Source organism: Camellia sinensis, chromosome 12, assembly GCF_055761805.1.
Source record: "Camellia sinensis isolate YWXY chromosome 12, ASM5576180v1, whole genome shotgun sequence".
Lineage (NCBI taxonomy): Eukaryota > Viridiplantae > Streptophyta > Magnoliopsida > Ericales > Theaceae > Camellia > Camellia sinensis.
The window spans coordinates 155,065,772-155,137,188 of NC_138972.1; the positions used below are offsets into that span (position 1 = coordinate 155,065,772).

A 71,417-nucleotide genomic window follows, 5' to 3' on the forward strand; every position below is an offset into this window, starting at 1 on the left:
AACAGCAATCTACTTGAATCTACTTGAAGCTACTCCTATGAATCGAAGTGCAGTGCGGGTATTTAAAGTGCAGGTATTTAAAGAACAGGTATTTAAAGACTGGAAATGTAAAAGACTGGAAAAGAAAATATATGAATTAAATGACTGATTTGTATGATCTGAGTCCGTCCTCTTTTTCTGGGGGCTGCCCTGCTATTTATACTCGTCAGTGATGACCTTCGAACTGCACTTCGAACCGTCGAACTGCTCCTCCATGATCGCTGATCATGCTTCCTTACAAGTAGCTCCATTACGCCATTACTGGCAGTTGAGCTTCCCTCTTGTACTTGAATTTGAATATGAGTAACCGTTGAAAATATATCAGTTATTGATCTAGTGTTACTCAGATCATGTGAGGACCAATATTTATTGCCACGTGTACGATCAGGATTAAAGGCTTGAATAACCTTCCTTTATTACCCTTACTCTGCCACGTGTCGAACTGTAATTGGCTTTTACAAAATATGTAGCCAACATTACCCCCCGCACTAATATACCCAATACTTGGTGATATTAGTGGATTACAGTTTTCCCGCGCCTCTAGATCGTGTATGGAGTCCAAATTCTGGAAATACAACCGTCATCCATTTGGTGATCATTTGCATTAACTTGTTGAACATCCCAATACCTTAGTATTCGAACAGGCTATGGCTGCATCAACTTCCCTTACTACTGATCAAGCATATGAAGAGCCTTTGAGTGATGTTATTCCTCCTCGAAAGAATCTCCACGCATTCATTAGCCACCTTTACCCGCCCTTCTCTATTCAGGTAATGGAGGCTTTTGCAGATTATAAACCTTTGGACTACGAACACATTGCCTTTAATCCCTTGGTTTACAAACTTACAGACACAAAGAGTTCTTCCCCTAAGCTCCCTTTGTATTGTGACCGAACTACTCTCAAGCCTTTGCTTCGACAAGTTGCAAATATGGACTTAGGAAACTTTTCTTCACAGACCTCTGCATGGGATGAAACTGTAACCTCTTCACCCTCTGGGGCTTCTGGCTGGACAAGCTGGTCAACTCCTGAGACTTATGATTTAAGGGAGCGAATCAATCACCATTTTGTTGAGTTCACTGACCCCTTGGAGTTTCCCTCCTACGCTCGAAGCTCAGTGGTCTACCCTTACGTGCCCATTGACCTTCGACGTAGCTTGGAAGAGACTCTACTTGTGGCTTGGTATACTTCTTCCATGCCTACAAAGATAATGCACCCTGCCCGGCGTCCAGAAGAAGCACAAGGGTATACCCCTTCATTCTTAGCCAAGAAGGCGAAGATTTGTTCTTCTGATTGGCTTGATTACATTAATGCCTTTGTTCCTTCTGCTCCCGTGCCATCTCCCATAATAGAGGCATCCACACCCTCTTCTGCATCTTCTGAGATAGAAACATCTACTCCCTCCCCTTTGTCTTCTGAAGCAGAGCCATCTACTCTCTTCCCATCTTCCGAAGCAGGATCATCTTCTCCTTCTCCTTCTCCCATTCTTTCTTGGACAGAGAAACTAAGACTTGCCCTTCCAATGGACAAAGTTTTTCCACCTTACCAACCTCCGTCACCCCCTTCTCCAGCCGAGCAAAAGCAAGCTCAACTTTTGCTCGCAGCTTTCTCCCACCTGCCCTTCAATGTTCTTGAGGATGACATTCCTTTTAAGAACTTTCAATGGGCTTGTGATGTTCTGACTAGGGGTCATGTCCTCAACCCTCTTGCCCAAGCAGAGCTTCATTTGTTTTTGGACCAACTCCCAGTGCTCCTCTACTGGCATCGGAATTCTAAGATCACCACCCAAAATCTGGATCAACTTTTATCTCTCCGAATTCATGCCCAGTATGAAGCAGAAAATTTCATCGAAGAGTTCGATGACTTCAAGAATAAAGATTCTGCGTACTGGGACGATTTGGTTATAGATGAATCGAAACAAAAATCGAGGGAAGAGGCTTTTGAAACCAAGGCTGAAGAACTCTATTATGAAGTGAGAGCTCATCAGCTTATGCAGCCAACTTTAGAAGAGATAGAAGAAATAATAAAGAAAGAACAGAAATTTATTGACCATTGCTGGACAAAATTTCATGACCTCGTTATTTATTCTATTCCTTATTTTTATGAACTTGAATTTGTACCCAGATAGGGTCACTTAATGTAATCGTCTTGGCTTTAATATAAACAAAGTCTTTCTGTACTTAACACTGTTTGACTCTGTTTCCTTTTATCTTTAACAGCTAACTCGTAACTTCGAATTTGAACAATCTCATCCTTCGAATCAATTGTTTAATGAAGTACTAAAAGAACCAATCATGTCTTTTTCCAATTCATGGAGTAAAATTGACAATTCTGGCAGATATTATTTTAGTACTTCGATTTCAATGACTTTACTCTTCAACACTAACTGTAACCAATATATGGTCATGGTTGATAAAGCCAATCAATTTTAAACTGATCTCTTTTGGCTTCGAAGGGCAACCTATGGCAATTCCTTCTTGCTCATATAGAAACCAATGATTGGTCTTGGATGTTTCGAACAGTGCCTCTCTTCCTTAAAGAGTCCTAGGGTTTGCTTCGAATGTTGTCATTTTGACTGATAACCTTCAAACAGGTCTTTAGATTTTTTGAAGTAGACCAATACTTTGAGCATTCAAGCATTTTTAAGCATGTAGTATGCTCCGAACAGCGTTTCTCATACTCAGAGAATACTAGGTTTTGCTCCGAAGGTCGTTACTTTGATTTATAACCCCTAAACAGACCCATAATCAAGCAATTTAGCACCTTTAAGCATATACTAGGCTTCGAAGCCGACTTATGTATTTCGAAGCCGTTGTTATTTGATTTTTTGACGCCAAGATCTTGTTTTCGAAGCCAAATATTTCATTTCGAAGCTGGCCCCAATCCCCGGAATAAGCTTTTCCCTCCAAAACTATCAATATTGGAAGAAATTCCTCGCATTCGTACTTTTAGTACTTAACGACTTACGGGGTATAATTTCGGACACAAAGGTTTTAAAACCCTCTCGTTTCGTGTTCCGAAATCTCTTGCCTTTTACAAACCCTTCTCTCTACTGGTTCTTCTGATCTTCTTTGCTCTTCTTTTGCTTACTACCAATGGATCCCTCCTCTCTAAAAGTACTTGCTGGCGACCATATCAGTCCTACCATGGCTTTGAAATATTGTATCGATGAAGAAATCAGCAAGCTGACATCTGGTGAGTCAAGTAACATCGATGGTCGTCTTTTCGTTCCTCGCCACAGCAACAAACAGGAGTACGTCCTAGGTCCTATCTTCCGGGAGGTTCCTGCTCAACTCCCAGCTCTGTACCCTCGTTTGGAGGACCATTTCCTTCTCTACGAAGGAAGGCTTGATTGGGGAACTTGGAGGGTAAACCGTCCTCATCGTTGCTGGCCGACATTGAGGACTGAATGGGAGGAATGGTATGACAGAGTGGTGCCTGCGAGAGAAGATGACCTGCAAGAGCTTTATATCCTCGATGCCCTTCGACTTTCCAGGTTCATTATTCTTGAAGACCCCTTTTTGATTCCTGCTGCCTTATGTTTTTGGAATATGGCTTTCAATTTCTTCCAGTTTCGGTGCGGTATGATGGCCCCCACCGTTCTTGATATTTGCCATCTCCTAGGGCTTTCACCCCATGGTTCTCCTTTTACTCCCAACTATCCAGACCTTCCTGTCAAATTTTCTGTCCCAGCCCTAAGCTCTTCTTATAGTGACTTCGTAAAGGCTGAAAATAAGAGAGAAGGTCCTGTGCGGGACAGAGAATTCTTCTCCTTCATATTATACTGGTTATGCAAATTCCTCTTTTGCACCTCATTTCAGAGGATTATGCCTGAGTTTGCTCCACTTGCGAAGGCACTCGTCTTGAAGAAACATATCGCTCTTGCTCCTTATCTTCTAGGTCATGTCTACAGAACCTGCTCCCAATTTTGCGAAAAACCCCTCGATGCTAACCAAGGAGGTCCCCTCTGGGTGCTCCAACTCTGGCTCTTTGCTTATTTCACTGACCTACATCCCAAGTGTTTAGGATTCCTAGTTCAGGATCCTAGTACTTACGGGGAAAAATATGCCAGGATTGCCCTTTACCCTGCTTCCTTTGCTTATTGCTTTACCTTCTTTTATCAACTTCCTATCTCTCCATCTGCTTCCTTCTTTTGTCCTTTCGAAGCCAATAGAGGGCCAACTTGGCTACAATCTTTTCTGGCTGATAAGGAATGTTCCACTTCTCCCCACAAAGATATGTGGGCCTCTATATTATTACCAGGGGAGCTGTTCATTGGCACTCTGAACCCTCGAGCCTATAAATGCATATCTGAGGTATACTGCCCTTCTCAATTTGCAAGGCAATTTGGGCTCTCTCAAGGGATACCTGTTCCTCTTTGCAGTCTTTCAAATGTCCATCTCACTGCCAGGGATTTGAGAATACCCAAATCCAAGCCAGAGGCAGCAGTACTCAGACTGCTGAAGGAATTGAGTGAATTCCAATTTATCCCCTTTCGCCCCTTTGGCTCAGTTTTAAAAAGGTTTAAGAACTGGTGGACAGCCAATATGGAAGTGCGCCTCTCTGCACACCCTCATGACTTGTTGGTGGGGTTGGGATTGCCTTCGAAGGATAAGTCAACAACAGCCCAGAACACTTCTCCCCCTCCTGAAGTTGTCACCACCACTCCTGCCACTTTACCCCTTCCAGCCAGGGTTACTAGAGCTGCTTCGAAGAAGGGTGAGTATCTTCAAGTTCTTCTCCTCCCCTTTTATTTCTGAATCTTTTGTTGGTTTCCTTATACTCACGCTTTTGGTGTAGGGTCTCCACAAGAAGAGTCTCCCAAGAGAGCCGAGACTTTAGCTATTCTCAAGAAGAAACAACAACAAAAAACAAAAAGGAGACTAGTCCTTCCTCCTGAAGTACCTGAATCTCTTGAAGAAGAAAGAGAGGTTGAGCCAGAGAAGGAAGTGCCCTTACAAAGAACAAAGAGACAAAAGGTAGCTGTATCTTCATCTGATGCCATTGAAAATCCTGTTAGCGAGGCAACCACCATAATAGCGGAGAAAGAACTTATCTCTGGAGAGTCTGAACCCCGATCTGAAGAAGGGGAGGTTGGAAAAGAATTGGTTGTATCTCTGCCAAGGGAGAAGAGAAAGAAAATGACTGTTCCTGTCACTGACCATGTTGAGGACTCTACTCATAAAGCAGCCGCCAAGGCAGTCGAACAAGAACATTCCAAGGCAATCGTTGTATTTAAGAGGGCCAAGAAAAGATGGCAAGAGCAAAGAGAGAAAGCTGCTACTGCCGATGCAACACAAGGGGAAACGGTAAGAAGGCAGCAGACTGCTGGACATTACTCTCTCCGCAGTTCTCCCATCAGTACTAGCGCTTCTGGAACAAGTAATTTCTTTCATACCTCTGCTGATTTTTACTTTGTCAGCTTGTGGTATTGAAGTTTAACATTGTTCTGCATTTCTTCCTTTTGCAGCGACAACTACTGCACTCACCTTTCCAATGAGACCTTCCTCAATTTCGGTTGAGGTTGACCAAATGCAGAATGTCAGGGTTGTTCGAGTCGTACTTCCACTTCCAAAGCCTATATTTGTCGTACCTTCTTTAAACTCCAGTATTCCTGCATCTCTTTTTCTTGGATTAAAGCCATACCTCCCTTTTTTGGCTCGTGACCTACCTCAGTCTACTTTTCCTTCGAGCCTTGCTCTTTCTCCGTCATTTATAGAAACTCCAACTGCTACTCCATTCCCAATGGCAGTTGATTCTTCCATAGAAGACACTGGTAGCCCTTCAATTCATGGTTCATCACCAATGCCCACTTCCAGCCCCTCTTCTCTTGATTTGCTGGTGGCCAAGACCATAGAGGCTGCCAAAGATGCTCCATCCGTTTCTCCCATCCCTATGCAGCCCTTTGCGTCTTCCACCACAACACTCTCTATGCCCTTCATGTCAAGGGATGAGGTAGACATTTTTGAAGGAAGACTAGCTAGTCTCTTTGACATACCTTCTACCTCTCCCACCTCTACTGCTGAAGCTGAGCCATTAGCCTTGGCTGACTCCCTATTGGAAATCTTCGAGAGTTCTCCTTCCTCCAGCAACAAGCATTTTGTACCTTCAGTAGATTTGGACACATGCTTGCAACTGTTGACTTCCTTTTAAAGGATCCCCTTCGAGGCTCTACAAAGGCCTATCATCAGGAATGGGTTCCTTCAATGCTGTAACATTGCTGAGCAGTCTGCCATGAGTGTCTCAAGTCATCTATCCCAGGCTGCAGCTACTATTGATTTTTATCTCAACATTTGCCATGCTGCTAAGGCTGCGGATGATAAGCTGGCTAAGGACCAGAGTTTTGTTTCTCAAGTGCATACTGAAATATCAACTCTGAAAGAACAACACTCTTCTGCCTCCCACTTTCGAGTCCAACTTCTGGAGAAGAAAGCTCAGCTCGAAGAGGAGTTAGCCGCAGTAAACCAAGCCTTGGTTCGAACTGATAAGAAACTGCACATCACCAATCAAGGGCTGGCTGATCGAAAAGAAGACATGGCTGTAGCTATTCAATTATTTCCTTCCCTTAGCAATAGGAAAGCTATTGTACAAAAACAATTAAAGCATTGTAATGATTTTTGGGCCAATTTGTGGCATAATGTACTTGATTCTTTATGAAAGCACAATACTTTGAATATCATTTGAATAAGCTTGTGTTTTTGCATATGGTGTTCACTCTATCCCTTGTGTTTCCCAAATGGTTGGAAAATAAGGTTTTAAATATCTGCCATTAATCTTTTTGGGGTGTACATAACCATTCAAATTTCTTAAATGGTATGCTCCAAAAGGCAGAACCCTATGAATTTGATATGGTCCTTCCCAGTTAGGTGACCATTTGCCAAACTTATGGCTTTTAATCCCAATTGGGAGTATTGTCTTCCATACCAAATCACCTTCATCAAAGCCAATGTGTTTGACTTTCTTATTATAATTCTTGGCTGCTTTCTTCTTTTGGAAAAGAATGCTATTTAATGCCAAAATTCTAGCTTCATCTATGCCTTCTAATTCTAAGCACATACTTTGATGGTATTGTTCAGGATTCAATTGATCTTGACATCTTACTCTCAAAGATTTAACATTAATTTCTACTGGTAAGACTGCATCATGTCCATACACCAAGGCATAGGGAGTGGCTCCTGTGCTTGACCTCGGTGAGGTTCTATATGCCCACAGAACATCCAATAATAGGTTATGCCAATCCCTAGGATTGTCATCCACAACCTTTTGTATTCCTTTTTTCAAGGACTTATTGGATGACTCAGCTTGACCATTAGCTTGTGCATAATAGGGTGTGGAATTAACAAGACTAATTCCAAATTCTGCCACAAAAGACTTCACCATCTTCTCATCAAACACAGTTCCATTATCAACTGTTATGGTTTGCGGGATGCCAAATCTATGGATCAAATCTTTAATAAAGCCAATAACCTCTGTTTGGTCTATAGCCTTGTATGGCTTAGCTTCGACCCATTTAGTGAAGTAGTCAGTAGCCACTAGAATGAAACAATGATGTTTCGAAGAAGGTGGGTGTATTTTTCCCATCATATCCATGGCCCACCCTCTGAATGGCCAAGGCTTCACTACTGCATGTAGGTCAGTTATGGGCACGTGCCTTATTGTGCCATGCTTTTGACATGCCTGACACCCCTTTGCATATTCTATGCAGTCTTTAAGGATGGTTGGCCAATAATAGGAATGCCTTCGAAGCAACTACCTCATTTTTACACCAGGTTGGTGAGCACCACAGATACCTTCATGGACCTCAGCCATGGCTGTTAGCGCCTCTTTCGGGCCTAGACATTCTAACAATAAGCCATCTCCCCCCCTTTTGTAGAGAGCATTACCATATATCATATATTGCATAGACTGCAATTTGACTTTTCTACTGGCCTTCGAAGATGGACCAGCCAAGTACTGCATTATTGGATGCCTCCAATCTTGTTCTTGTAAGTCATTATGATTGACTTCCAAGATCACATCCCTTTTATTCAAAGGTTGTATTAATCTCTGATATGTTGTTTGGCTTATGTCCCTTTGTGTATTATCCCTTCTCTTGAAGTTCGAAGCTTTCTGAGCCACATCATTGGCTCTATTGTTCAAGAATCTTGGAATATGGGTTACATTTGCTATTTGAAACTGAGAAAGCAAATGTAATGCAACAACATAATATGGCAGGATACTTATGCTTTGACACTTGAAAATTCCTTTCACTTGGTTAACCACCAATTGAGAATCTCCAAATATGTCAACTGCATGTACTTGTAATCCAATAAGAATCTCTAGTCCCACAATTAAGGCTTCATATTCAGCCTGGTCATTGGAACAGGTAGCTTCATCTACTCTAAAACCATGGGTAGTTTCTGTCCCCTGTGGAGACTTGATTACAATACCAATTCCAATTAACCCATTTGCTTTCGACCCATCGAACCACATTTGCCATGGCTCAACACTGGCCATACCAAGTTCCATTATCTCCTGGCTCTCTGTTTGAGATGGATGATCTGCCAAGAAATTGGCTAAAACCTGCCCTTTTACTGCCCTTTGAGGGACATATTCTAGATGAAATTCTGATAAGGCAAGTATCCATTTGCCAATTCTTCCCCTCAACATTGGTCTAGATAACATATATTTAACCAAATCTGTGGTTGCAATTACCAAGACAGTTGTAGGCAAAAGATAATATCTTAATTTTATTGCAGCAAAATACAAAGCAAGACACAGCTTTTCAACAGCTGAATATTTACATTCACAAGAATTTAAAAACCTACTAAGGTAATAAATAGCTTGCTCCTTGCCTCCTTCATTGTCCTGGGCTAAGAAAGCTCCCAATGAATCCTCTGCTGCAGCTATGTACAACCTCAAGGGCTTGTTCCCCTTTGGTGGCATCAGCACTGGAGGGTTAGCCAAGTAGGCCTTGATACCTTCGAAAGCAATTTGATGCTCTGCTGTCCACACAAATTCCTCTTCATCTTTCAGCCTTAACAAGGAAGAAAATACTTTAGTTTTCCCTGCAGTGTTAGAAATGAACCTTCGAAGAAAGTTAACCTGCCCAAGGAACCTTTGTAATTCTTTCTTACTTGATGGGGGTTTGGCTTCAATGATTGCTTTGGCTTTATTCTGATCAATCTGTATTCCCTTCTTGTGAACAACATAGCCCAAGAAATTTCCAGATGATACACCAAAAGCACATTTAAGAGGATTGAGCTTTAACTTGAACTTCCTCATCCTTTCAAAAGCTGATTCTAAGTGAAACAGGTGCTCCTCTATGGATTGGGACTTAACCACAATGTCATCAATATAACATTCCAAATATCCTCCAATAAGATCATGAAAGATAGTGTTCATGGCTCTTTGATATGTAGCTCCAGCATTCTTTAGACCAAATGGCATTTTAACCCATTCAAAGGTGCCAATATTCCCAGGACATCTAAATGCTGTCTTGTGGATATCTTCCTCTGCAATGCAGATTTGGTTATAACCGGAATGCCCATCCATCATTGACAAGACTTGGTGACCTGCTGAACTGTCCACCAGCAAGTCCACTATAGGCATAGGGTACTCATCTTTGGGAGTTGCCAGATTCAAATTTCTGAAATCGATACATACCCTCATTTTGCCATTCTTCTTGACTACAGGCACAATATTAGATAGCCACTCGACATACCTGGCTGTTCTAATAAAACCTGCCTTGAGGAGTCTAAGGATCTCTTCCTTAACCTTCTGAATTACTTCTGGACTCATCCTCCTTGGTTTCTACTTGTAAGGCTTGAAATTAGGCTTCATGGGGAGCCTATGTTCCACTAATGACCTATCCAATCTTGGTAGTTCATTATAAGACCATGCAAAGCAATCTTTGTATTTCTTCAGAACAACCAATAGCTGGTTTTTGTCCAGAGCATTCAAACAAGCACTTATATAAGTGGGCTGTTGTACAGAACCTTCCCCTAGATTTATTTCTTCTAAAGGGTCTTGTGCATGAGAACTCCCTCTGGTTTCTTCTACCTTTGAAGTGATCTTCAAGCTTGATTCTGCCCCCAGGTTCTTCAATTCAATATCTCTGCCCTCCTCTTCATAGACAAAATCTGTCCACAAGGCTTCCTCTTCCTGTATCTCCTGGACTTTTGTTTCAATGTCCAAGGCACAGCACTTACCAAGAGTCAAGACTCTAGCCTGTTGCTTCTGCTGTTTGCAGCCAATTATCATGGCCTCTCTCTCTTGCTCCTGAACTTTCTGGACTATTGCTTTTATGTCCAATGCTGAAAATTTAATCAAAGCCAAGGACTTGGCTTCTTGTGGTTCCTCTCTTTGCCTATAACCAGGCATCATTGTCATCTCTAAGGACAACCTCTTCATCAGCACTTTTTTGGACTAAGTGCTTCAGGTGTGTCACCTCCTCATCAGCCGTCACTTCGGCTGAGCTGTCATCTTTCATCAGTATACTGAGAGGTGTCACTCCCTCAATATACAATTTAGCCTCCGCAAAGTCTGCACAGGCTATGAAGGGTTGAGGATCTGCATCGATTTCCTCTGTCTCTCCATTGCCTAAAGCCATCATGATTTTCTGATGTAAAGAAGAAGGCACACATTTGTTAGTGTGGATCCAATCCCTTCCAAGCAAAGCATTGTATTTAGCATTACTGTCGATTACGAAGAATGCTGTCATACAATCCCTGGTTCCCACACTTAAATTAATGGGTAGAATCCCCTGAGCCATTTGCTTATCTCCAGCAAAACCAGCAATGGTTGTGCTGGTTGGTATCAACCTGGGATTCTTTTTTCCTAGTTTCTTCAAAGAAGATTTCGGGAGTAGGTTTACTGCTGCCCCATTGTCTATCAGGACTCGGTTCAGCTGTATCCCATCAAAGAAAGCCTTGATGTACAAAGGCCTGACGTGCTGCGTCATCGAATCTGAGGGGTACTCAAATGGATACGATAGATTGATGCTTACCACTTCCTCACTTTCATATTCATCTTCCATCGGGGTAACCATTTCGAAATTATCTTGCACCATGCTTGCTTGCGAGTCTTCACTAGAGATCTGAACTGGATCAGCTTCCTGCCCCTCTTGATTTTCATCTCCAGCTTGGAATTCCTGTGGTAGTATGTGTACCATGTTCACTGATACTGGGGGAAACGAGCCAAACTGGATGGCTGGCTGTACTTGTTCCTCCTCTTGGTTACTTTGGTTGACTACCTCAGAAACATCCTGCATGATGCATTCTGGTATTTCATTGCTAACTGATCCCTTCGAAGGATCTTTCTCAACTGGCTCTTCAGTAAAAAACGTTTGCTCAGCCATGAAGGCTTCGAACATCTTTTCCTCCACGACCTCTTTCTTCTGGCTTATGCTAATCTCTTCTTCGGTCTCGCTATCTGTCTCCATCAGAGCTTTCTCCAACCCTACCAAACTAGCATTCTCTCTGGTTTTCAGTTCAGAATGAACCTTGGCCAACTGTTCTCGGCTGCAAACCACTTTGCTCTGTGGAACTGGCTTTGGAGCATAGTCTGACTTTGGGTTCTTCCTTCCTTCCGTTTTGACTGGTGAAGAATTTTCTCCACTTTCCTTCAGATCTTTCTGATACTGGGTGTACTTACGCTGAATTTTTCTTCTCTGTGATCTTGAGATGACTGGGACCATATCTGGTTCCCTTGTCTTTGGGTGTTTAAGCAGCACCCAGTTATTTGGAGCCACCATAGGAGGCCTGATCATCCTGCCTTGGTTTACAACCTCTCCTCGAACAGGCAATTCTCTAGGTTTGTTTTGCATTACAAACCAGTCTAGGACTCCAGGTACCTATGAACTTGCTGATTCAGACGCTGAACTGCCCTTTTCCACCTTCGAAGCCATCTTCGAAACTGGCCGTGAAGGTAAGTGCTTGGTTTTGTCCTCATGTTTTGAATCTGATTCAGACCTTCGATAAGGGTGACCATTTTCTGTCCTGCGTGAAACTGGTCTAGGGGGCCAATCTCTAGCTTTGATTCCATGAACTGAACCCCTCTCCAGTTTTCTTTCAGAATGACTACTCTCCATTCTATAATAGTTATGTGGCCTGGATTCATGCAAGAGCTTCTTGCCTTTGTCATGCATTCTGTTCACCACAGGCTCAACCACTGGTGGTCTCTGCCTATCACTAGCCGGATACGGCCTTTTGTTGTAAGCATTGGTTGACTTAGGACGTCTCTGAACATCCCTGTAGTATTGCTTCCCATCAGTTGGAAGCCCCTTCAACCACTTGTAACTGAGTCTGCACCTGGGGCACATTCTCTGCATCACCGCTGCTTCCAAGGAGTTGTCATCTAGTGTTTCTTCGTCAGATTGCTCCTCCTGATGTGAGAAACCTTGTCCAATAGCTGGTGGGTTCCTAGCCTCCTTCTTAGCAGTTATCTGGTTGGCAGTATGCATTTGCACGTTGACCTCTTCCAACTCTTGCAGAGATAGATTCTGGAAGTTTGGTACAACCACATTAGCTGTGCCTTCTCCAACTTCTGGAAACGGATCACTGTCAATTCCCATGGCTTTTTCTGTTTTAGCTGGGAACTTCAAACTTCCTTTCCGAATCTATTCTTGGATCCTGTCTCGAAAAACAATGCAGTTTTTAGTCGAGTGAGACCAAGAATTATGCCATTTACAGTATACTTTTCCTTTCAGTTCATCTGGAGATGGTAGTTTTACTCCTTTTGGTAACTTAAGGAAATTAGCCGCGAACAAATAATCAAAGATGTCATCTACTTTTGTTAAATCGAAAGAGTATTTTCTGTGAAAGTCTTTCTTTTTAAACTGCTGGTCTATAGTTGTATCCTTATGAATTAATGCTTCACAGATTACGGGTTCTTTGCCTACAATCTCTGCTGCATCTATTTCATAATTAGGATCTCTATAATATGTCCTATATGATGCATTATTTCGATCTTGTTCTTCTTCTAATAATGCTTCATTTCGAGACACCTTATAGGTCAGTTCGACCAAATCTCTGAATTCAGTTGAATCAAACTTCTTTCGAAGCCTGAATTCTAAACCATTTTGAGCCAATCTGACGAATTCTGGCTCTGGCAGGATGACTCTACATTTATTTCGAGCCCTTTTAAATCTGGCAATAAACTGAGTAGCCTTTTCTTCAGGCCTTTGACTCAATCTAGCCAAATCTGCCATAGATACTTCTGGCTCTGATTGGAAGAATTGGGCATGAAATGCCTCTTCCATTTGTTGCCAATTTTGAATGGAGCCAGGTGTAAGGTTGATGTACCATACAAATGCTCCCCCCGTTAGGGAATTTGGAAATAATCTCAGTTTCATATAGTCATGGTTAGTAAATTCACCGCATTGAGCAGCAAACCTAGCAATATGTTCTATCGTTGATTGATTTCCAGTCCCATAAAAAAGGGTAAAATCTGGTATCTTGAATCCCCTTGGGTATTCATGTACCCTATCTACCCATTCTGGGTATGGTTTTCTGTATATAGGAGTCTGGACCCCCCGAGCCATTGGTCCACATATCTCCCTAACAATATCAGCAATCTGGTCTCTAGGGACCATATTTTGTGCCTGCTGAACCACTACTGGAGGGGCAAACACAGGATTTGGTGGACAAACTTGTGCTTGTGGTCCTCTTGGTCCATAAGGTGGTAAATTTGGGGCTGGTTGTCCTTGCGGTGCAGGTTGCTGTTGAGGGTATGGGTAACCCCTTTGAGCATGACCTGCGAAAGGACCTGCAAAAGGTGCTGGAACAGGTGTTGTGTCTCTGCCATTTGTAGGAAAACCTTCCAACCCTCCGGGTGTAAATTCGAATAAGGGATTAGTGTACCCCCTTGTGCCAGGTATGGCTTCGAACATGGGATTTGTAACCATTCTTATGACAGTTTCTTGTATTTGGCCAGATCCACCAACTTGTGTGGCTTCATTATTAAGTACTGAGGCATTTTGGCCTGCTATAGGCCTTGAAATGGGTTCATACCAAGACTGAGGTGATGGTCTTTCATAGTTCTGATTACTAGTTTGACCATTATACTGTCCATTAACTTGCATAGGCTGTTTTTCTCTAGCCAATCTTTGTTGGGGGACATTTACGACTTCCTCCGTGTGTCTTGTGTTTGTTGGTTGGTGGTTATTCATTCGATCCAAAAAGGATGTTGCCCACCTTTCCATTGTGTTCATTAATTGTTGTCCCATGGCATTTACTAAACCATCCCATGGATTTGTTGGTTGAATAAATGGCACAGTGGACGGTCCAATTCCTTGGTTTTGTCCAATAATATGAACATATGGTTCTTGTCCAGAAGTATTGGTCTGTTCGACCATAGGTTCTGACAATATAGGAGTTTCCACAGGATGTGTTACCACATTATCCTCTGGATTTGGTATTTCTACCTCTCCTTCCACGCCTTCTTCCAAGCGTTCATTTTCTCCTTGTCGTCTTCTTCTAGCCATTTTTAATTAGGTCCCACTGGGCGTGCCAAAAATATATGTTGGCTTTTTGGTTTTTCGAAGGGTATTTTTGTGAATGTGAGCGTGCCAGCAAGGATCAATCAGTCCTTACAAAAATTGTGATTGCCAACCAATTATCAGACGATTGTGTTTTAGTTCTTTTCAGCCTCAATGAAGAGGACTTTTATTGGTGGCTTGACTTAGGAGAAGTTAATAGAAATAACAGTAATATGAAGAACAATTGAAGTATTTCATAAAAATGAACACTTACAATGGTCCGAACTCAGCCTCGGAGAGGTTTACAACATCAATCTACTTGAAGCTACTCCTATGAATCGAAGTGCAGTGCGGGTATTTAAAGTGCAGGTATTTAAAGAACAGGTATTTAAAGACTGGAAATGTAAAAGACTGGAAAAGAAAATATATGAAGTAAATGACTGATTTGTATGATCTGAGTCCGTTCTCTTTTTCTGGGGGCTGCCCTGCTATTTATACTCGTTAGTGATGACCTTCAAACTGCACTTCGAACCGTCGAACTGCTCCTCCATGATCGCTGATCATGCTTCCTTACAAGTAGCTCCATTACGCCATTACTGGCAGTTGAGCTTCCCTCTTGTACTTGAATTTGAATATGAGTAACCGTTGAAAATATATCAGTTATTGATCTAGTGTTACTCAGATCATGTGAGGACCAATATTTATTGCCACATGTACGATCAGGATTAAAGGCTTGAATAACCTTCTTTTATTACCCTTACTCTGCCACGTGTCGAACTGTAATTGGCTTTTACAAAATATGTAGCCAACAAAAGTGTATATGTAATTTCGTTCAATACAATTTAATTTATATTATATAATGCAATCATGTATACCAGATTAAAAACTTGACCAACATGTTGATGGTTTGGGGGGCCACCACGAGTGAGGTTTTGATAATTTGAATTGTTTAATTTGTAGAATTTTTTTTTATGTATATCATTCATAAAATAAAACATATTAATATGATAATTATAATATTTTTATTTTATCATATATATTTATCTTTGAAAAAATAATGACAAATATAATAAAATAAAAAATATTATAATTATTAAATCAGCTTAATTTTTTTAATAAATAATATGCTGGAGAGTTCCACAGAATGAAATGTCTGAATTATGTAGACGAAATAATTAAATTAAATTAGAATGAAAAGGATAAGAGGAAGAAAGTGGGGAAGCATGAGATGAGTGCCGCAGAGAAGAGTTAATAGGGTATTTACTGCAATGAGGAAGCTAACAGGTGAATTCATTTATTACTGTCGAACTACCACACCACCTTACGACTCCCTAGACACACCCTCTCCTCGCCTCCCCTCCATTAAATCTCTGTCTCTCTATCTCTCTCTCTCACTCTCTGCTGCACTCACAAACTACTCCCACCACTTTTTATACATATATACTACTACTACTATACACAACTAGTACTAGTAGTAATAATATAACAATCTTCTACTCTTTCTTTCAAATCTCTTTAACATTCTCTGTGTGTGTGTGTCTCTCTCTCTCTCACACATACATACAGAGGAAGAGAAAGAGGAAGATGAGGTTGTGGTGTTTGTGCAGTTTATTAGTATTGGTGGTTTTGGGACAAGGGCAAGAAGATGTAGGAGGAGGAGGAGGAGGGAGTAAAGAGATGGTGCCAGCAATGTTCATATTTGGAGACTCTCTGATTGACAATGGAAACAACAATAACTTAGCTACCCTTGCCAAAGCCAACTATTTCCCTTATGGCATTGATTTTCAAGCTGGTCCTACTGGTCGCTTCTCTAATGGCTACACCGTGGTTGATGAAATTGGTACTCCTTCCTCCCACCCATCAGAATCTCAAAACTAAACTCTCTCTCTCTCTCTCTCTCTCTCTCTCTCTCTCGTCATCAAATAGCTCACTGATTGTTCATTTGTTTCTGTTGCATGTGTAACGATTTCATTCATTTATTTATTTATTTATTTATTTTATTCCATACATATACCATGCATGTATATAGAGATCATTAAGTAATCAAATACAGCTACAAGATAAAAAAACAATATAAAATATATTTATGTATATTATGTGAATATATTATGCCTTATCATTTTAAAATAGACTCTCCATTAATTTTTAGAGATTAAAAATTCAGACATATATAGAAAAATACTCAAAAATTAGTATGTTAATTTTTTTTAAAAAAAAATTGTTTTATAAAAAACAAAATAAAACTAATTTAACAAAAAAAAAAATCAAAATCACTTCATATTCATATAAATTTTCTTTTGTTGGGGTGAAAATATCTTTTTAGTTTTTATTTTCATCAAACTAATAATTTTTTTGTATTCATTTGCCCCTCACTTTGATAATAAGAAAATTTTGAGACTTTTTAGATGTGTTATATTTATGGAATAATTATTTGATACTAATAATCATATTGATAAATTTATCAAAATGATAAATAATTGAGATGCTTTTGTTTTTGTTTTTGTTTTTGTTGTTGTTTACAAGTTTTGATTTATTTTTAATTTATTTTCATTAGGTGAATTGAAATATGATAAATTTATTGCTAAAAGTTAAAATAGAACTTTTTGATAAATAAGTCAAGCCCACACCCCTATGATATAATAACAATTGGGCCGACCCCCCAACAAGTATTCTTAAGTTTATCATTTTGTCTCTAAAATCGTGCCAATATATATAGTTCATGTGCTCATTTTTCTACAAAATGTTAATATGTGTAATTAATTGGATCAAATTGAGAGAAAATTATAAATTCATTTAAAAATTGAATCAATTGAAATTACCTTCAACAACTAAATGATATAGCTCATGTGCTCATTTTCTTACAAAATGTTAATGGATGTAATCAATTGGATTAAATTGAAAAAAATCATTAATTTATTTAAAAATTGAATCAATTGAAATTACAACAACTAAAATGACACAAAATACAAAAATATAAGGACTATGGTGTAATTTGTCCTTACATTTATACTAGCAACATTAATTATTAAAGCAATTGCAATATATAAATAAATACTTGAATGCAGCTCAACTGTTGGGACTGCCTCTGATTCCTCCATACGCTCAAGCTTCTGGTCAACAACTGCTTCATGGTGTCAACTATGCCTCCGCCGCTGCCGGAATCCTCGACATCACCGGCCGCAATTTTGTAAGCACCACTCGATATATATATCATACAGAAATTATGAAACATTTTTGAATGCATATATTTACTATATAGTACATTTTATTTACTCAAAATCATGTTTAATGTTGTAATGTATCATTAATTATAGATGGGTCGCATACCATTCAACCAACAAATAATCAACTTTCAAAACACACTTGATCAAATTAGCAATTACCTTGGAGCGACGGATTTGGCTCAAGCACTCTCTCGATCCATATTCTTCGTCGGAATGGGAAGCAATGACTACCTCAACAACTACCTTATGCCCAATTACCCAACTCGGAATCAGTATACCGGCACTCAATATGCCGATCTCTTGGTTCAAGAGTACAACCAACAACTCATTGTAAGATTTACAAATGATAACAAATTATATCAGCAGTACCTAAATTTTATTCCGTGTTGTTTTGGTAACTAACTCAATTTTTACTTTGAATTCTTGAATTATATCAGTAGTTCCTAAACTTTAGTCTGTCTTGTTTTCGTAACTAACCAATTTTGACATTGAATTCTTGATCCTGTATCAATCTCATCAATGGTTTTGACATATAACACGCACATTGGAAAGCATTGTCTATTTTTTAGGAGCAAAATAGACATACCATTGGATCAAAATTGAGTCAATTAAATTTGTAGGGATTAAAATGATACAAAGGGTTAAAGTTCAAGGATTGCCAATGTAATTTGCCCTTTAAGGTTGAGATTATGATTTTCCCTGTATGTTCTCGTACCTAACTAATTAACTGACTTTTGTAACTAACTGGATTGGCAGAGGTTGTACAATCTTGGAGCCCGGAAATTTGTACTAGCAGGGCTCGGGTTGATGGGTTGCATTCCAAGCATCCTGGCACAAAGTCCAAACGGTGTATGCTCAGAAGAAGTGAACCAACTTGTGCTGCCTTTCAATGCAAACATGAAATTGATGATCGACAACCTCAGCGCCAATCTCCCCGGTTCCCACTTCATTTTCATCAACATTCACAACATGTTCAAAGATATTCTCACCAATAATAGTTCTTATGGTACATAATCATTTTATTAGATCTATATCTATGTTAATTAATTAGACAATTCAATTTATAAATATAAAAAAACAAAACTGTGTTTTTTGTTTGGTTGCAGGATTTAGTGTGATAAACAAGGGTTGCTGTGGGATTGGAAGAAACAGCGGGCAGATAACATGTCTTCCGCTCCAAACACCGTGTTCAGATCGAAATCAGTATGTGTTTTGGGATGCATTCCACCCAACAGAAGCAGTAAACATCATAATGGGGAGGAAGTCTTTCAGCGGCGATCAAAGCGTGGCTTATCCAATGAATATAGAGCAACTTGCCAAACTTTGAGATGATCATCATCACTTCTTCTTCTTCTTCTTCTTCTTCTTCTTCTTCTTCTTCATGTTAGATTTTTCGCTTGTGTCTACTCTATTTGCTTGCTGTTTGGACTGGAGATTAGAAATTGAATGCAGCCAATCAGCTCGAACAGTTTGGAGTGTAGTAATGCTTGCCCTTATTTCTACTTTGATATGGTTGTCATTTGCTGTGTGATGGTTGGCTTAATGGTAGTTGGAAAATGTCTCGTAGCTTAAATTTTGTGGCTCAAAAGTGGCTCAAATGGCCAAAACGACGTCGTTTTGGCCATTTTTATGTTGTTCTGTACTCAAAACGACGTCGTTTTGGCCATTTGAGCCACTTTTGAGCCACAAAATTTGAGTTACGTAGCATTATCGATGGTAGTTTTACATGTGCAAAAACAAATTACAGAAAATTAGTGCCGTACAAACGAACTTTTTAAACAAACTGCAGTGCTATACAAACAAACTTTTAAACAAACTTTCCTTACAAATTGATGTGTCACTTAGAATATGAATGAGTTGGGCCTCATTTCACATTCTAAAGTTGTATCACTCTATGTCGCATCAGTTTGTAAATTTTTTTGTTTGTATAGCATTTTCCATTGCAGAATACACGAGAGGGTGGGGATTCATTATGTGATTTGTTATGTGTAATTTTTTTTTTTCTAAACTAAAACATTAATTACAAAAATTAACCAAAATACTTTTTATCTTCTTATTTTCTTTCAAACTAAACCCGTATATGCTATATAAATAGAAAATTTGAATATATAATAACATGGCAACCTTTATGAAATGGCCTGGTATGAAATTTTAAATTATCACTATTGCATTAATAATCAACTATAAATTTTGTATAAAAATTATGTACGAACAAAATGAAACGATGTTTTTTACACTTCAGTTACTAAATTTGCTATCCACAATTGCCACAATGTCAATGCCCTCCCTTCAAAACGTCCAAAAACAATAGTTGTGACTCTTCCCTTTTGGAGTTGGGATTCTTTGTCCTAATTTTTTGTTCCAACTCTCTGTCAGTCTATATTTCGCCATGGGTTCACTAAAAAACAAAAACCTTTTTCCCTTTTCAAGTTGGGATTCTTTGTCGATTTCTGTTTCTATATCTCGCGATGGGTCCACTAGAAAACTAAACCTCTCCCTCATAAAAATGTGCTTATATCCAGGTGTGAAATTGATAACAATCAGCACTATTAAATTATTTTTCTTTAAAAAATGGGAGCATTAAAGTGAGGAAATTAAAAACCCAACAATAATAGTTGTCTGTTTGTTTGGCTCTGAAGTAAAACATTAAAGAGAGAATTGAATCTGTGAAAACATACTTATAACAACCAAATTGAAGAAAAATATGCAGGTAATCATATTATGATGCAGAAACAATTTGGATTGGATGCTTGAATTATGAGTCTCGTCTGGAAAATCATCCGTCGTCAATTGAGAAGTTATTAGAGTTTATTGTATCCACACTCCAAATTCCTAGGTTCCATCCCTCTCTTAATTCTCTAATGGTGACCTAAGAGGGAAGATCAGAGAGAAATTTTGCAAAGATTTTTCGAGTAAACTCCCACAATAATAATATGTATGTTTTCTCTATGTCAAATATATGATATATATATATATATATCTCTGCGGATAGATGTGGAGTTGTAGACTCCCACAAATCTCCAAAAGATAATCTTCTAAATATCTTATTTATTAAATTTATGTGAATTATCCACAACTCATGTGGACGCTCCATGAGTTATGGGTCGGGCCAAATCCAACCCAATATCCAACAAATGAAAATCTACTTTGATAGTGAAAACATACAACAAACAGATTCAAGAAACGAGGACAATTAAGTGTCGTAGAGAAAAACAATACTCGATTGGAAATTAGTTCGAAATTGCTGTTAAATTGGAATGTACTGTTACAGGAAGCATTGCCAATTGTTGAATGTTTATCGGATATGCATCAGATCGAGACTTGGAAGTAAAAGACTTCTTGGCGAGTACGATGTTTGCAGCCTCTGTGGGATGAAAAGCATCCCAAAACAAGTACTTGGATCGGTCATCACAGGGTTGTTGAAGAGGGAGACATGTTATTTGCCCATTGTTCCTTCCCACCCCACAACATCCCTTGTTTACCACCTCAAATCCTACATATTCATGCATGGTTAGAAAACATTATTATAAAATTTTAATTAGTAATTTTACATATTGAAACTTGAATATGTAAACTAAAATATAATTGTTTAAACTAATTTTTAAATTTTAAAAGACCTCAATTTCAAATCCCATCTAAGGCGCCAAAATGACTGGGCCTTCCCTTCTTATCTATTAATTTCTAGAAATAAGATTAGAAAATTGATACACAAACATTTGTATATAAAATTTAAGACAAGAATGATGTGGCAAAATTATTTTTGCAATTATAAATCAAAATGATGGACATTTAGATTTCCGATGAATGACTATAATTGAAACACATCATTCTGTATCAGTTTTGTGTATAGAAATTCTATTTATATAACATTACTCATAAGATAAATATTTTAGATCTTAAATCTAGCACCAGTGAGTACTAGTTATGAATGAAACAAGCGAGTCATTTGTTTATTGTTTTATGTTTAACAATGCGGTATACTTAAAGAAAAGAAATTACCATAGGAAGGTGCATTTCGGACTAGGTCTTTGGTGCTTTGGAAAGAATCAAGATAAACGAACTTGGATCCAGGCAATTGTCCGTTATTGAAACGATCAACCAACTTTCGAAGCCCTGAGTTGAAGAGAACGATGGCATTGTTGATATCATCGTTACATTTGTTGTTATTACTGTTATTATTGTTATTACGGGCCAATTCATATGGTATGCACCCAATTTGGCCTACTCCTGTTACGACTACCTTCCGAGCTCCCAAATTGTACAATTCCTGTACAAATATTCAATCACTAACATGATCATACATACACAGAGTGGTTTGGTTTCAAAGTTAAACCAAGAACTACATTGTAAAAACGGTTTGATTCCACAGTTTTAGGCTAAATTTTTTTCCACTATATAGAGTTTATCCATTTAAATAAATATTATTTCTACCTATGAAAGCATATTTCAAAATATTTAATTTTATAAATGTGTAAAGTCATAACAAACATATCATACTATTTAGCAACTACTATAGAAATACGGTTTTTAAATAATACAAGTGCAAAAATTGTATAAATATTGGGGTGGGTGCGGAGGAAGAGCAATACACAAACATATAGGATGAATGAAAATGCTTCATTGAAATAAATGAGAAAGAAAACAAATTCTTTGTGGAATACCTTATACATATCAAAATTAATTAAAAAAACAAAACACGGAATGATTTGGTTTGGTTTAATTCGGTTCTTGAGTCTTAATCCATGAACTAAACTGTAATCAATGATTCATAAATCTGAAAAAGAATGGACCAAACTATCCTAGCATTGAACGGTTCAATTTTTTTTTTTTTTTTAAAAAAAAAAATTTAAAGAACAGAAAACAAACAAAAACAAACGATATGAAAGTGTACGAGTTGGAGATGAATACTGTGAGCTGGCGAGAATAATCTTGAAGTAGTACAGTAGCAAATGCCATAGGGGTGTAATCTGAACCAGTTGAATAGAAGCCGGGCATGAAGTAATTGTTTAGATAGTCATTACTTCCCATTCCTGAAAAAAATATGCATTTGCTAAGGTACCCCCCAACTGCATTGTTATCTCCTCTGAAGTACCTACTTATCTGTTGAACTGTTCTTCCAAAGTTGGCAACTTGCTGGTTCATTGATATGTGATCCCCCTGCATATATATTAAATTACTAATAAACCCTTCACATATTGACATTCTTATTTTTGAGATAAATTACAAATACACCCCATGAAGTTTTCATAAAATACTAATTCCCCCCTACCAAATTGTTGCCTGTTTCATCTCGAATACCAGCTGCTCCCGATGCATAATTGGCTCCCCTGAGAATGGCGTGACCTTGGACCCTTGAATAGGGAGGAATATAATTTGGAAACCCTAGAAGTAGTGCTGCAAATATTACAACAAAGAAAGATAAAATGTCATAATTAATTTAATTACTTGTGTAAGTGATCATTTGATGATTGATCATCATCATGTATCCACTGGACAACAGCGAGAATCAAGTAATTAATCAAAAAGCTAGAGTTTAACCAAAAGGTGTTCATGCAAGGCCAAGGATTTATCTCCCTTATGCCAAATGTTGTCTCTATGATATGATTTATCTCTACGACTCTGATCTCGTGATAGAATGTGAGCTAAAGATATTAAAACATAAGAAAGTGCACAAGATTCGGTTTTATCAATATATAAAATAAATAAATAAATAAATAAATTGTTTTTTTTTTTTTTTTTCCACATTCACCTAAAGCATCGACGTAAGTACGACCATTGGTGAAGCGGCCGGTGGCGCCCTGAGGAAAATCAATTCCATAAGGGTAGTAGTTGGACTTAGCAAGAGTGAGTAGTATCCCGTTGTTGTTCCCGTTATCTACCAATGAGTCCCCAAATATGAAGAAGCATGGCACCAGGGGCTCTTGCTCTCGGCACGACGACGTTTGTGTGCAAACCCGTAAGAAAGCCACAAACACCAGCAAAACTAACTCACCACTACTCTTCATCATGTAAATGTTTTTGCATGCCATGCAATTATAATGCATGGACGATCTGATTTTATAGTGTTCTGTCACAAGCATTTATGCCTTTTCGTTGGACAAACAAGTATTGATCTCGTCGGAGATAGGAATTTAATACAACGGGGGCACAAATTAAATCTCTAATTTTAGCACAAACAACAACAACAAACCAAAATATTTAATTTTAATATAAATCACTACCAATCAAGATTTATAATTTTAACATATCAAAATCTCTTATTTTAACATAAATAATAATAATAAACAACTATAAATTAATACTCATAATTTTTGTTTAAAAGTAAAAAATAATAAATAAAGTTACTTGTAAACAATGAAGAGAAGACACCAAGATTGTAGTGTGGTTTCAAATCTGTGTTGTGTGATCCCAATAAGAAGACAAAGAAAATATATGGAGACACTTAACAAATATTGTGAATAAATTAAAAAATAAAGAACTTCGTACACTTTTAAGATTTTAGAAGTCCTACCACCTGCGGTTGAAAGCTTTGCCCAGCAAATTTTTAGATTGTTTCCGTGGTCGGAATTGTGTGTGTGTCAGTGTTTTGTTGGGATTGGGACTCCAAAAACAAAAAACAAAACAAAATACAAATACAAAAACAAAAACAAAACAAAATGTGGGTGAGGTGAGGCGCCGTGTGTCAGTGTGTTTGGTTGGGATTAGGGGTTAAAAATATAGAAAAAAAATAATAATTAATTGAAAAGTGAAGATGTAGGGCTGTAACTGTGTGAATGTCAGCTAAGACCCCCACAAAAAAAAAAAAAATTGAAAAGTCAGAAGGGCACGTGACCCCTCTGGTCACTGTGTCCCTCTGCTCCTAATCTTGACTAATGAGAAATTGTAAAAGGAAAATGTTTTATATAATTTCATTTTTTATTGCATTTTCTTTATTATCTTGTGTCTAAAAGTGATAAAATAAAATAACAAATGAGATTATGTATAGTATTATTCATCGCAAAATATATAAAGTGAGTCAATATTTATTGATGATATAATATAAATAATAAAACAATTAATCCTGTGTTTGAAAATCACTGTTAAAAGAAAAATATGATATTAAAAATATAATATAAATAATAAAAATATTTTAGTATTTCAATTCAAGACTAATGAATAATAATTATTATTTTTTGTTTTGGTTTTGGTTTTGGTTTTGCTAGTATGAATGTTGGGATTCATGTGGTGGTATGGGCTTGGCTTGGAGAGTTAGATGAGCAACCAACCAGTACATACCCTCGTGAGAGTTATATTCGAATGTATAGCTTTTTAGCTGTGAGTCATGAGACTCACTCTGTGTCTTCTACTCGATCAGCGGTGGCAAGGAATGAAATCTCGTGACTTGGAAAAAAAAAAAAAAAAAAAAAGGAGAAAATTATAATTAAGTGGTGTTTTTGTAAAATAATAATAATTATTATTTTTAAATAAAAACAGCACTCAATTAAGGGTGTAAAAAAATCAAGAAAATCATTTACACCGACCGAACTGGACACGAACAATCAATTTTGGTCTTTTTTGAAGTGTTGCAGTCTATGCAATTTCAAAAATATCAAACATTAACATTTCAGTTTGCACCGGTTTCCTATCTGAAAATACCTTTGCTACCACCTTTGCGCAACCAACGACCGCATTGGGTCACCATCATCTATGAGTCTATGACCATCAATATACAGTGAACACCCTTTTAACTTGTCTTCAAAACAAAATTTTAAAATATATATAACTAAACATATTTTATTTATTTTCGTTTTTATTAAAGATAAATATAATCAAATTTAATGTTTGCTATAAAATAAAAAGGGACAATTAAAAAAAAAAAAATCAACAGTTGAACCTCAGGATAAAATAGACATTAAGTTTTTAATTTTATCAATTTAAAACTTAATTTTTTATTTATTTTTTATTTAAGCTATTCATCTATTTTTATTTAGTAAAATCGACAAAAACAAAAATAGTAACATTTTAGTCATTAAACTAATGTCAGTATACATAAAATGTCTAAAATATAATTTTACTTAAGTTTAATGACTAAAATATTTATTTATTTTTATCATTTTTTAGTCAACAGAAATAAACAAATAGTTTATATTAAAAAAAATTAAGATTTAAATTAACAAAATTCAAAATTTATTTTGTTATCAGATTCAAACTAGTGAAACCCATGCTATGCATGGGATGTGAAAAAATTAATAAACGGTAAATTTAACAGAATTAACTAAAAAAATGAAATTCTTAATTGCTCTCCTATACAATAACAAAATTACTTAAATTATTAATTGAAACATATTTCTAACATCATTAAAAATTGTTAATTGATTTGATGATTTATTAATAAAAGGGGCGATTTGTTATAAAATTAGAAATCTCAGAGGGTCGAATGTAATTTTCAGAACCACAGGGGACGATTCATATTTTAATCATACCTCAGGGGGTGTATTTGTAATTTACCCATTAATATAATATGTTTATATGAAATAATATAAATAGTTAGATTTTTGTATGTAAATTATGAAACTAAAAAATTAATATTAAAACTTACAATTTAAGTTTTACAAGTTTATCACAATTTATGTATCAATTTTTAATTTGTCACAACTTCAATAATGTAACTTTCAACCCCCTTGTTAAGGTTGTAAATTTGGGCGAATTGAACCCAAACAACTCAAGAAGCCAGTAAATTTTTAAAGATTGTGCAACATAATTTTTAATTCGATGAGAACCTATGTAAAATTCAAAATTTTGAATATATTTGAATGAACTTGGACAAAGATACTAAATAACCTGAGCAATCGAAACAAAATTGTATATATAAATGCATAAAATTTTTGCTAATTTATTTTTTTTAATAATAAATCAGATTAATTAAAATTTTAATATTAATGAACAAAAGCAAATACAACTTTTAGAAAGGGATCATGGAATAAGTTGATATTAAAAATATATTTTTTTATAATGGTATAAAATATTTAAATATAATAAAATTAAATTTCTACAAAATAAAAGTATCTGTATAAAAAAAATAAGGAGAAAATTTAGAATGATATTCTCATTTAATCTGAAAATAATTATAAATGACTAATAAATTATCACCTATAACCGTTATTTTTTTTAAAATAAAAAAATATATTTCACAAACCATCACTTTTATTAGAAAAATAACATTTATTTCTATTTGTTTTAGCAAAACTCACTTTTTAGTAATTTGAGCCCAAAAAAATTATTTTTTATTTTAGTTTGTTTAATTGACAGCTGAGCTTAAAAAAAAATTAACACGATCCACCATATTTCGCGAGTACTAAAAAAGTCAATATGAATAATAAGAAAAATGTTTGAAACCTACAAAAAAAAAAAAACCTACAATTGTATCCACAATTATGTGGATAATATGTGTCAACTCTTGATTTGTTATACATTTGTGTGGGTGATTTTCCGACCACACTGCCCGCTTAGTAATCAGCTGGAGAGCACTGGCAGAATAGATGGCACCTGACTAACCTGCAACAGAAATATAAGAATCCCGCGGTGGTTTCGACCACCCGGGGGCACTCCGACGATCAAGTCAGTATATCTCTCAAAGATAAATCAAATACTAAACTCACAAGCTTGAGTATCAAAAGACATACCTTAGACCCATGGGGGTGCCTCTTATTTATAGCCAACTCAATCCTAGTCCCAATAGAAGCCTGACTTCTATGGACTCAGGATTACTGCTTATCTGGGACTCCCAGTGGAGTTAGGACAAAACTCTCTAAGAGTCTTATCTTTACCCAAACTAGAGTCTTCTCCCAATCTAGGACTCTTGTCCATATCCAGGTTGAGTTCCCTCTTCATTCTAGGACTCTTATCCCTTATCTGCTTATCTCGGATTCCGATATCTTCGGAGGTAACCTCGGCCTAGCCGAGATGACCTCGGCACAACGACCAAGACACGTGGCACCTCGGCTGACATGTCGGCGTCACCTTGCCACGTGTTGGTACTCAGAAAATATATCCCCACAACATTCAATAATATGAAACTCAACTCCCTTGTCACATCATTGTAGGTGAAAGTATGAGTCTGTAGTATTCTTAGAACAATAAATTATCACATGTAACTCTCATTTTCTTTTTTATTATATAAAAAAAAATAAGTTTCACCAACAATCACTTTAAATAGAAAAAATATATATTTATTTCTATTTGATTTTAGAAAAAGTCACTTCTTAACTATTTTTTAAGCCAAAAAAATTATTTTTTATTTTAATTTGTTTAATTGACAATTGAGACAAAACAAAATTAACAAACTCTATCATGTTTGGCAATTGTTAAAAAAGTCATTCATTTTCTTAATATTTTGTAATTTGTTTAAAACAATATCTGTATTAAAAAAATTATTGTTTAAGTCCTTGTAGTTTAGAAGGGCATAATTTTTTTTTATATAAAGTTTAGGGTAAATTACAAATACACACTATCAGGTTTACTTAAAGTACAGATTGTTCTATGTGGTTTAAAAAATTACAAATACCCCCTCATTAGAATTTTTTATTTAACGGAATTAATTAGAAAATAAAATTCATAATTATTCTCCTATACAATAATAAAATTACCTAAATTATTATTTGAAATATATTTCTTACATCATTAAAAACTATTAATTGACTTGATAATTTATTAATATAAATGGGCTACTTGTTATGAAATTTGAAACCTCATGAGGTGGAATGTAATTTTCAAAATCATAGGGGGTAATTCGTATTTTAATCAAACTCTAGGGGTGTATTTGTAATTTACCTTAAAATTTAAAACCAAAAATGACAAAAAATAAAAATATAAATTTTTAATAGTGATTAATAATTTGAACACGTATATTTAATAACATATTATGTTTAGACCAATAATATTATAACACATGTGAATATTGATCACATTCTAATTGTAGTAACATAATTAAAAATTAAAATTTTATTTTATAATTTAATAAAATATCCGTAAATTAATGAATGAATATAGATATTATTCTAGTAATATAATTTAAGGAAGAATCTAAATTGAAAATTTTATTTTAAAAATATAAGATTAATTTATAAACCAATGATATTGTGATACTTATTAACAAAAATTTTAAAAAAAGAAAAAGAATTGCAACTTTAGGTTTTAATAAGATGATAACGTTTTTCAATTATAATAGCATATAGATTTTGTATGAGGTTATGAAATTCTCATAATATCTCTTCTTAAAAGCGTTCTTTTGTAAATATATAAATAATCTCAACGTTACCCTTATTGCTCATAAATATAAAAATTATGAGTTAATTATGATAATTTTAAATTTTTATTTAAAACTTATAAATCATGGGATATATATTTATAATTTTAAATTTATATTGTGCCAATTTTAAATTTAAATTAATGGATTGCTTTCTATATTTAGTAACCCTCAAATTTAAATTTTGAAATTGATTAATACACTTTTCATTTTTTTTTAGATTTAATATACTTTCTATTTGAAAATCATAAATTAAGGAATATTAATATTTATTTATTTATTTGTTTTTGCTCGAATAAGAGTTAGGCCATCTCCAACGGTTCACCAGATTCATCACTAAATTTGAATTTGATGAAAAATGACAGTTTTTTTGTCTCCAACGATTTCATCAAAATTATATCAAATTGAAAACGGTCCAAAATTTTCACCAAACTGAGGTGTTGGGACAGATTTCACCATTTTACTGTGTGTTTACGTTGGAAGTGGGGCCCACTGAACGTCCGGCCGATTGTCCCCCGGCCGTCCAGGTTACATAGAAAATAAAGAGTTGCAGCTATGGTTTGGACTGCAAACTAGTTTGAAAAGTTGGTTGCTTTTTGTGGCACCAAGAATAAATTCCTTACCAACATTGATCCATGCATAACATAGGGAAACGGATTGCATGTATATTTAAATTTGTATCAAAATTAGCCGCTGAGCAGGTGCAACTCCAATAAGGTTACCGTTGATTTTGCAAACAATTTGACAAACTCACTGTTGTTGTGGTCTATTGTCACGACCCAAACCCGCCCCTATGAGTTTAGCATCGCAACCGGCCAGTAATCTGTGATTACCGAAGGCCTACTTAATGGTAATGACAGTAATACAGAGTAAAGGGCTGGCGGAAGCCAAACAGTAATAAAAAGATGTCCAATGAGCTATGAAAATCTGAATGCAAAGAGACTTTTATGAACAAGCCACAAAAACCTAAGAGCTTGCAATCTATGCTCGAGCCAACATTTCGTCGCTCGAGCGGAATTCAGAAAACAAAGGTGCTTACTCGAGCATGGAATCCTTCGCTCGAGCGAGGAAGCCAAAATTTGGGTTTTCCAGATTTGCTCCAAAGCTCAAACCATGAATTAAACTTATCAAAACTCAACCCTTTGGGCCAAGTTTCTGGAAAACACTTGGAAACTCATACCACAACATGTTTTTGAAGATCATTTTGTAGAATCAAGCCCAAAGGTAAGCCAATTGAACACCAATTTCAAAGAAACTTGAAGAACAATGCAAGAACATAACATGCATGAGTTTTTATGAATTCCAATGCTCTAAAACATGATCAAATGCAAGATTGAACTCAAAACTATGGTGAATTCATGGACTACAACCAAAATATGAACATGCATGTCGAAATTCTTATGTAAATGATCTCAAAACTCAATGATATGGACATGCATGTACACAGACATGCATGCACACATTGCTACTCAATTCAACTCTTTAGGCTATAACTTGATTCTAATCTCCAATACTTCCATGAACCATGCAAGAAACAACTTAAATTCATGTTCAAGAGGGTGAATTTCCTACCTTAGGTCTTGGATTCCAAGTTTGCTAGCTCAATTTTGCAAATTCCCCTTAATTTCTCAAATTTTCCAAGCCAAATTTTGATGAAATCAATTTTCTCCTACTCTCCCTCTCTCTCTCGGTTTTGGTCTCCAAATGGATGACGATGATGCACCAAAAATGATATGAATTACACCCCAACCAATGCCTCTAAAGTGGCCCACTAATGGCAAACATGTAATAAATTCAAACTAATGTAATTTAACACTATTTAATCTAATTAATCATTCCAAATCAAATTTTAATTAAACCTACCATAAAATCATATAAATTCTAATTAGCATAAAACACTAATCAATTTCCGATTCGATCGCCGATAAGGCCTTCAATTCGCAATTCGAAATTAAAACATGAACAAATCATTAAATGACAAACAGATAAAAATGCAATTAAAGCAACACACTCATACAATCAATTTAAGACTCCATTCTAATCAATTACTTATCATGCTCAATCACAATTTAACGCTAATCAGAGGTGAAGGTTGTCACATCTATAAAATAAGACTCTACCAATCTTTTAATTTCACAATATCATTATAAATTCTATTTTCTTTGTGCTCTAGTTAACTTTAATCTTCACTTTTTGTTTTTAATTTCACGATATCATTACAATTTTTATTTTTATTTTTTTATTTTTTATTTTTTATTTTTTTTTGTGCTTTGGTTAACATCAATCTTCACTTTTTGTTTCATTTGTCTTCTCATTGTGTGAGCTTTAGTGTATATTATTTTTTCAATTTTTCTCCACCTCTTTCGTTATTTCTTTTATAATATATTTCATTGTGTGTGTTGAATGTTGTATCTTATTGAATTTTCTTAAAACTATGAAAGATTTTAAAATGTTTGAGGAATCACAAACTTCAGAGCAAAACATTAATATTAATTTTATTTTGGAAACTTCTCGTGTTTCTCGTGGTAAAGCGTTTACCATTATAGAAGATAAAACTTTTTATATAGATCTTGATTGGCCGTCTCTTAATACTTCAATACTGGTAATAGTCCGACTATGACAATATTTTGTGAACAATTACTTGTTTATTTTAATTCACAATTGAGTGGTGAATCAAATTGAAACTATATTTCTTTGTCTCACTATTAGTTTGTCATGCAAAAGGCAATTAATAAATTATGTAGTTTTCTTAAGCAAATCCAATTGAGGTAACAAAGTGAAACAACTAAGGTAATTTCATATTCCCTATCATGCAAAAGGCAGTTTCATTTTCCCTGTCTGGTCGACCGGTCGGTCGTCTCCCAGACGTTTACTGTGTTTTGATGAAAGCTACAGTACACCGTTGGAGTGACTGATATTAGATTGAGGAAATCATCTTTTTTTTACTCAAATTTGATAAAAAAATGGTAAACCATTGGAGATACTTTTAGTCAATAGAAATTTTTTAAAAATCAAAAATTTATGAAATTTAAATTGAAAACTTGGATTTGTGAATTAAAAATCACTTTTTTTCTTAAATATATACACTAAAGATTTTTTTTTTTAAATAAAAAATAAAAAATTTGCAAACTTTGTCCTATTTTGGGAACAGAGTTTTACGCTGCGTCTGGCTGAGAACGCCAGCGCCAAACTCCAGCATTTTTCGACAAAAATTGATTTGGAATTCTAGTTGTAATCAACTACATGAAATTATGATACTACCCTTAGTGGTGCAGGATCATGCAGGCCAATATATTACATTGAGTGAGGGCATTTTGGTAATTTTACAGTTGTACACCATGACATGACAACTTTAAAAAATATTATCAAAAAAAGTAAAAAAATAACTTTTTTCCAACTTCCCAAGTCACTTTCTGAAAAAGCCAAAAATCTTGATTAAAAGCAAAAAATTTGATTTTTACCACATTCCCAAAACAACCCTTTACCAAACCGCGTCTTACCAAATAAAACCTAAACGAGGGCCTATTTTTGGGAAGATGATAACAAGTAGTTTTTTGGCTTTTAATCAAGTTTTTGGTTTTTTTAGACAAATAATTTGAAAAATTGGTAAAAAATTACTTTTGAATTTTTGGTTAATATTTATTTATGATGTCAAATTACAATAAAATGACCAAACTATCTATATTCAATTTAAAATATTTACAACTTCACCTATATAGCACATTTTGACATACGAAAAATAGAATTATAATTTCACTAGTAACAAAAAACTAACTTCCCAAAAGAAAAAAAAAACCAAAAAATCAACTTTTACCTTTCACTACAAACCTAAAAAAGGGACTAAAAACCAAGTTACCAAAACAGCCGAGGTGAACTCGGAACTCAGTTTTTAGAGTCGGCCTAGACGGCTCGGACTCGCTCGATTAACTTTCAACAGACCCAAGCTCAAAACATCTCAAACTTGAGTGAGGGCTTGGCTGGCTTTGGCTCAATTTACAGTCCATCGTCATCCCTAGACTAGACTGAATACTGAACCAGAGCGCCATGTCGGCGAAGGATGGAGGAGTAGAAGAAGAGCGACAGCAAGAGCAAGAGCAAGAAGAGCAGGTGGTGAATCCCTGGGAGGTATCGGCAAAACAAGGAGGTAAGATCGATTACGACAAGCTCATTGACCAATTCGGCTGTCAAAGGCTCGACAAATCCATCGTCGATCGTGTTCACCGCCTTACGTCTCGCCCTCCTCATATCTTCCTCCGCCGAGGCGTTTTCTTCGCTCACCGGTACTCTCTCTCTCACTCTCTCTAATTGTGTTTGTTTGTTTGAATGAATTGTTTTACATTTGTGTGTGTTTTGACAGGGATTTAAATGAGATTCTCGATGCCTATGACAGAGGAGAGAAGTTCTATCTTTATACAGGCAGAGGACCCTCTTCGGAAGCGTTGCATTTGGGCCATCTCGTGCCTTTCATGTTCACCAAGTAGGCTCTGCCCTCCCCTCCATTTCTATAACACCTAATTATCCTCTAGGTCTGTGTATGTGAGAGATTTAACCTCAAGTTGCAACTTATAGGGCTTGTATTTATGTTACTATTGCTAAAATAGAAAGAATGAATTTTGTGAATGGATACAACTCCGGCACGGCCATTCTCAATTACTCCCTAAAGCATCATAGATTGTATAAAATGCTCTGTTTTTATGTCGTTTGTTTGGCTTAGAAATTTGCTTGTTAGTTAGGCCTCGTTTGGCAAGAGGCTATTTTAGCCAATTAGCCAAAAAGTTACTAAATTAGCCAAAAAGCCAACAACCCATACAAAAAAGTCAAAGATTCTCTTTTCTCTCTACTTTTTGCACATCTTTTCGTAATTAGCCAAAAAGTCATCCCAAACATACAAGTTTTTTTTACCTACCTTTTTAGCCAAATAGCCAAAAAGTTACTAAATTAGCCTGTTCCCAAACGAAGCCTTAGTTTTGTGCTTGTGGGTTATCACTTCAAGGGCTTTGGATTGCTAGCGTTGAGTTTGCTTGCGTTTGCAAACCCCACGACGTGTTTTGGCAGACTAGTTTGAGTGCTGAACTAGTGCCACAATTCCGCAAAGCCGGTATGTGATGGTATATATTCTCTACGTTGAGTTTGTCTAGGAAAGAAAAAGAAAAAATGAAACTTCTTCTGAGTTTGTTTAGTATGAAACTGATGGAAACTACAAGGAAAGTTAAAATTCTTGTACAACCAATATTAGCATTGTAATTAAGTTTTTAATTTATTGCAACAAACACAAGAAAATTTGTCTTATCTTTTTTATTACAAAAAACAAAAAACATATTTTAAAAAACAAATGTTGTCTATATATACTATACACATTTTAAACAACATTTTTAATTTATTGCAAAAACAAATGTTCATCTTTTTCTTACAAAATTTGTATCCTAATCAAATGCTTGCAAGAAAATGTATATTTAATTATCACTTCACTTCCTTTCATTTTTTACTTTCTACCTTTTTTTTCTTTTCTTTCTAATCAAACAAAGCCCTAGTGATTTTTGACAAATAAATGTTGTACTTGTATTTTATGTATATAGTATATATAGTATGCTTCATTCTATGTATTAAAGTGCTGTACTGCACTTATCCAGAATACTTATTACCTTTAAAATGCTAGTTACTATTGTGCATGATTTGGTTTCTGAGTCTGGGTACGTTTGTCTGCTGTCTCTCTTGATCAAGTAGTGTTTTCGAGTGGCAGTCTTTCAGGGATATCAGCTAGTGCTTAGGTCAAGTTTTTACTTGCAGGAAGTTTTCTACGGTAATGCCCATTAGTTTTATCTTTAGTGTGATCAATTTGGGTGGTTTTGGAACGTGTTGGAAAATAGCCTTTGTACTCTGTTATTGACTGCCTCTAGTGGTCAAATTATGTAAGGAATTTGTATGCATTAGACATTATTTTATGAATAGTGTGGGTGGGTTTGTTGTTTTCTTCTTTTTCGAATCAATTCGTTTTCATCTTGTTCATCTTCCGAACAGCGTAACATTGCTGCAGATATTTGCAAGATGCTTTTAAGGTTCCTCTTGTTATACAGCTGACGGATGATGAGAAGTGCATGTGGAAAAATTTGTCAGTGGAGGAGAGCAAGAGACTTGCCCGTGAGAATGCTAAAGATATCATAGCTTGTGGCTTTGACATTTCAAAAACCTTCATCTTCTCAGATTTCAATTATGTCGGTGGGTAAGTATTACACATTCTTTTCTTGATAATGCATGTTTAGTTAGTTTTCAGTCTTTTAATAGTAATTTTTATTTGTTACTTAGCCTGGAAAATTGTTTAAGAAAAATCTTCTTTATTTATCACTCATTTTGAAAAATGAAAATATTTTTTGTATTAAATTCATACCAATTTTGAATTTTGTTTGTGACACACTTAGTTTTACATGTTTTATATTTTTTAGATCTTTGAACATTTTTTTTGTTCTTTTATTCTCTTGTCTCTGTTTTTTTTTTTTAAGGGGTGGGGGGTGGGGTTGCTGTCATACTCTAATTATAATCCAATTCCAATGCTTGCTGGCATTAGTATTGAAAGTGAGTTCCACATTTTAATTCCAATTCTGTGAATCAATCAGGCCCTAAGTGTATTTCTGCTTTAAATTTGATTTATTTTTTCTTTTTACAAAATGTGACTATCAAGTTAGTTTGCCAAATTATGTGGGATTCGGTCTTGCATGCATGTTCTGAATTGCACTAGGCTTATTGCATTTCCCCTACTGCTCTCACACAGAAATTTTGTTTGCAGTACCTTTTATGAGAACATGGTGAGGATCAACAAATGTGTTACATATAATAAGGTGATATTTTGTAGCGAATTTTGTTTCTTGAAATTAGGACATGTCTTCATTGTTGCTGTTAGTGATCTTTTATTCATATCTGTTCTCAAACCCTTGACAGAGTTGTGCTGGTATTGTCTGCAGGTTGTAGGTATTTTTGGTTTCACTGGTGAAGATCATATTGGAAAGATAAGTTTCCCTGCTGTACAGGTATAAACCTTTGTACAAACACTTTTTTTTTTATTTTTAATAAACACATGTTTGTACGCAGTCAAGGTTTATACAAACAAAACACATGTTCTTTTTTGTTTTTGTTTTTGTTTTTTGATAAATACAAATTTTTACTAGCTAGATAAACCTTCGTTGCTAGCTAAGAAGAACCAACACAACCCCTAGTGGGACATACATATGTCCGACACATTGGACACAAAATGTGTTTGACCATATACCCAATTATATATATGTAATATATATATATATATATGGAGAGAGAGAGAGAGAGAGAGAGAGAGAGGCCTGGTCTCTAGTCGCTGACAAGTCTTCCGGCACCAAATTTCTTCTTCTCCCTCCATCAGCCTGCTATTAACAAAGGCAACTTACCAACAGTTGCTTGCTCACCTTCCTCCTCAAATACAATTATCTTTAGGAATGCTCTTTGTGCCTGCTGTTTTCGTGGGCTGTTGTCTTGTTTGGACATGATCAACCGGATGCGAGTGAATCCCATTTGTATATATATGAAGGAAAAATTGAACAAACCAAAAGAAGAATGTAAAAGACGTGTCCCTGCTGTGTCTTGTTCATGCTCTATTGAAAATTGCCATGTTAGTATGTCAGTGATGTGTCATATCCGTGCTTCATAGGTTGGCAGCTTCAGTGTGAGATGTTCTTAATATTTACAAGGTTATGGTTTTGTCTTCCTATTGGATGATTTAATTGACCAATCCATATGGTCATGGCAAAGTTTTTTTTGGGTAAAAGTTCGGCAAAGATTCTTTTTTCTCTTCATTAGTATCTTACGATTATATCCCACCTTATGTTCTCTTTCCCCATTCTTAACATGAAGCAATGAAAAGGTAGTTTGAATTTTCTCTTGTTTTTTTTTAATCAATGACGCCTATTCTTTTATGCACCTTTTGCTTTTGGAGTATCACTTTTTCTCTGCCTGGTATCTTTTGTCTCTTTGTCAAGTTATTGTGGGAGCAAAAATGAACATTGTTATAGTACTGCTAATCGTTATCATCATTGTCGTTTCTTCTGTGTGTAACATTTGAATTTGACCGTGATAGAGTAGAAAGTGGTGGAAATGGTGCATACAACATATGTTCTTGGTTTATTTATCTTTCTTTCTTTCTTCCTTCTTTTTTTTTTTTTTTGTTTTTGTTTTTGGTTTTAAATTTAATTATGTTTTCCCAGTATTATGGATGGTTGTTTCAACATGTTAAACTTGCATTAACTGCAGGCTGCTCCATCCTTTCCCAGTTCATTTCCGCACCTCTTTTCTGGCAAACATAATCTCCGCTGCTTGATTCCATGTGCAATTGATCAGGTTGGTTCTTCTACTCTTTATCATATTACTGGTTATTGCATGATACATCTAGTTTGTATATATGAGCATTATGACTTATAAGTTGATCAACTTAGAGGCTGGATGATGTTTCTAAGATTGGTTTGACAATTGTATGCGAATTGAATTCGATAGCTAATAAATAATGAAGTATGCAATTTTGGTATGGTAGTCACATGTACACTTCAAATGTATTGTAGATGTTCAGAACTGTAAGTATTGAGATTTAAGTTAGTTCCTTTCTTTCTTTTTTCTTCTTATTTATTTATTTTTGTACAGTTGCACCTGTAGTGTCCACATTGGCTTTGCTTCAAATTCATAATTACGATCATCTAAATATGGCATCTTTTCTTTCCACCTGCATCACAATTATTGATTCATCATATAACATGGGAAGATTGCCTTCCAAGGGTATCTGGGTATTGTGCTCATATCATTTAAATATATTGTCATTGTTATTCTTTCTTTACCTTAATTCATTTCTTTAAGCAAAAATATCTCTCATTAATATACTTGGTTTTCTTTTTCTTATGTTGAATTTTTTATTCACAATTTTCCCCAGGATCCTTATTTCCGAATGACACGAGATGTTGCTCCTCGAATAGGGTTTCACAAACCTGCTTTGATTGAGTCATTATTCTTTCCTGCCCTTCAGGTTTGCTTTTAATGGGTTTGCAAACAATCGTTGCTTCTCAAAAAGTATAAATAATTGGTTGTATAATTGTATCTTTCTTATTAGTATGGCCAATGTTTTAGTGATGTTAATAAGGAACTATATCTATTTCAATAATTGTTTTTGTTGTTCTGGCTCTTGAGGGTGCTCTTTTTGAAGCAATTTAGGCCGTAATATTGGACTTTTTCCTTTTTGCCTTGTTATCTTTTGCTTCCTGATTATATGTTTATGAAATTTATTGGAACTATCTGGCACTTAATTTTCTGCAATTACTAAATTTGTCTTCCAAAATTTGTAGGGCTTGTTTGGTTTGTTTTTGGGAGAGTTGTTTTTGAAAAAAATTTGGGAGAGTTGTTTTAGAAATTTTTTTGGTTTGTTTGGTTGTATATTTTGAAAGTAGTTTTGGAGTTTGGGAGTTTGGGATGATTTGATATTTTGTTGTAATTGAGTAGATGTGTGTGAGAGAAAAAGTGATTGAGAAGGAGAGAGGAGAGAGAAAAAGTGATTGATTGATGTCTAAGAGAGAGAAAGTGATTTTGGAAATTTTTTGAGAAAAATCTCAAACCAAACAATTTTTTGAAATTTTTTTCTAAAACTCATCTCTAAAACTCAAATCAAACATAGCCGTAGTCCATGTGTTGAAATTGATGTATAGAGAAATAGAGAATTGTATTATTGATTGATTTATATTGATATCTATTACAATGATTCATGATTCCTATATATAGAAGAGGGTGAGTGTGTAGTAGGTAAGGAGTAGGTGAAGTGGAGGTGGTAGTGGTGTAGTGGGTTAGGTTTAGTGGAGTAGGTGAGGTGGTAGTGGTGTAGTGGGTTAGGTTTAGTGGAGTAGGTTTAAGTGGGTGAAGTAGGTGGAGAGTAGGTGGATTTTAACAGCCCCCCGCAAACTCAAGGGGGATAGGAACTAACCAACTTGAGTTTGGAGAGAGTAACAAAACAAGAAAATACATAAAAATAAAAGAGGATAAGAGACACTGTATGGTCGTGTCAGACCATTGGTGAAGACATTGGATGGTGGTGTCATAACGTTGTAGAGGACACTGTATGGGGGTGTCATAACCATGTAGAGGACACTGTATGGTGGTGTCATAACGGTGTAGAGGACACTGGATGGCGGTGTCAGACCAATGTAGAAGACAGTTTATGGGGTCATGTCGGACCGTTGTAGCAGACAATGTTGTGATAGTTGTTGCGACAGTTTACAGAGTCTTGCTGGACCCTTGTAGAAACTAACCGGAATCAATGTCGGGACAGTTTACAGAGTTTTGTCGGACCCATGAAGGAGCTAACCGGAATCAATGTCGGGACAGTTTACAGAGTCTTGTCGGACCCATGAAGGAGCTAACCGGAATCAATGTCGGGACAGTTTACAGAGTCTTGTCGGACCCTTAAAAAGTCGCACCCTCAAAAGGTGTGCCCAATCTTTCAAAAGGCGTGCCATCAAAAGGCGTGCCCAATCCATAAAAAGGCGTGCCAGATATGATGGCGAGGCACGTGAGTGTCTTGGCTGGCGCGCCCGTTTGTCGTCTGGCGTCAAGTGGCGCGCGATACGCGTGGCTGCCTCGGCTATTTAACCAAGACGGAGGCTGAGGCTGAGGCAGAAGCTGAGACAGAAAAACTGAGAGAAACCTCTGAAAAATTCTTCCTTTGCTGAGAGAGAAACTCTGTAATACGCTGTAACACTCTGTTGCCCAGAAAATGGCTTCGTCTTCCCGTGGGCTGCTCACTCTCTTTCCCGACCTCAATGAGTCAACAAGAGAGAGAACTGGTGCGGTGGCCAGTGAACTTCAACCAAACATCTCTGTGTTTGCTCCGTTGAACTTTCCGATGCGGTCGGTGGAGCAAAAAATGGCGGTGCAAACTGATATTGAGGCCAATCAGTATACTCTGAAGTCATGTGTGGAAACCATGACTGCGGTCACAAACTTGTCGCACCGGCTGCAGAGCAGGACAAATGAGGTGCAACAATTAAACGCCCAACTGGCTCTGCTGCAACGCATGTATAAGGATGCGCGAGCAGAGATAAGTGTGCTAAAGACGGAAAATAAGGAGCTGAAGCGGAAGGCCACCGTTATGTTCCGATTTGGAGGTCCGCCATATGCTGGAGTGGAGGAGGAGGGTGGAGTGATCGTGCCCAGTGGAGTGGGAAACACGGAGGCAACACCGTCAAGGGCCGCCCAGGACGGAGGCAAGAAGAAAAGACCGGCGGAATAGGCGAAGAAGTGAGGTCGGTGGGTGGCCGTCGGCAGAAAAGAAAACAAATCTTTGGGTGTTGTGGTTGGGTTTTTTTTTTTTTGGTGTAAAATTGTGATCGGGGTTGATCCCTGAGATGAATAAAAATATGGTTTGGTGTGCAAAGTTATATTTTTATTTTTATTTTTATTTTTATTTTTATTTTTTTTGTGAAAAATGGAACATAAAAAAAAAAAGATAAGATAAATAAATAAAAAATTCTATTTTGTGGTGAGGGAGTCGGTGAGGGAGGTGCAAAAGGTGATGAAAAGAAATAAATAAAGAAAGAGTGTGATGATGGATATGGGTATAGATGTAATAAAGGAATGAAAAGAAAGAAATAAATCAAGAAAGAAAAGAAGAAAAGAAAATGGGTTTGTGCAAAAGTAGACGGAGTCTGTGCAATATATTATAAGAAACATATATATATATATAGATATATATTAAAATAAAAGAAAGTTGAGTGGGTTGATTAAAAAAAAAAGATTGTGGGTGTGAAAGTGGAAAATAAAGAAAAGAAAAGAAAGAACAGCGTGTGACTTTGTTGTTTGAGAGAGAGAGACCGTGGGTTTGGTCTCACCAAAAATCAGAAAGATAGAGAGAGCCCCCCCTGTTTGGTTTTCTCTTTTCTTCTTTATGCTCCTTAAGAGACACAACCAACGCACAGATGGAAAGACCTAACAAAGGCCCTGCGGGCATTATTTTGCGAGTAGCTGCCAATCTTATACCAAATACAGACGCAAAGAGGAAGGTGGATCCAAACGCAAGGGTATCCCCTATTTCCTTCATCTCTGATGTTTGCATAAGAAAGTAAGCTGCAGCCATTAGAGATCCACCAGTAAGGCCGCCTAGAAGCGATCCTTTGCTTCCTGTTCTTGTATAGGCAAAAAGACCACCAACAAGGAGAAGCACTCCGTAGGCTGCAGAGGTAGCAGGGGCAAGGTCTCCGCCCAGTTGAGAGTTGCATCGATGAAAGGGACCACTAGTAGTACAAGTGGACTCAGAATTTCTGTTGAAGAGGAGGCATTGTCTTTGTCTTCCCCTGAAGCTAAAGCTAGGGCTTGTGGAAGAAATGCCCGAAAATCTCCTTCTTCTTCCTGTACTTCCTCTCAGATCGAGAATCGACGACAATGGAAATATCGGAGGCGGATTTGTAGCTGCAGCTGGTATTACTATTAGATACACACAGCGACACTGACAGGACGCCATCGTCCCCCTCAATTGACGGCGGCGCAACCTCCCTCCTCAACTAGGTACCAAACGCTGAACCCAACCAAGTCAGAAAAAGCAAAATACGGTGTGTTGTCTGTGGTTTGTGCACTCAGCAGGTTGAAGAAAGGAAATTTCAAGGTACGTGTAGAAAATTTTAGCAGACTAGGTTGAGGTCCGGCGGACGGCTAAGGTGAGGTTGCCGCCCGCCGGTGAAGAGAAAATATTAGGTTCTAAACCTGCTCTGATACCATGTTGAAATTGATGTATAGAGAAATAGAGAATTGTATTATTGATTGATTTATATTGATATCTATTACAATGATTCATGATTCCTATATATAGAAGAGGGTGAGTGTGTAGTAGGTAAGGAGTAGGTGAAGTGGAGGTGGTAGTGGTGTAGTGGGTTAGGTTTAGTGGAGTAGGTGAGGTGGTAGTGGTGTAGTGGGTTAGGTTTAGTGGAGTAGGTTTAAGTGGGTGAAGTAGGTGGAGAGTAGGTGGATTTTAACACCATGGCGTGACTGTAATGGATTTCTCATCATCACAATCTTTATAGACTTCAATCAAATTTGTACTCGTTGTTGTAGTAGACTTCTCCATTGGTATAGGTATCGATGTTTTGTTTTTTTATTTTTACTTATTTTATTTTATAAGTTGGCACAATATTTGGAGGGACTATGGGTGGAGATTCATTACTTGGCTTCATTTTGGGTTTGAGTATCTCTTTCTTCTAAGATTCCTTTTTTTCTCTCTACAGATTTGAGGGGCGATTGTAGTTTGTGATATCTTTTTGTATTTTGCTTTGTTTTTGGGACCTCTTGTCCCCTTTGTTTCTTTCTTGTCTTTGTATACTTTGTTTTCAGCTTTTTTATTTAATAAAATTTATTTGTCGCTGATAAAAAAAAAAAAAAAAAGAAAGAAGAAGAGTTATGTACACTGTGTTCAAGGTTTCTGCTTCCATAGTTGCTTCACACTGTTATTCAATATACTAATATTTTTTAAAAAAGTTCAGTTGATTTTATTCCTTGATATTAATCCTAGCTCTTAACTTTTTCCTTATTATGGATATTGCAGGGAGAGACAGGGAAAATGTCTGCTAGTGATCCAAATTCTGCTATATATGTGACTGATTCTTCAAAGGACATTAAAAACAAGGTCTGTCTTGAAATCTTTTATGAGTGATACTAATGGATTGACAACCATTGAAATGGAAATTAATTTTACCAACTTTTATTTTTTGTGAGATAAGTTTATCCTAGAGTTTGACTGAAGGTGTGGCTTTGAATTGAGTCAACTAGACAAAACATATTCATGTTGCCTTAACCCCCAAGTGATTGGGAGCTACGTTACACAAACTCTTTGGAATTTCAGAGGTACCCGTGTTGACATGACACGACATGGGTGCGGGTGCAGGATACGGCCGGGATATGGCTCCTTAGAAACGGATACGGTAGAAGAAACGAAAGAGGAGAGAGCACAGAGAGAACTTGGTCGCCGACTTCAATCTGACTTGGTTGCAGAGTTGATTGATTGATCTGTGAAGTTGATCTACTATGTTCCTTCGTCTTCCCCTTTGATCTCTCTCTCTCTCTCTTCTTCGGTCTTCTTCTCGTCTCTCTCTTTCTTCTCATCTCTTCGTCACTCTCTCTTTCTGTCTCTCTCTTTTTTTTTTGATCAGTCTCTGTCTCTTCTTTTTAATATAATTTGAATTATATATAATATAAACTATATTAATATAATATTATTTACCAAAAAAAAATTATATAATATAATATATCATAATAACATAATTTTTATGCCTAAAATTAATATAATTTATTTTATATATAAAATAATTTTTATTTATTATTTATTTGTTATTTTTTTTAATAAAATTTGTTATTCCTTAACTTTTTTAAACTCATCTTCATATAATAAATATATTTAAAAATAACTATTTAACGTATCCTCATACCCGTATCCTAATTTGGATCCGTATCCACGTATCCTTAATTTTTAATTTTAAAGTGTCCGACAGCTAGATACATACCCGCACCCGAGTCCGTGTAACGTAGATTGGGAGTAAGGATTGTTAAGCTTATCCACAAGTTCATCCTATACTGAAAACAAAGGTGCATACAACATGGTGGTTTTCTATTTCTTGTTCTTTTTTCTTTTTTTGACATTGATAAAAAATGTGCCCATATTTTGAACTAGGTATGATAATTATGACTAGCTGTTTTGTTTTGTTTTGTTTTTTGTTTTTTTTGTACAGATAAACAAATACGCATTCTCTGGTGGGCAAGATTCTATAGAGAATCAAAGAAAGTATGGAGCAAATCTTGAGGTACTAAAATTATTGTTGTTTGAATTTAACCAAGGGATTGTAGCTTGTGTGGCTAGCCCTTTTGCCACCAAGTCTTTCCTAAGAGGAGGTCTTGGGTTCCACTCTTAAGAGTGGAATAGGGGCCAAGACTTATAAGTGCTTGCAAGGAGAGGGTGGGAGTTCAACTCCCCCAAGGTGCTAATCTAGCAGCTAACTACCAACTTTCGCCGATCAAAAAAGGAAAAAAAAAAAAATTGTTGTTTGAATTTGCAAATGTATATGATGAAGAGTGATGTGCCCTTGAAATGGCATGGTATCTAGACATCTCATATTGGGATGTTCTTCTATGTTCTGGATGTGAGATATTTCTTGCTCATAGTTGTTAAAATGTTGCTAGGCCCATAACAAACTCAAAGCCTATGCTTCTGCTTATCTTTGCATTTTGATATTCAAGGAGCCAGAATTCATTTATTTATAGCATATACATCATATTATGAGGGGAGGTCTTTGCCAATTCACAGCTTGACGCCATTTAGGAAGCAGTTTTTCAATGGAAGCATACTCTATCTTTCTCTCATTTTCTAAGTTTTTTCTTTGACACATGCAGGTAGACATACCTATTAAATACCTTGGTTTTTTCCTAGAGGATGATGCTGAACTTGACCACATAAGAAAGGTCAGTGGACTAAATTTTGTCATTGGTGAAAATATGTACTATTTTGTATCTACTTCTTACGTGTTCCAAATCATTTTACAAAATACAAACTATGACTCTTGCTATTTCATCTTTCTAAAGAATGTCATGTTATGTTGTTTCAGGAATATGGTGCAGGACGTATGCTAACAGGTGAAGTGAAAAGGCGACTTATTGAACTTTTAACGGAATTGGTGGAAAGACATCGTAGGGCTCGGGCTGCAGTCACTGATGAGGTAATTACTTTCATCCTTGAGGGATTGTTGCTTTTAAGGGTGAGCATTGCTAATGTAATAAATAGATAAGCTTCTAATTGCAAATTCTGTAAATGCACCTGGATTGCCAGAATTTTAAATTGTTAATTGCATTGTTCAACAGATTTTTAATAATCTGATTATGCTATCAAATTTGGTTTAGAAACTATTGAGTAAAACACCCAGGGAAAAAAATATGTATTTTAGTTGGGGCTATATAACAAGTCCATGTCAAATTGTTTTAATTTATATCTTTTCATGGTATTTTTTATGTATTAGAAGATACTGTATGACATAATTATTCCAATTTGTCCCTTCAATGTTATTCAATTCCATTTCCCTTACATGTTGTAGTGATCCTTGAGGTTTGGTTCCATCGTTTCCGGCTCCTCTACCTCATAGCTTGAACAATATACTATATAAAATGGGAGTCTTTTTCAACTGAAAATGGATGTTGACATTGAGCAGATCAACCATGTGAATGGGTAGCAAGTTAAGAAAATTCACTATAATTATGGTCTCTTTCTCTTCAATGAAAGAATATCTTCAATTAGAAAGTATTTAGAGAGGGAAATCGAAGTATTGAGAGAGCATAGATTGAAGTTTCACTAGAAAGAAACTCATCTAGATGGAGATGGAGAGTGAAAAAACAAAGCTTTGGATCCTATGCAGAAAACACAAACAACTTGGAAAACAAAAACTGAGCTGCCCAGAGAAACCAGCGCTTCTGAATCCTTCTTGATAATCTCTCCCATGAGAGAGAAAGAGAGAGGATATGGCTTTTTTATATTCTGTCCTTCGAAGATATGGCTTGCAAGCATCATATTGCATTTTAGTCAATTGAGGATGAAGATACGGCTTCTTCTTATTATTAGTTTTTTTTTTTAATTATAATTTTACGACCCATATGGTCCTCTTTGGATGGAAATGAATGGTGGTGGTTCTTTTTTTTCCCAATTGACATATATTTTTTATGTAGCTTTGCAATATGTAAATTAGTCCATGGGTTTTCGAAATTGAGTAATTTTCATGGTTTTTTTGACATTGGAACATTGTTTAGTTTTATATTATGTGCGCTTGTGTTTGATTGGGGTAGAGTTGAGGAGGCATTTAATCACCATGGTTATGCATTCTTTGTGGCTACACACAAGGACTTATAAACTAATTCTAATATTGTTTTGCTAGATGAGGACTAATAATTATAATGGATTATTTGTAATATTCTTTGTGTTTTTTCTGTTTCAGATGGTGGATGCATTCATGGCAGTCAGGCCCCTTCCTAACATGTTCACCTAAACTGGGGGAAAAAAGAAGAAAAAGGAATATGTTTGAATTGTTCTGGAAGATGAACTCACAAGGACCTTTTTCCCTTATAACCTAAATGCAGTATTTTTTTTTTTTTGAAATTTTTATTATTATTTTCAGTTGCACTTTTGGGTTCCCTTAGTTGAGTCATTAACAACTTTAAGCAGGCCTTTTGTGATATCCTGGTTTACCAAACAAGCTATAGGGGACAATGCATGACATATTGTTATGAACTGACTCAAGTTCTGTAATTTTTGGCTGGTATTTTTGACTCTCTAAATATATATATATATGGTCAAACCTCAATATGTTTTGTTTTTTATGACACCCTTGCGCTATGGATTTGAATTGCTCTAATAACAATTAATACTTTTTTTTTGGGCATCTTTATAAATATATTAGTTAATGACTAAATTGTAGTATTTAGTCACTTTTAAGTCGCTCTTGCATGGTAAATTTTGAATATCTATAACCATTTGCGAGTCATAAATGTTAAGGTAGGTCTTAAACTGTAAATATTTCTCCTAAATATTTGTAAGTATTTGAAATTTATGGTTGATCTTGGGACACATTTGTAAATGTTTCTTTTTCAAATTATAGGCAACGAATTTGTAAATTTATCTGTTAAATTTGTAAATTATATCTGTCAAATTAATTTGTATACAAACATGTCTTTTTTGGGTGAATGTATACAAACATGTTGGGTGTGTTTGGTTTGTGTTTGTAGAGTAGTTTTTGAGTTAAAAAGTACGAAAACTTGTTTGGTTTGCATTTTTTTAGAAATGGTTTTGAAAAATTATTTTGGAGAGAGAGAGTTTTAAAAAAAGTGATTGATTTGATGCGTATGAGAGAGAGAGTGCATTTGAAAAGTAGGTAACCAAACAAAATTTTGAGATTTTTTTTAGAAAAATTTATTTGGTTTGATTACTCTTGAAAATTTATTTGTAGAGAATTTTTCTCAAAATTTTTTCTGAAAAACAAACCAAATAATTTCTTCTAAAATATAAGATTTTAAATGGGTTAATAACACTTTATAATAAACAACATCAACAACAACAAAATCCATTATCTCTTGTAAAATAAAAAGTTATACTTACACAATAATTTTGTAAAATTATGAAAGTGTATTTTGCACCCTACAATTTTATAACATTTTGCATTTTTAACTTTCACCATATATGTCAATAATTTTAAAAAAAAAATATTAATAATGTAAAGTGTAATCTATACAAATTTATAGAATGCAAAGTAAAATATTTTGCTGTAATTTTTTATATTTGTTAACTGGCCCCAAGGGTTTTATTCGTTTTTCCCCATCCTTGATTCCTTGGGGTGCTTCGAACGCAGAGCAGCCTCCTCTTTCTCACTCGCTGGTCGGAGCCAAGTTTTGCTACTCCCCGGATTTATACGTCTCTCTCTTTCTCTCTCTACTAGTTGTTGAAATGACGGAGGCTTTGTAGCTCAAGGCGGTGGTGGTGGCGACAGTAACGATCAGCCAAACCAGCCTCACAGTGACGTGAAGCTCTTCAACCGATGGTCCTTCGATGATGTTCAGGTTCTCTCTCTCTCTCTCTCTCTCTCTCTCACTTTTGCATTTCAAAGTTCATTATGTGCAACATCTATCTCTGCTCTAATGGTTAATCTATGATCTCTCTCTGATTCATTTGAAACTGAAAATCGATTTTTTGAGTGAATAAGGAACTTTAGTTGGTGAATGAGTTTTTAAAATTTTGAAATTAAAGTAAACCAGAAGGTATTATGAAATAACAAAAGCAAAGCAATTTTTTTTTTTAGATAGTAGAAAGCAAAGATTAGAAACTCTGAAACATTTTAAGTTAACAAAATAAGAGAGAAAAATAAATGAAATATCCTCAAATAGTTAGTTACATGTTACTGTTTTTATGGTTACATTATTATTTTATTTTTTTGAATTCTAAAATATAGAACAGCTCACTATATCTTGGAAGGGATTGTGATTTTGTATTCATCATATTCTAAAGATTAACCCTTCAGTTATAGCTTAAATTGCACATCTTGGACCACGTATTGAGAAAAAAATCTAGCTTAATTCAATTTCTCGCATAATTTTTTTTACGGACAGTAATAGATATTGATATTTGAACAATTTGTGTATATTTTTGATAGTTCAACTGCCATTACTAAAATTGAGTTATATTATTCATCGCGATTTTAAGCTTGATGTGTTGCTTCAACAGATCACTGACATTCTGTAACGGATTACATTGCTGTGAGTGCTGCAAAGCATGCAACCTATGTTCCTCACACTGCTGGAAGGTACTCAATCAAGCGGTTTAGGAAGGCCCAGTGCCCGATTGTGGAAAGGCTGACCAACTCTTTGATGATGCACGATCGAAGCAATGGGAAGAAGCTGATGGCTGCTCGCATTGTTAAGCATGCTATGGAAATCATCCATTTACTCACTCACCTAGATCCGATTCAAGTCATTGTTGATGCTGTGATCAACAGGAATGCAATTAGCAAGTCATATATTTATTATTTTTCAGATCAATGGGTGCTATATTGTTGCTCTATCTTCTGCTCTGCTTGTTTACGGGTGCTATACTGTAGTCATTGTTGTGAAGAGATTACCATGGCCACCCTTATTCATAAGGATACAAATAAGTGTTAGTGCCAAAAGGATTAATAGTAATAAGGGTTGTGTTATCTTCCTTGCACTCTCATCAATTCGATGTCTTCTTTGAAAAAGAAAGAAAAAAATGTGCTTTCATTACTATTCATTTTTAATAAAGTTAATAAATGAACACTTTCGTTAATTGTTTTCGATTCTCCTTTACCCCATAGAGAGATTGAGTAAAACAAGAGGGGAAGCATTTTGTGGTTGGGACGAAAAAATTTCTCTCTCTAACATGAGAGCTTCTCTGCTAGCCTAGTAGCTTTCTAGGGTTTATCCCTTTCCTTCGGTTTCTGTGCGTTCAGCCCTAGGGCTTTCCTTGTCGGTTTCACTTATTCTTTTGACTTTCTTTCTCTTCTTGGTATTCGTGTCTTCTTTTTGGCTTATTTGATGGAGAACTTTGCCTTACTCGAAGGAACTGATGAGACTGAGGATGTGTCTGAAAGGCGTTTGGTGGGCAAAATCCTCGCTCCCAAAAATTTGAATAGGCAGGTAGTTACTAATATTATTCACAGTGCGTGGAAAACTCGAGCCTCGGTGAGAATCTCGCCTTGGAACGAAAATGTTTACCTCTTTCAGTTTGACGAACTTGAAGATCGTAGGAGAGTTCTTGAGGATGCCCCCTGGTCGGTTATGGGGAGTCTTCTTGTTCTTCAACCTCTTCAGTCTGGAATGGTCACGTTAGAGCTGGAGTTTCGATGGTGCCCCTTTTGGGTTCAAGTCCATGGTTTGCCGATCGAGAAGTTAACCAAAGGTCATGGAGAAACTATTGGAAAACGTCTCGGGAGACTGGTTCGAGTGGAGGCCCATTCGGAAGGACTCCTTTTGCAGCGTAACTTTTTAAGGATCCGTGTTGAGATTGATATAACTAAGTCGTTGTTGCTAGGGATGGCAATTTGAATCCGGCCTGACAGGGACCCGATCCCCTGACCTCGATTATAACGGGTTTTCCTCGAAAATTATCCCCATAGGGCTGGGGATGGTATTAAAAATTAAATCCTCGATTGTTTTCGGGCCGGGGACGGGGATAGGTACCCCAACCCCGGCCTCGGCCCGGCCCCACCCTGAATTACCCCCGCATAACTCCCCGAATATTCCCCAGATATTTATGTAACATGTTGACTCTGCCTCTCACTCACATGCATTTCGTTTCTCTTTCTCATAGTCTCAGCCTCTCTCTCTCTCTCTCTCTCTGGGCAGCTGCTCTCACAGCATCGCCGATCTCCCTCCTCCCATCACTGCCGATTGTCGGCCTCCTCCCCATCGCCGCTGTTCGCTGTCCCTCCTCTCTACAGCCATTGTTCTCCTCCCCTTTCCCCATCGCCGCTGTCCTTCTCCCTATCGCCGTCGTCCCTCTCCCCCATCGCCGTCCGTCACAGTCATCCATCTTTCTCAGATCTAGTTCAAAACCCCCAAATCTGGTTTGATCTAGCACAAAAATGGAGATCACTTAGTTTGCTTTGAATATGAACATTTGCTTGATTTTTTTTTTTAATTATTTTTTGATGAACATTTGTTTGATTTTTTTTTTAATTATTTTTTGTTGGTGATAATGATGATATTGATGATGATGGAGTCACTGATGTTGGATGGATTTGTTTTAGCTTGTTTTACAGATTGCTTAATCTTTCCTTTGAATAAAAAAAAAAAATCTGATATGCTATTTAATTCGGGGATTTTTCGGGGTCGGGGATACCTGATCCCCGTTAGGGGGCGAGGCCGGGGGTGGCGATGGGTTCCCCGCCAGGGATCGGGGGCGAGGACGGGGAATTTAGAGCTTTCGGGGATTAGGGACGGGGAGTGTAGTCCTCGGCTTCGCCCCACCCCGCCCCCTTGCCATTCCTAGTTGTTGCAAGGCTTCATCCTCCATCGTGGAGAGGAGGGGGACGTTCCAGGAGGTGCTGGTATCACAGTACTCTACAAATATGAGAAGTTATCTGAGTTTTGCTATGATTGCGGCCGGATTGGTGTAGACCGTCCAAACTCGCTCCGCGCGCGTGGGCGCGAATTGGGTTTTAGCTACTACAGTTCGGACTCCTGTCACGGTTCTGAATCTAATCTCACAAAGTGCAATGTAAGACTGATAAATCACCAGAGAGTCCAAATCCGACAAATCATTTTGGAAAATTGATTTTAATAAAAAAGTGCTAAACATGGACTGCTTTGCCAGATTTCAAAGTCACCACCTAAATATTTTGTTTTGGGAATTTAGGAAACCCTGACTCGTGCCAAAGGCCACGTGTCCGTCACCACCAGAGTTACCTCGGCTCGGGAACTTGGGTACGAGGGGGGGAAGGTCATGAAATGAGCACCCCCCGCTCGCCCGATCAAAGGATTGGCCTCTACTAATCATGATATGTTGTTTTAAAAACACATGTATTCTTATTCCTGTATCTAGCTTACTATCTGATGCGCACAGCATACAAGTATAGACTCAATTGCGAAAATTGGAACAAATCAACTCATGTTTGCTTTTCGAAAATGGTTTGAAAGTGCTACTCGCAAGTACGCTAAAGTGCGGATTTGCAACCCTTAAGTGGGCTTAGAAAAACATGATTTTGTCACTCCGCAAAGTGGGCTTAAAACTCACAATCATCGAGTTGTTCCAATTCAGGCAATCAAGCCTCCACCCACAGGCATTCACGCAGTTATACCAATTAAGCAAATAACCTCATGGCAAGCATGCTATCATGGCAACATACACATCTCATGCAGTATGCTAAAACGTAAACACTTACAGTGTACTCCGAGCCAAAGAAAGGAAACTAGTTAGAAATCAATGCATGATCCTAGCTAAGTTAAGATGCCTAATGCAACACATGCACAATGCGGCTAAATAGGCTCGGCTATTCTAAGATGGCATATGAATGCAACACTCGATAACATGCTTTGAAACATGTATTCAACTAAGCATTGAAATTCAATGCGGTTTGAATGATGCGCCGAGCTTGGTGCATGCAATACGAATAAATGATGCACACATGCAAAGCATAAGTATGCTAATTGAAACATGCCCTAAAACTAACCATCAAAAGCCGGTAAATAAAAGGGAGAAAGAAATGGGGTTGGAAGACATGCACACACGCACACACACTTATTACAACATTTGCCCTCTCGACGGAGGGTCCGAATAAATAAGCTAACTAGCAACGCTAAGCTAAGCTAATTATTACAAACCAATTAATTAACTAACTCTAGCTAACTAATTATTACAAACCAAATTGAAAATAGCTATTCTAAGCTAATTAGAAAATTACAATAATGAATTAAATTAGCTAAACACATCAACTAATTAATTACAGAAACCAAAAAATTAGCTAACTAAACAAAGCATTTAAAATGGCCTCGAGGGGAGGGAGATATGCATGCTCGGTTTGCTTCGCCTGGAAAATGCATTGCCTTGCCATGAGTTGCCTCTGTTTGCACTCGCGGTGACCTCAGAACATCGAACGCACTTTTAGGTTGCATCTGCCCAAAACAGGAGCATTCTGGACAAATTTGCTGCAAGTGGCCGGCCGGCCACTTTCCTTTCCAGAACCTCAACTTTGCTGCAACAAAGATCAACAAAGGCACAACAATGCATTTACAAGGAAATGTGTGTGCAACTACTCTCCTTATCATTTCTCAAGCTCAAAGGAGCGTAGTACTCGACTTTCAAGCCACCAATCACGCATTTCAATGCATGATGGCCAAAGAGCCAAGCTCGCACAATATTAGTGAATGCACAAACAACACATAAGAGTCTCCGCCTCTATCATGCATGATCAAGAGGGTTGGCGACCAAGAAACGCAACACGTTTCATCACTTTGAGTATGAAACGTGCCACATTCCTTGTGTTTGGATTAACATCTGATCCAAACACAATGCAATGCAAACAAGATGCTCATCTTTCAATGCTAAGTGGCATGCACAAGACTCTATCATGTAGGTAATGCACGCAAGACATGCTAGAAGACTTAGGCATTAAAGCAAGTGAAGAACATTACACATGAGGCATGCACTATCCATCTCAAATGGTCAAACCAACTATGGACAGACCTACACCATGCCAAAACAGTGGCAAAATCATGCTGGAAATTAAGCACCAAAAGCTACGACAACATGCTCATGCATTGGCTCGCAAGCTAAGCATTAAAACACAACTCTCAAACACAGTGAAAGAGTGATAAATAAGAGAGTATGACAGAGATATAGGCACTGAAATCATACGCCAAATGATGACATATCATGCAAATAATGCAAGTATAACATGTTAGGATCCTTAAGCATTAAAGCTAGTGAGGTACACAACACTAGGACTATGCAATACAATGCTCAATGGACTAAACCAGCCCTAGACAGACCTAGGGCAGGTCAAAACAGTGGCCAAAATGTGCTGAGATGATAGCATGAAAGGCAAGAAATGCATGCTCATGCATTGGCCCATGAACAAGGCATAAGGCTCAACTCTTGAAAGCACTTAAAGAGCGATATATATGAGTGTACGACAGAAATATATGCTCTAAAATACCATGCCAAATGATGCCATATCATGCAAATAGCTCAAATAAAACATACCAAGAGACTTGAAACACAAAGCTAGTTAAGGGCTTTACACTACAATTATGTTAAGCAATGCTCAAATGACTTAAACCACTCAAAATAGACCTAAGACAGGTCAAAACAATGGCAAAAACACGCTAGACTTGCAACATAAATGGCAAGAAAGATATGCTCATGTATTAGCTCACAAACAAGGCATAATGCTCAACTTCCAAAAGCATTGAAAGAGTGATACATACGAGAGTATGACAGTGAAACATGCTCTGAAATCCTATATCAAATGATGCCATATCATGCAAATAGCCCAAGCAAAGGATGCTAGTAGACTCAAAACACAAAGCTAGTAGAAGGGCTTTACACTATGGCTATACAAAGCAAAGCTTATGTGATCAAGACCACCCAAATCAGACCTAAAGCATGTTGAATCATTGACAAAAATGTGTTGGAACCAAGCTAACACATGCTAGAAAGGTGGGCTAAAGCATCAAGCATGTTAGGCTAATAGGCAAGATTACACTACAAGTACAAGATGCAAACAACAAGAGGCCAAACCAACCAAAAACAGAGCTATATCATGCTAAAATGAGGCCAAAAACATGCTGAGATTGAACCCTAAAAGGGTAGAAAAACATGCTAGCTTGATGAGTCAACAACCCACCTATTTTGGGTCCCAAAACACACTTTCTGCCACTGAAATTCCTCTGGAATTCAGTGGTAAAAAGGCCAAACAAAGGTGATCTCAAAGACCTTGAAGGATAGCACAAAGCAAAGCAAAATAAGCCACAAAAGGGGGTAGACCACCCCTAACTCAAACAAGGCCTCAAACAACCATCTTAAACACTTAAAAACAAAAGTTTTTGCAGTTGAGAGTGATGCCCAAAAAGAGCATGCAAGGATGGCCAAATACTTAAGCAAAACAAAGCCTAAAGAGGGTAACTACTCACCCTTGAAGAACCAAAGCAAAACAGCAACTTCTGAGGCAAAACCAGCTTTTTAGAACCCAAGTATGACCTCCAAGAACCTCAGCTCAATGATGGTGGTGTTTGACTAGGTGTTTGTGTGCAAAAGTATGAAGAAACAACAATTTTGAGTCAATATAGCACATATATAGAGAGATAGGGAGAATTCTAGTGAGAGAGGGATATTTTAGCTCCCTAAAATTTCTGAATCCTCCCTAAGAGGGAAACACCTCCCCTTATATAGAATTACAAGCCTCAAGCTTGTTTGACAAGCTAGAAGCTTGTTACAATCCCTCCATACACGTGTATGGATGATGCATTTTGTGCTTACCAGCTGGCACCAAAAATATCTGCAAAAATAAAAAAATGACCGTAGGTTACTTCAACTAGCCTACCGGCCACTTAAAGTGGCCTGCAGGGGGAAAAAGTGGCCTACAACCACCAAAAGTGGCCGACAGCCTTTCCCCTCCCTCTAGGCAAGGGGTAACAAGGTATGGTCCAAAAACAAACCAAAAAAAAGGGATCCAAAAGGCCTCGAGACAAGGCGCTCAGCCGGAAGCCCCGAAAACTAGCCCACGAGCCACTACAAGTGGCCTACAAGAGGAAAAAGTAGCCTACAGCTACAAAAAGTGGCCTAAAGGCCTCTCTCTCCCTCTAGGCAAAGGCACCAAGGTTTGGTCCAAAAACAAGGCCAAAACGAAGAGAGTTAAGAGACTTTGAGACAAGGCACTCAGCCGAAACCTTTGGGCGCTCGAAACAAGCACAAACATGCACAATCATCGCGTGCACAAACAATGACGTCTGAGTCTTAAGGTCGGTAAAAAATGGGCTGTCTACAATTGGCCATGATCAGAATGCTTATAAGTTTGTCTCTCGGGACGAGGGTATTAACTCGGGTTATAGTCCTCACATGTGAACGGTTACAGCTCGGAGTTTGGGGTCTTCGTTTGTTCTTATCCGGCGGCAGGTCGGCACAGCTGAAATTCGTGCCCAACCACAGTTACAGCCCAACAAGGAGGTGGCAGAGTAGGAGGTGGCACGTACTGAAGTAACGCGTGCAACACAACTAGAGGAGCCTGACCAGCTTGCCTCTGGCATATCTGTACGACCTAGTAGTGGGGCTATACCAGGATGTACCTCTAATAGAATGGATGCACCTGGAGGGGCAGGGACGCGTGCTACAACCACTAACCTAGAATCTTCAGCGGTGCCTGCCATCCATACAAGTTCGGGAGGCCCACACGATTGGTCTAGGATAGGAGCGGTGGGAGAGATCGCCCACCTTTATGGGCCTCAAGTTAACTGGGCCACCAAACTGGCCCACCAAACTGGCCTTGGTCCCGTTGAATGAAGCCTTGACCTAGAATGTTCTTAACCCAAGTCCAGTGCGTGGGCCTCAGTATTTTATTACTAAGCCTTCCGACCCACCTCTCTTTTTTAGAGCCCATTTCGTTGAAAGCCTGGCCCTTTCGACGGAGTCCCTAGGCACTGATGAGATGGTCTCCCCTGTCAGCCCATCTACAGAGGGTCACTCGAATGGAGCTATTGAGGTGCACATATCGCAGGCCTTTATGGATCTAACTCTCAAACGAAAGATTTCTGCAGAAGATTTTGACGGGTTTCGGTCATCCAAACTGTTGAAATGCTTGAGTTCTAAGGATGAGCCTGTACAAGAGGACCTTCCCGCCCAGCATGCCCAACGACGATTAATTCCTTATAACGCTAGGCAGTGAAAATCTGGCAAGAATGTGGGCCGCCCACGAAAACACCACTCTTTGAGGTTCGGGTGCAGGGAGTGGTTGAGAAGGATGGTCGAGGAATGAGCTGGAAGCTTACTCTCAAGTGGCGAGCACTTTCCCTAGCAGTGTTGAACTGCAGAACGATGAAGGGGTTCTGGTGGTTGTCCCGGAACAGCCACACGAGTTATGTTGATCATCAGCTGGAACTGTCAAGGGTTGGGGAGTCCCTGATAGTCCGGATCCTTCGAGGGTTATGCCAAACCCATTGTCCCAAGGTAGTCTTTTTAATGGAAACAAAAAATAAGGAGGCTAAGCTGGAAAGACTTAGGCGTAGTCTTCAATTCACCAACAAATCTTATATGGAGCTAGTGGGATTATCCGGAGGTTTGGCTCTTTGGTGGACGGATGAGATGCATCTGGATGTTCGCTTTAAGACCAATCACTTCCTTCGCTGTGTTCTCTCTGGTTGGGGTGGTAGAGATTGGGCTGCGATATTTCTTTATGCTCCCACGCAAAGAAAAACAAGACATAATTTATGAAAGAATTTAGGAGCAATGGCTGCAAGAATCCAATATCCTTGGTTATATATAGGGGACCTAAACCAAGTGGGCTCGGTGTGGGAGAAACAAGGGGAAAATGATTGCAACAGATCCCAGATGGTTGAATTCCAAGAGATGATTTCGAATTGCAGATTGATCGACCTTGAGTTCAAGGGCAACTCCTATATGTGGTCCAATAATCAGGTGGGTCAGGCCAATGTTCGTGAAAGACTTGACCGAGCGCTGGCTGATGTGGATTGGCGAAATTTCTTTCCATATGCACAGGTTTTCCATGATGTTTGCCTAGGCTCTGATCATTGTCCTTTAATCTTGGATTGCTGTGCTCTCCCAAAACGAGTCCCTAGGTATTTTAAGTTTGAATCTCTCTCGGCAACTAGTGCTGAGTGCAGTTCTACTATCCAACGGGCTTGGGATAGTGCTTTGGTCGAGTCTTCTATGTTCTAACTCACTCAAAGGCTTAAGACTTGTAAGCGGGGACTTCAACTGTGGAGTAAACAGGAATTTGGAAATGGGCAAACTCAACTGGCCATTTTGAGGCAAAAACTATCTCTAGTGTAGGGCCAACCGCCATCCGCAGATAATATGGCCAAGCAATCCCAACTGCAAAACGAAATTGATTGTGTGTTACTTCGAGAAGAAATGTTCCTCCACCAACGATCAAGAATTCGATGGTTAAATTTTGGCGATAAGAACTTAGCCTTCTTCCATACCACCGTCACCCAAAGGAGACAACGAAATCAGCTTCTAAAGTTACAAGTGGAAAAGGGGAGATGGTTGACCACAGATGAGGAAATTGATGAACATTTGTTGCATTATTTTTCAGATTTGTACACAGCCGGGCCTCAAGGTGACATGGAGGCTGCCCTCGAAGTTTTTGACTCAGTTATTTCTCCTGAAGCAAACAAAGCCCTCACCCGAGTTGTATCTGATTCGGAAATCAAGGCAGCTGTTTTTCAACTTGGTTCTCTTAAGGCACCAGGCCCGGATGGATTCCCGAGTTTCTTCTATCAACAATTCTGGAGTGTGGTGGGAGAAGGTACTTGCAATGCAGTGAGGAGCTTTTTCCAGGGGGGCTATCTGCTGAAAGAAATGAACCACACCAATTTGGTTCTCATCCCAAAAGTCTTTGCGCTTGAAAAGCTATCCCAATTCTGACCAATTAGCCTTTGCAACTTTAATTTGAAGATTGTGACAAAATTTTTGGCCAACAGACTTAAAAAGGTGCTTGGGGCTCTTATTTCTCCGAACCAATCAGCCTTTGTTCCGGGTCGGCGTATCCAGGATAACATCCTTTTAGCCCACGAACCTTTTCATGATCTAAAAACTCAAAAAGGTAAGACCAAGACCTTGGCCCTGAAGTTGGATTTCCATAAGGCATATGACACGGTTGAGTGGGATTTTCTTCGTGCAGTCTTTTTAAAACTGGGGTTCAATCCTAAATGGGTTCAATGGGTCATGGAATGTGTCTCTACTGTCACATTTTCGGTGTTTGCAAATGGTGTTCGACGTGCTAGCTTCAAACCTTCTCACGGGCTACGGCAGGGAGACCTGTTTTCTCCTTACCTCTTCTTGTTGATAATTGATGTGCTCTCCAGATTGATACAGCAAAGTGTCCACAATGGAAGACTTGTCAGTTTGCGAATTCGAAGAACTTGCCCCATAATCTCGCATTTATTCTTTGCAGATGATGCCTTACTGTTCTTTAAAGCTGAAAGAGGACAATGCGAAGAGGTGTTGTGTATCTTAAAGCTATATGGGGAGTCCTTAGGACAGCAGATAAACTTTGCCAAATCCGGTGTTCAATATTCAACAAATGTGGATGTGCTTACTCAACACCAGATAGAGATGGTGTTACGACTAGCCCCGGTTTGTGTGGATGCAAAGTATTTGGGTCTTCCTTCATGTTGGGGCACATCAAAATCTGCAGTTTTCAATTTCCTAATTGAGCGAATGTTGACTAAGCTTCAGGGTTGGAAAGCTCATCTTCTATCTCAAGGTGGGAAGGAGACCCTCATTAAATCGGTGGCATAAGCTATTCCCACATATGCAATGGCCTGCTTTTTGCTTCCTAATAGGGTGTGTAACAAACTGGATTCTCTTATTCGTAATTTCTGGTAGAAAGGCAATCCAGAGGAAAGGGGCATTCATTGGGCTAGATGGAGCAAATTAGTTCTTCCTAAGTGGAAGGGGAGGTTAGGCTTTCGGGATTTCAAGACCTTCAACAAAGCTTTATTTGCTCGACAAGGGTGGAGGCTTTTGCGCTTTCCTAATTCTTTCTGTGCTTAAGTCTTGAAGGGTATTTATTATCCCCATTCCGACTTCATGCATGCTGCAAAAGGGACTCGCGCATCCTGGGCTTGGTCAAGTCTCCTCCATGGCCATGAAGTGTTGGCTGATGGTTTGCGGTGGCAAGTTTTCAATGGTACCTCGATTAAATTTTGGGATGATAAATGGGTTCCAGTGTTAAAGGATTTTCGAGTGCAATCACGACAACCGAATGGGTGTATGGTTAATTTAGTTCAAGATGTGATTGTGCCTCGAACCAAATCGTGGGATATAACGAAATTGGAAGGTTTGGTCTCCTCGGAAGAGGTAAATGCAGTAGCTACAATCCCCATCTCTATTGAGAACATCAACGACTCGTACATTTGGCATCATGAGGCCAGAGGTTCTTACATAGTCAAGTCTGGGTATGTAGTTATGGTAAACAAAGGGACCACCTTTTCTCACTCGACTCTGTCCTCCTCATTCTGCTAGTCTGATAAGGAATGGAAGTTCATTTGGGGGCTGACCCTCCCTTCTAAGCTCAAACATTTTGCATGGAGGATGTGTAACAATTATCTCGCCTCCCGTCAAAACTTGCACATCCGTAGGTGTGCAGAGACGAATCTATGTCAAATTTGTCATGCTAAGGTTGAATCTATCGAACACATTTCGGGAGTGGTCTTGGTCTCCGGTTTGATCCTTCACAAGTTCAGTCAATTTCGATATGGCTTAGAAGGGTCATGGATAGCTTTGACATATCCCAAACTCGACAAGAAATCATCTGTCAGATGTTGTGGCTATGTTGGCACATTTGGAAGGCTCGCAATGATCACATCTTTAACCATGTTCCAGTGGATCCAACGGAAGTAATTTTCAAGGCAGCTCGGGATGCCATGGAATTTACGACAGCCCAAGCGATGTTGGCGGCCCCTCCCAGTGTTTTCAGACAGGCAAATGGTGTCAACCAAGCATGGGTCTCCCCTGCACAGGGGATTTTTAAAGTCAATTGTGATGTGGCTATCCAACCTGGTACAAAAGTGGGTGCGATGCCTGCTTTGTTGCGTAATGATCAAGGGACACTTCTCGACGGGATTGCAACGAAAGCCCTTATTGCTTCGGTGCTTCAGGGTGAAGTGATGGCAATTTGTTTGGCCTGCGTTATGTGTGACACCTTGCATCTCAGTCGAGTGGAGGTTGAAGGGGATAATCAAGGAGCAATCAAGCTGAGTGTTTCAGAGGATGCCCCTCCTTGGGAGTGTGCTGCTCTCGTTGCTGATATCAAGGCTCTAGCACACAAGCGTGGTCTCTCTTTCAGATGGTGTTCTCGCAGTGCTAATAGTGCAGTGAACTAGGTTGCACGAGCTAGACTAGGAGGTTATCTTCCTGTAAATTGGGTGGCATGCCCCCCTCCCCTGCTTGCTTCTAGTTTATCTATGAATGGATCTTAATTGATTTCTTTGATAAAAAAAAAAAAGTAGAACAAGATATTCCTTCAACTTGTTTGCATTTTTTTTTTTATAAAACATTTAAAAATTATAAAATAAAAGTCAATTCTTAAACAAAATAGTACTAGTATTTATTCATTTTCCTACTAATACATTTAGATATTCAGAAACTCCTCAACATCTGCATCACACACCATTTTTCAAAATAAAATTATTAAACACCAAAATCTGAAATTACATTATCACATTTTTAATATTGGGTCCCACAACGCACGAGACACGTGCAGAGGTGTTGATTGGCTGGAGCAGGGTCACATTGACAATGCGTAGCCATACCAGCTGCTCCATACTTTGAATTCATCACTTGGAAGCAATCAAAGTTTCCATTAGGCCCACACTGACCTTGCAATGTCATCGTTGTTGGGCAGAATTTAATTTCCCCTGAAACTATTAAATCAAATCAATTAAGTAGCATTTATTCATAAATTTTTCATTACCTACTTATATTCAACTTAATTTAAATTATTTTTTTATATTTCCATAGTAACGTGTGTATTAATATTCACATTGACATTGTCAATGTTCCATAATGTGAACATTTACACTATTGATGTGAACATTCCCATTGTGAAATTTATTTAATGTGAATGTTCATATCACTAAGTTATTAAGGGTTTAAAAAATATTTGTAAAGATAAAATTATCAATAAAATATTTTAAATATGAGAATTAGGATTTATGGATTAAATGTTCAAAAATAATAAAACTTATTGAAATACAAGAACATTTTATGAATTAATTATGATACAAGCATTTGGAAGATGATTTTCTAAAAAATTCCACATCAATTAATTTATTATGATCCAAAAATCATATACATGCAATCTCTCTCACTACTTCAAATTCTGAATATGTGCTATGTATGCAGAAGAAGTTTTACTTAGAAATATCTGCAGAATTACAATGTATCTTTGATTCAAACGTTTCAAATTTTGAATATTTTTTAGGCAAAACTTGTTAGAATGTGGCACAATTATTTTTTCATTTGATAAATTGAAATTAGACATGAATACTAAATTAAGATTTGAGAAGAGTTGTTTGTACCTTGAGAGAGAGTAGAAAAAGCTAAGAAGAGAGTAAAATAAAGGATGGAGTGAGCTACCAACTTGTCCATGGATGGTCTTTCCTCTCTGTAATGGTATACTTCCTTTTTTCTTTTTTGGGAGGAAATCTAATGGTATACTTTGTGTTCATATCATAGCATTTATATTTGACAACCAGGAATGAGATGTGTAGCATTTAAATTATGAAACCTTACCCAAAAAGTATAAATGAAATAATATTGGAGTAACGGCAAGGATAATCTTAACAAATTAAATTGGATATGTTGTCATTTACCAAAAACAAGAATAATGGTTTTAATAATCCTAACAAATGTAATCATTTAAAAGAATGAAAATACCATTATTCAAAAAATAACTTTCATAGTTTGAGTTTTTTGAAAACTGAATTTTTTGGTTTTCGTATTTTTTTGTTTTTAGTGAATATTTTTTAAATTTTAAACATTTTTTTTACTTTTTTAAATGCACCTTAATTTGATGTATCTAAAAAATAAAAAATTTGTGAAAAAATATTTTTAAAAATTAATAAATACATAGAAATACAAAAAATGTACTGAATTCTTGTATTTTTTTTATATTTTTGGTATTTAGTGAATTTTTAAAAGATTTTTTTTATAATTTTTTTACTTTTTAGGTGTATTTATGTTAGATGTGTCTAAAAAGTAAAAAAATTACTTAAAATATTAAAAAAATTCAGTAAAAACAAAAAAAATAAAAAATAAGAAAGTATAATTTTCTTAAAAGTGTTTTCTGAAAAATAAAAATAAGTTTTTTCTTGAAATACGGCTGCTTACATAATTTTTTTTCAAAAAAATAAGACACGCATTTTTTATCCTAAAAAAGTCAGTGTGTTTGGTTTGAGTTTTCTAAATTAAGTTTTTTAAAAACTGAGTTTTTTTGTTTTTCGTGTTTTTTTTTAGTGAATATTTTTAAAATTTTAAACATTTTTTTTAGTTTTTTAGATGCACCTTACTTAAATGTATCTAAAAAGTAAAAAATTTGTGAAAAAATATTTTAAAAAATTATTAAATACATAAAAATACAAAAAATGTATTGAATTTTTATATTTTTTTTTTGTATTTTTGGTATTTAGTGAATTTTTAAAAGGTTTTTTTCACAAATTTTTTACTTTTTAGGTATATTTATGTTAGGTATATCTAAAAATTAAAAAATCGCTTAAAATATTAAAAAAATTCATTAAAAATAAGAAAATACGAAAAATAAAAAAGTAAAATTTTCTGAAAACTGTTTTCAGAAAAACGAAACCAAACAAGCTCAATAATTTCATTTAATCCACTTCGTTTTAAAGGAGTCATGAAACAAAGGAATTGAAAAGTACTGCCACATTGGCAAAAATAATAATATCATTTAACATGAATTTTGTGTATTTTATAAGTTCGAAATTGTGTTAAAAAGATAGTTGGATTTTGAAACTCAAAAGCTTGGTTATATAAGTTTCACAATGTATATTTTTTTAAACACGAGATTAAACACTATATATATTATGTGAAAACAAATTAGACAGATTAACAGTGTGAAGGACCTCATTTGTTTAAATCACATAATTGCTTTGCATTCAAAATGAATGTAATGTGGGTCATTCCCATAATAATAAATGTGATTAATTTTGTAGATAATTCTTTAGCGGTAACTAGGGGGGGGGGGGGGGTTCTAGACTAGTTCCATTTGGTTAAAATAAAATAAATAAAAATATTTGAGACTTAGTGCAACAGCTCTGAAGCTGTTCCCCTCCCCCCCCTCCCGAGCTGATTATTCTTTTTAAATTTGTTTGAGTATTCTTTCAAAATTTGTTTGAGAGAAAAAAGAAATTTAACCATAAATTTGGGAGTGCTGACTTGTTATTCTGTCTATTTAGGAAAATATTTGGTAGCTCAAAATTTTGTAGTTCAAATGATTCAAATCTGTCAAAACGATGTCGTTTTACACTTAAAACGACGTCGTTTTGAGTGATTTGAGCCATTTGAACCACAAAATTTTGAACTACCTAGCATTGTTGGTCAATTTATACTTGGCCCTAGCAATCAACCAGAGAGAGAGAGAGAGCATGAAATCAGTAGTTCTTCTTCTGGCCATCTCTTTGGTTATTCTGTTATGCCTGCTCACTGTCAAGGTACTCATGGCGTCTACATATTTCAATGTAATCTTTAGAAAATTACTATCATTAAATCAATATGGGAAAGAAACAAGCATACGACCACCAATGTGTGAATATATTAAGATTACTATCAACTCAAACTACACTTTTATATATATTTAAATTAACATATCACCCGTGCTATGAACGAATTGTATTTATAATTATCTATATATGTGAATTATGATTTTTAATTTTTTTTAACTGTCTTATTTTTTTTTCTTTTTTAATATTTTGATAATAATCATATGTATTGGACTTTTCAAGAAATTAAATGTCTTTTTTTTATTATATTATATTAAAGTTTAATATTTTGACAATAATCATATGTGTTGGACTTTTCAAGAATTTTTTTTTATGCTTGTTCTTAATGCATTAAAATGTTATTATGAGGGATAATAATCATATGTGTTGGGACTTTTCAAGGAATTCATATGTGTTGAATTTCAAAGAAATTTTTTTATGTTTGTTCTTAATGTATTAAAGTGTTATTATGAGAGTAAGACTTGGGAGTTCGGAGAAGTTAATAAATGCTAAAAAAAAAAAAAATTTAAATAAAAAAATCAAAAAATTTAAATTGAGAAATTAGAGCTCCCATAAAGTTTGGCTTTAAAAACTCCCTTTTACTTAATATATAATATAGATTGTTAAAATTACAAATTGATTTAATTAAATTGCATATTTTAGGGCAAGAGTTGAAGTTGTGCCCCGTGACAGTGATGGATTGGGGGAGTTGTAAGAAAGATGCTAGTTACTGGTGCGGTCTGGACATGGGAGCACAGGCAATACCACAGCACAGGAATGCAAATGCCATCCTCGTCCTCCAAATCAAGACATCTGCGAATGCCTCACTTTCTGTGGCTTTCGCTACCCACCTTCAGCTTCACCCTCTCCCTTCACCGGTGAAATGAAACCATAATTGATGTTCGAAGAAACAAATTTAGTAAATTAATTACAATGCGCCTCAACAAAAAAGATTGACAATGATTCAGGCTTATTTGTACTTTTTATCACCTGGGTTTCTATTGTTTTTCTCTAACAACTTCAACATATGCTGAGAAGGTTGAAAGAATTGACAAACTGTCCTAGAGATGGACAGTGAGTAGGCAATTCTCTCCTATATATATATATATACATGGTAGAGAAAAAAAACATAGGGAATCTCAGAGAACAGAGAGGTGTTGAGGAAAAAAACTTTTACGGGCAACTTCTCTAATTTTTATATTTCTAAAAGGATAATTTCGTAATATTAATGACGCAATGTCAATCATCCTACAAAATTGGCCAATTGGTTTGGCCCAAACGGCATTACGCAAATTGTCTTTTTATTTTTCTTAATGCTGTACAAGTGAATGTGTTTTTCAAATAACATATTTTATTATATATAAAGCAAAATCAGAAGAGAGAATGAATCAAACATTGGAACAAAACTACTTTTAGATAATGATAAAAAAAATCACCCATCAGAATGGATTGGCAAAAATTTTTGAAGCTAATTACCGACTTCAGGTGTTAAGAACAAGACAAAATTGACAGGACTGAACGGACTTCATGACGATGCTTCTAAAACTTCAATCCAGAATGGATCGGCACTACTCCCCCAACAAGATTTTCATATTCAACCTTTTGAAATCCGGCATCTGCAATCATTGAAGCAAATTTCTCCTGCAATCATCAACGTAGAAATTATAAAATGGGTATATTTAGAATAAGACAAACAAATGGAAAATAAAAATCAATATTGTTTCTCCCAATGATCGGGTAGAGCATGCCAGCCAGATTCTACAACCTGTGGTAGCAGGCTGTGCTTTTTATTAGCTCATTCATCGACCTCTGTCCAAATCTCCCAAGCAACACCAAATCCATGTTCTACCAAATAGGGGTGTACACGCTCTGGATTGGTTCGATTATGAGAAAATCCAAGAACCGAACCGATTCTAACGGTTCTGTGATTTTGAGAACCAGATCAGACCGTTACACTTGTAAAACCGGACCAGAACCAAACCGAAAAAACGGTTCGATTTTGGTTTGGTTTACGGTTCCAAAAATTTCTATTTACGAGAATAAATTGTTAATATTAACAAAATAATTACTCAAACTAATTGCATTTAACTTATGATAAAAACTAATAATATTAAGGCATTACTTAATATTACATATCTATACCATCCTAATATCATTAAAATTATAAAAAATCAATTAATAAAAATAAAACTTGATATTATATATATATATATCTTTTAAAATTCGGTTCGGTTCCATTCGAATCGCGGTTTTTTCATAAAATCCATTAATCGAACCGTTTTTACGGTTCTCATATTTCTTAATCCGAAACCGAACCAATTCTTAATAGAACCAAACCAAATCGTACGATTCGGTTTGGTTCGATCCAGATTACCAATTTGAACGGATTTTTGAACAGCCCTACTATCAAATAGTAGTTTTTCTTACCTTTTATTTTGTTAGATAGATGTTGTTTTTAGGGTCTCCCTCAATAGCCGTATCCTGTTTCCCCCTTTTCTCGCATCCTTCTCTCGTATTGTCTCTCACTCTTAACATGATATCAAAGTTTTATCCTTCTTGTATTGCAGAAAAGGGTTTCTCGTTCTTACTCTTTGTTTTCTGTCATCTTTTTCGTCATTGATATGCAAAAAATATAAAAGTAATATAATCAGTACGCTCAACTTGAAGAGAGGTAGTTACTGCTAATTTTTCCCAAAATTTCTAGCTCATTTGATATGTTTTTTCAATTTTTTATTTTTCAAAAAAAAATGGTCTATTTATTTGAGATCTTTGATCAGGCGTTGTTTTTATCAAACCAGTGCTGGGAACATCTCTTGTGGGTGCCAGATGTTAATACCTCATTACAATTGAGGATCAAAATCTGGGCGCGACACCAACTAGGGCTTTCGGAGGATAACCCATACTAGTTTTTCAAGTTTGGATGAGTTTTTGGCTTCTCAAAGGTTCGGCTGGGAGTGTTTCTCATATATAGTACCCTCTTTTTTTTTCTCCCTGTATTTCTCAAGTTACAAGCCTATTTGTGTTGCTTTATGATCCAGTAAGCCATTTTTGGTTATTCTTGTCTGCTTTGGTGAGGCTTTTATGCCAGTAGTAGGCATGAATATTATGACTATAAGATGAAGGGTTCAGTCCCAGCAACTCTCAATATCAATGATATAAAGATACAAAAATATTGTAAAGCGATTCTAAGAGTCATAACCTGAGGGGGAAAGCGACGAATGCTCTCAACTAAGTATTGATAAGACTCCCGATCACCTGCAACTACCTCTCCAAGGGCTGGAATCACCGAGAATGAGTAGTAATCATACCTGCAGAAAGATATGCAGCAGCTCACTATTATGGCTAAAGCAAACATAAGAAGCTGGAAAATAAAATAGAACGAAAAAAAATGCTCAATCACCTAAAATTTAAAAAGCATATGTACCATCATGAAGGAGCTTACAAGCTAAGTCTTGAAGATACTTACAACTGCTTAAATCCTGGAACTTCTACATGGCTCAGTTTGAGGCAAAGGAATCTTCCTTCAGACTTAAGTACCCTAACAAATGGACCAAAAGCAGTCAATTCAGCATGTTAACATACATTTTAGAGCAAAAAAAGCCTAAATTAGCATTGTTCCCCTGAAGTACAACACTAATGCCCCCTGAAGTGTAGCATTAGCATTGTTCCCAAATTTTATGTGGACCAAAATGCTATGCAAGGAATAGTACAATAAAAAAGGGCATTTGGGACAATTCCAATCTTTTACCTTGTATTTTAGGTCTCCTCCTTTCCGCTTATAAAAAGAGACCAAGGGATGCCGGCAGTGGCCTTCTCTCTCTCTCTCTCTCTCTCTCACACACACACACACACACACACACACCCCACTATGATGACCACCGTTTATGCTGAAATCAACCTACCATCACACTCCTATCGGCGCTACTGGAACCATCTTTCACATGACAACCAAATATCCAAAATCAATAACATCTAGGCCCAGAACCCACTTCAATCATTTGCAAGTGTAATTGGCAATGAGCCAACCACCATGTTCATCATGTCACAGACATGATTTGCGTATGGATCAATTGATTTTCAAGTAAACACACCACCATCATATGGGTAGGCTTATTGACGTACATGGATTGCATAGTCCATGGTTTGAGGCTAATCCCTGGGCACATGAGGTTCAGTGCCCCTGCACTTACCAAGATAAAATCCCTAAGGTGGCCCCCAAAAGGGGGGATTTGTACCTCATAACTATTTTAACCATAGGACTTAATTATGGTGAGCAATGAAAGCAATGTAGCTTAGCCTTAGTGATTGTAACAATTAGTATCATAAAATACTTCTTCAAATACCAAAAAATTTGTGACTTGGTGCTTTCAGGCCAATTCTTGACAGTTTTCTAATTGATTCTTAGTGTATCTAATATTTTCCAAATGAGCACAGTGATTCTCCAGAAAATGAAATACATCTTACAAACAAACTCATGCACAAGGTGGCAAATTTGTACAAGTTTTTCCATTGGTCGGCTGAGAGCATGCACCAACATAATTTAAAGCCATCTTCTAGTGGGCTCCCATGGGATAAGCAACATGATTTTGTGCAAAACCACTTCTAGAAGGTGATATTAGAACACAAGTCACATGGCTGTCTATCTTGTGTGACCATAAAATATATGTAGCCAAACAAATTTATATAAATACACCCTCTATAGTTGCTTTGGGACTAATATCATTTTTAAATGTGTATCTTTTGTGCTCTTGGTCCCACTCTTGCTTTCACTCATACAATTTATTATTTATTTTTTGGAGTATGTTGGAGGTGCATGGGGGGGAGAATCTTTCCAATGGCAATACTTGAACCCTCGACCCTGGTGAGTTGCATGGGGGGAATCTTTCCAATGGCAATACTTGAACCTTCGACCCTGGTGAGTTGCAAAGGCTCTGGCCAACTAGATACAGTTTACTTATTTAAATGTACATGACACATATTGTTACAAAATGAAGAAGAGATATACTTTTACACACAATAAGAGCTAGAAAGAGTATATTAATCTGCTCATATTTATTGATAAACCAAACAGCCATTATATAGGCAAGTAAACAAACTGATAGTAGCAAGAAAACAGGAACTACTAAAGCATGAAATTAGGAACTGCAGTGACTGCATAGCAGGCTCAACTTACTCGTAAAACTAAGCCAAAGTAGGCCATGTACAGCAACTAACTAGGAACAGCAGTAAACAAACTTCCTAAAGACTAGGACAACTCCTTGATTTTTTCTAACAATCCCTCCCTTAAACTGATGTTTCAACACAGTTTACTGAAGGTATCCGAAGTGCAAACACCAAGCATTTTTCTTAGCTTCTGAAACGCAGGAAACTTGAGAGATTTTGTTAAAATATCAGCAACTTGGTCTTCACTTCTGCAGTAAATTAGATCAATGGCTCCATCATTCGTGAGATCCCTCAAGAAATGATACTTCACATCTATATGTTTGCTTCGGCCATGCAGAACAGGATTTCTTGATAGCTTTATTGTTGAAGTGTTGTCACAATAAATTAGAGTAGGCTCATCTTCCTTGAACTGTAGCTCTTTGAGAATCTTCTTTAACCAAATAGCTTGACAAGCACAAGCTGCTGCAGCAACAAATTCAGCTTCTGTAGTTGATAAAGTCACGATTGATTGCTTCCTTGATGACCATGAAACTGCTCCTGTCCCCATCATGAATACATACCCCGATGTGCTTTTCCGATCATCTGAATCTCCTGCGTAATCACTATCTGTAAAGCCATACAAATTTGATTTTTCTCCCTTCTTGTAGAACAGCCCAAACTCCTTAGTACCTTGCAAGTACCGAAAAATTCTTTTTGCAACCAAGAGATGAAGCTCTGTAGGACACTCCTTGCACCTACTAATGACGCTTACAGCATGCATTATATCAGGCCTTGTTGCAGTCAAATACATTAAACTCCCCACAATCTGCTTGTAAAGAGTGTTGTCAACCTTCGTTCCTCCATTATCTTTGTTTAGCTTTAAGCCAAACTCAGATGGTGTAGTCACAGGATTACAATCCTTCATTTGGAACCTGTCCAAGATTTCTCCCACGTACTTCTTTTGAGAAATAAAAATTCCCGTAGACGACTGCACTACTTCAATGCCAAGATAATAATGCATCATGCCAAGATCGGACATCTCAAATTCAACCATCATGGATTTCTTAAAACTTTCAAACATGGCTGTATTATTTCCAGTGTAGATTAAATCATCTACATATAAGCAAACAATAAGCATGTTCCCTCCTTCTTCGCTTTTTATAAAAAGTGTATGTTCATAAGGACATTTTTGAAATCCTTCCTTCAAAAAATAAGTCTCTATGCGATTATACCAAGCTCGTGGAGCTTGTTTTAATCCATATAGAGCCTTTTTTAACCTATACACTTTATGTTCATTGCCAAGTTTCACAAAACCAGGAGGTTGATCAATGAATACCTCTTCTTTCAAATCTCCATGGAGGAATGCTGATTTCACGTCCAATTGGAAAATAGGCCATGAGTTTTGAGCTGCCAATGCAATTACCAATCTGATTGTGTCATGCCTTGCAACCGGAGCTAAGACTTCTTTGTAATCAACACCAAACTCTTGCTTGTAGCCCTTAGCCACCAAGCGAGCTTTGTACTTGTCAACTTCACCATTCTCCTTCAGCTTTGTCTTGTAAACCCACTTTACACCAATTGTTTTGTGCCCTTCTGGAAGATCAGATAACTCCCACGTATCATTTTTCCTTATGGCTGCAATTTCTTCATCCATAGCCTTCCGCCATTTTGATTCTTTGACAGCATTTTCGAAAACTGTAGGTTCACAGTCCGAAAATAGTGCAAAGTGAGTGAGTGCGTCTTCAGATTGATCAATTCCGGTTACCTCATAGTCCGACATCCACGCCGGTCTTCTTCTGGCACGTTGAGGTCGTTCCTCTTCTTCGGTAGCTGCTGGAATTGGCTTCTGTTCATTCTCCACCAGCTGCTGCCTTCCATTTTCATTCTCTCCATCAAAAACAGCAGGAATCTGTTGTTGAACACCATCATTGTTCCATGGCCAGAACTTCTCTTCATCAAAAACAACATCTCGACTGATAATGATTTTCTTGGTGCTAGGATTGTATAGCTTATAAACTTTTGATTGATCACTAACACCAAGAAAAATGCATTTTTCTCCCTTATCATCTAGCTTTCTCCTCTTCTCGTTTGGAATATGGGCATATGCAACACACCCAAAAATTCTGAAGTGACCCACCGCTGGTCTTCGTCCGCTCCATGCTTCCTCCGGTGTTATATTTTGAACAGCAAGAGTGGGACTTCTGTTCAAAATATGAATACTCCAATTTACTGCTTCAGGCCAAAAACTTTTTGGAACTCCACTTCTTAACAAAAGGCTTCACACCATATTCATAATAGTGCGATTTTTTCTCTCGCAAACGCCATTTTGCTGGGGTGTATAAGCTGCAGTAAGTTGCCTCTTGATTTCATGGGTCTCACAGAAATTTGCAAATTCATGTGAGTTATATTCTCCACCACGATCCGTGCGAAGAACTTTTATGAGCTGTCCAACCTCTTTCTCAACTAGAGCTTTGAAGCTTTTAAAGGCTGCAAAAGCTTCAGATTTTTCCTGCAACAAATAGACCCATATCTTTCTGCTATAATCATCAATGAAGGTAATTATGTATCTTTTACCTCCATTGGAACATGGAGTTATTGGCCCGCAAATGTCGGAATGAACAAGTTCCAATGCCTTCTTCGCTCTCCATGATTTCCCTTGTGAAAACTGATTACGGTGTTGTTTGCTAACAACACATTCTTCACAAACTTCAGAGGGAGCTGTGATTTGAGGAAGACCAATCA

The 71,417-nt window shown here is 36.9% G+C and overlaps 6 protein-coding genes and 1 pseudogene across 7 annotated transcripts; 6 read left to right on the forward strand and 1 right to left on the reverse strand.

Annotated features, from left to right (window-relative positions):
* The first annotated feature begins 3,183 nt into the window (after positions 1-3,183).
* On the forward strand, positions 3,184-5,804 carry LOC145803992 (uncharacterized). The gene is made up of 4 exons (XM_082897396.1): positions 3,184-3,533; positions 4,422-4,756; positions 4,838-5,346; positions 5,790-5,804. Exons 1-4 carry the CDS (start codon positions 3,184-3,186, stop codon positions 5,802-5,804), a joined length of 1,209 nt encoding a protein of 402 aa, XP_082753522.1.
* Positions 5,805-15,310: 9,506 nt separating this feature from the next.
* LOC114267544 (GDSL-like Lipase/Acylhydrolase superfamily protein) lies at positions 15,311-19,238 on the forward strand. The gene is made up of 5 exons (XM_028208581.2): positions 15,311-16,335; positions 17,561-17,682; positions 17,810-18,049; positions 18,476-18,725; positions 18,826-19,238. The coding sequence occupies exons 1-5, from the start codon at positions 16,080-16,082 to the stop codon at positions 19,044-19,046; spliced, it is 1,089 nt and encodes a 362-aa protein (XP_028064382.1). The 5' UTR covers positions 15,311-16,079; the 3' UTR covers positions 19,047-19,238.
* Positions 19,239-20,894: 1,656 nt separating this feature from the next.
* On the reverse strand, positions 20,895-23,813 carry LOC114267543 (GDSL-like Lipase/Acylhydrolase superfamily protein). Its single transcript, XM_028208579.2, has 5 exons — positions 23,469-23,813; positions 22,989-23,113; positions 22,628-22,876; positions 21,719-21,986; positions 20,895-21,212 (listed from the first exon to the last, which is right to left on the reverse strand). Exons 1-5 carry the CDS (start codon positions 23,797-23,799, stop codon positions 20,950-20,952), a joined length of 1,236 nt encoding a protein of 411 aa, XP_028064380.2. The 5' UTR covers positions 23,800-23,813; the 3' UTR covers positions 20,895-20,949.
* Positions 23,814-32,865: 9,052 nt separating this feature from the next.
* LOC114267545 (tryptophan--tRNA ligase, cytoplasmic) lies at positions 32,866-46,389 on the forward strand. Its single transcript, XM_082900212.1, has 12 exons — positions 32,866-33,283; positions 33,361-33,480; positions 35,038-35,223; positions 35,785-35,836; positions 35,960-36,025; positions 37,275-37,361; positions 37,942-38,034; positions 42,586-42,666; positions 43,766-43,837; positions 44,424-44,492; positions 44,636-44,746; positions 46,010-46,389. The coding sequence occupies exons 1-12, from the start codon at positions 33,048-33,050 to the stop codon at positions 46,058-46,060; spliced, it is 1,224 nt and encodes a 407-aa protein (XP_082756338.1). The 5' UTR covers positions 32,866-33,047; the 3' UTR covers positions 46,061-46,389.
* A 1,121-nt stretch (positions 46,390-47,510) lies between these two features.
* Positions 47,511-48,754, forward strand: LOC114267546 (small ribosomal subunit protein uS7y pseudogene; annotated as a pseudogene). The gene is made up of 2 exons (XR_014345600.1): positions 47,511-47,640; positions 48,301-48,754. The product of XR_014345600.1 is annotated as a small ribosomal subunit protein uS7y pseudogene (transcript).
* Positions 48,755-49,112: 358 nt separating this feature from the next.
* On the forward strand, positions 49,113-49,622 carry LOC145803993 (uncharacterized). Its single transcript, XM_082897397.1, has one exon. The coding sequence runs from the start codon at positions 49,113-49,115 to the stop codon at positions 49,620-49,622; it is 510 nt and encodes a 169-aa protein (XP_082753523.1).
* A 6,895-nt stretch (positions 49,623-56,517) lies between these two features.
* LOC145803994 (uncharacterized) lies at positions 56,518-56,967 on the forward strand. Its single transcript, XM_082897398.1, has one exon. The coding sequence runs from the start codon at positions 56,518-56,520 to the stop codon at positions 56,965-56,967; it is 450 nt and encodes a 149-aa protein (XP_082753524.1).
* The last annotated feature ends 14,450 nt before the right edge of the window (positions 56,968-71,417 follow it).

Coding starts and splice junctions, on each gene's coding strand:
- LOC145803992 (XM_082897396.1), top strand. CDS start 3,184: ATGGCTTTGAAATATTGTATCGATGAAGAAATCAGCAAGCTGACATCT. Junction 3,534..4,421: donor GATGCCCTTCGACTTTCCAG/GTTCATTATTCT, acceptor TCCTCTTTGCAG/TCTTTCAAATGTCCATCTCA. Junction 4,757..4,837: donor TAGAGCTGCTTCGAAGAAGG/GTGAGTATCTTC, acceptor CTTTTGGTGTAG/GGTCTCCACAAGAAGAGTCT.
- LOC114267544 (XM_028208581.2), top strand. CDS start 16,080: ATGAGGTTGTGGTGTTTGTGCAGTTTATTAGTATTGGTGGTTTTGGGA. Junction 17,683..17,809: donor ACATCACCGGCCGCAATTTT/GTAAGCACCACT, acceptor CATTAATTATAG/ATGGGTCGCATACCATTCAA. Junction 18,050..18,475: donor AGTACAACCAACAACTCATT/GTAAGATTTACA, acceptor CTGGATTGGCAG/AGGTTGTACAATCTTGGAGC.
- LOC114267543 (XM_028208579.2), bottom strand. CDS start 23,799: ATGCTTGTGACAGAACACTATAAAATCAGATCGTCCATGCATTATAAT. Junction 21,987..22,627: donor ATTATTCTCGCCAGCTCACA/GTATTCATCTCC, acceptor ATATTTGTACAG/GAATTGTACAATTTGGGAGC. Junction 21,213..21,718: donor CCGAAATGCACCTTCCTATG/GTAATTTCTTTT, acceptor ATGAATATGTAG/GATTTGAGGTGGTAAACAAG.
- LOC114267545 (XM_082900212.1), top strand. CDS start 33,048: ATGTCGGCGAAGGATGGAGGAGTAGAAGAAGAGCGACAGCAAGAGCAA. Junction 38,035..42,585: donor TATTCTTTCCTGCCCTTCAG/GTTTGCTTTTAA, acceptor TGGATATTGCAG/GGAGAGACAGGGAAAATGTC. Junction 42,667..43,765: donor CAAAGGACATTAAAAACAAG/GTCTGTCTTGAA, acceptor TTTTTTGTACAG/ATAAACAAATACGCATTCTC.
- LOC145803993 (XM_082897397.1), top strand. CDS start 49,113: ATGGAGAACTTTGCCTTACTCGAAGGAACTGATGAGACTGAGGATGTG.
- LOC145803994 (XM_082897398.1), top strand. CDS start 56,518: ATGGCTGCAAGAATCCAATATCCTTGGTTATATATAGGGGACCTAAAC.